This window comes from Salminus brasiliensis, chromosome 12 (assembly GCF_030463535.1).
Source record: "Salminus brasiliensis chromosome 12, fSalBra1.hap2, whole genome shotgun sequence".
Classification (NCBI taxonomy): Eukaryota; Metazoa; Chordata; class Actinopteri; order Characiformes; family Bryconidae; genus Salminus; species Salminus brasiliensis.
In genome coordinates, this window is record NC_132889.1 from 35,886,376 (window position 1) to 35,957,763 (window position 71,388).

General features: G+C 40.9%; 5 protein-coding genes across 7 annotated transcripts in view; 4 read left to right on the plus strand and 1 right to left on the minus strand.

The window, feature by feature from the left end:
* Window positions 1-2,673, plus strand: part of LOC140573840 (uncharacterized) — an 8,618-nt gene extending 5,945 nt beyond the window's left edge. Inside the window, exons 3-6 of the mRNA XM_072693427.1 lie at window positions 1,153-1,221; window positions 2,315-2,366; window positions 2,461-2,497; window positions 2,625-2,673. Of these exons, the coding sequence (XP_072549528.1) occupies window positions 1,153-1,221; window positions 2,315-2,366; window positions 2,461-2,497; window positions 2,625-2,673 (207 nt within the window). The remainder of the gene's footprint in view (window positions 1-1,152; window positions 1,222-2,314; window positions 2,367-2,460; window positions 2,498-2,624) is intronic.
* A 3,129-nt stretch (window positions 2,674-5,802) lies between these two features.
* On the plus strand, window positions 5,803-14,980 carry nosip (nitric oxide synthase interacting protein). 2 transcript variants are annotated; one of them, XM_072693423.1, is made up of 10 exons: window positions 5,803-5,838; window positions 8,139-8,224; window positions 8,319-8,424; window positions 9,155-9,236; window positions 9,382-9,517; window positions 10,586-10,749; window positions 11,613-11,729; window positions 11,968-12,038; window positions 12,200-12,308; window positions 14,609-14,980. In XM_072693423.1, exons 2-10 carry the CDS (start codon window positions 8,155-8,157, stop codon window positions 14,678-14,680), a joined length of 927 nt encoding a protein of 308 aa, XP_072549524.1. In that variant the 5' UTR covers window positions 5,803-5,838; window positions 8,139-8,154; the 3' UTR covers window positions 14,681-14,980. The 2 variants fall into 2 exon arrangements, with proteins under 2 accessions (XP_072549524.1, XP_072549526.1); XM_072693425.1 differs by having other exon boundaries at window positions 5,812-5,863.
* rcn3 (reticulocalbin 3, EF-hand calcium binding domain) lies at window positions 14,960-27,729 on the minus strand. 2 transcript variants are annotated; one of them, XM_072693422.1, is made up of 8 exons: window positions 27,679-27,729; window positions 26,974-27,184; window positions 25,382-25,575; window positions 22,986-23,158; window positions 22,788-22,848; window positions 21,223-21,314; window positions 20,729-20,836; window positions 14,960-15,163 (listed from the first exon to the last, which is right to left on the minus strand). In XM_072693422.1, exons 2-8 carry the CDS (start codon window positions 27,177-27,179, stop codon window positions 15,056-15,058), a joined length of 942 nt encoding a protein of 313 aa, XP_072549523.1. In that variant the 5' UTR covers window positions 27,180-27,184; window positions 27,679-27,729; the 3' UTR covers window positions 14,960-15,055. The 2 variants fall into 2 exon arrangements, with proteins under 2 accessions (XP_072549523.1, XP_072549522.1); XM_072693421.1 differs by lacking the exon at window positions 14,960-15,163 and adding an exon at window positions 20,398-20,509.
* Window positions 27,730-41,650: 13,921 nt separating this feature from the next.
* Window positions 41,651-53,307, plus strand: pax10 (paired box 10). The gene is made up of 7 exons (XM_072693426.1): window positions 41,651-41,840; window positions 44,055-44,222; window positions 46,015-46,097; window positions 46,297-46,453; window positions 48,107-48,177; window positions 51,467-51,611; window positions 53,187-53,307. Exons 1-7 carry the CDS (start codon window positions 41,735-41,737, stop codon window positions 53,285-53,287), a joined length of 831 nt encoding a protein of 276 aa, XP_072549527.1. The 5' UTR covers window positions 41,651-41,734; the 3' UTR covers window positions 53,288-53,307.
* Window positions 53,308-65,172: 11,865 nt separating this feature from the next.
* Window positions 65,173-71,388, plus strand: part of LOC140573603 (uncharacterized) — an 81,922-nt gene continuing 75,706 nt past the window's right edge. Inside the window, exon 1 of the mRNA XM_072693040.1 lies at window positions 65,173-65,461. The gene's annotated coding sequence lies outside the window, so the exon portion shown is untranslated. The remainder of the gene's footprint in view (window positions 65,462-71,388) is intronic.

Genomic DNA, 71,388 nt, shown 5'->3' on the forward strand with positions numbered 1-71,388 from the left:
ATCAGCATTTTATAAATAACCATCATTTTAAATGTTTGTTCATGCAGTTCACAATATATCCAGTGGGGGGGGGGGGGGGGGGGAGCGTGGTGGTGTGGTGGTGTATATATGATATTGTAGTGAGAGCGCAAATGAACTGAAATCAGCCTTAAAGTCCTTAAAGTCCGCCAGGCAGTTATTTCCAGTCATACGAGACCAGGCTTATATTTCTATAATTGAGGAGAGACCAAAATATTGGAAACTAAAGGTCAGATTACCGTTGCAAAAACATTTTAAATTACTGATAAAATCGGACAAAAATCGCATGAATAGTTTCTAAACCTCAGGTTTGTAGGTACAGTTCAAATACGGTCAGTTCTCATATGTCCAGGAGGGGGCAGTGATGTACTAATAGTATGTAATAGTGAGAGCGAAAATGAACGGAAATCAGTCGTTAAATGTTTTATTATATTACTTATTAAACAGGCGAGCATAAGGGATTATTATATTTACAAAGTATTCTGACTCAGTGCTAATCATTTAAACTCTTCTCAGGTTGGATTTTTTCGGGCTTTTTAGCTATGGCTACATGGAAAGTGGTGCAGTTTGTTGAGCTTTGAGGAGAGGTGACGTGAATGCCTGGCATTCATTTATGATACATTTAACTAATCCAGCTATAATTTATTTATTTTTAACATTGTCCCAATTTTAGAACAGCAGTTCTACATAAAGGAATTATATAGTAGTTTAGACAACAAACACTCTAGTATTTAAATGAGTCAGGCTCATCAATTTGTTTCTTTGGGATATTTAATTACACTACTTGTGGGAGTAATTCTAGGCCCGAATATAAGAAAATATGTGTTTATGACGTTACTCCTAGAAGTCACAGAATTATCTAAATCTATACAACACTTATGTTTGCTTTAGTACGAGTTCAATATGAAGTCTTGTTTTGATGAAAGATAAAAACATCCTACGTATCTGAATTAGCTGAATGTAAATTACTGCACAAATCATGATGTACTTACATGTTTAATTACATTACAACAGTATTTAAAAACAAATGTAAGACCTCTTCACCACTGAAGGCTTACCCTGCCACCTGAGACGTCCTTCATGTTTGTGAAGCTTAGTGTGTTGACTGTTCGTTCCTCTGTGTTTCTCCTTCAGCACTGCGACAGCTGTGACAAGTGCCCATGTAAAAAGGGAGACAAATCAGAACACTGTGAATTCTGTGAGGTGAGGAACGTCCTTCATACACATGCATCCATACACAGTTTCATCACACCATAAGAAATCTTACATCGTCTTTTAAATACTGCTCAGATTAGGATCTCTAGACTCCACCTGCACAGAAATCTAAGATGTCAGAGGTCCTGCAGAGCTGTTTGCTGTTTCTGGTGCTAATTCAGGGTTCAATCAACATCAGCAGTGTTAAAAAGCCCACACTACACACTACAGTGTGAACCGTTCTGCACTGCACTCCGAAATCAAGGGTACTAGAAAGTGATCATCCTGCTTTTGTTGGAGTAACTGTCTTTTTGCTAGATTTTGCAGCATTGCTGTGAGGATTTGATTGCATTAAGTGACAAGCTTGTCTAGTCCCTATTAAGAAGAACTGCCAACAAAATAGGACTTTCTGGAGCAGATAAACATGAACCTACTGGCACCATGCTGCCTAATGCCAGGCGTGGGCTAGAAGGGTATAAAGCCCCCCAGCATTGAGCTGTGGAGCAGTGGAAGAACTGTGTTCTCCAGAATGATGGTTGGTGCTCCAACATCCTGAGCTTACCATCGCTCTTGTCACCGAACGCAATCCAATCCTCACAGCAGTGCTCCTCCAAAATCTGGAAGTAGAGACAGTTACTCCAACAAAAGCAGGATCAACTCTTTCTTAATGACCTTAATTATGTACCTTTGAATCAAGGAAGTTCAATGCATCACTTTTTCCAGTGTAATATTGGTGAAAGTCAGCGAGACAGAAACCCTAGAAGTGTCACCGCTCTGTTATCCACGCCTCTACTACTGATGTTTTAGCTGTGCCAGACTGATAAAGGCCAGACATGCCTCAGCTGTGCCTGTGCTGAGAGACAGGGTGAGCTCTAGTAATGAATTAAATGCTGTGGTAATGTCTGTGGGCAGTCACAGCCGACATGAAAATGTCAACATGTGGATTTAAATGGGGCTGAGGCTGCCTGCCATCATTCTGCAGTATAATAAACAACCGGATTGTGAATATAGCGACAGAATGTGGGTCTAGGAAAAGGGGTCAACTTCATTTGGGCTGAAAAATTAGTTTTTCACATACCTTAAAAACCTTGTCTCTTTTCAGATGTGCAATATGTGCACTGTCTGTCCTGTTTGTGACACCGTGTGCCAACCAGGTAACCGCGTAACTGTTCATTATTCAGTCTATTCATTAAACAAAGATCTCTTTTATGTTTATTGATGTATTAACTCATTTTTGCTCTCATTAAGGTGGCTTTGTAGACTCAGTGACTGGATCCATCTACAAGTAAGACACTATTACACCTGCAAATACTGTTATATACTACAAATATGGTACAAACGAGTTACTATACTACTACTAATAATAATAATGTAATACTGAATTTATAACCCTGTCTCTATTCTCTTTTCAGGACGGTCGCAGACATCTTTGAGGATGATGATGATGATAATGACAATTAAGCTCTCAGTTGCCACCATGTGGCCAGTAAAACAAGCTGCAGATGGGTGGGTGGGGGTTGGAGGGGTATTTAAAAACTGAGGGGTTTTAATACTGCAGTCTTTATACTTATACTTATAATTATTCTCCACCAACTTTTTAAAAATCTGACAGCACTGCACAGATACATTCAATACATGGAACCAAATACTAAATATGGGGAAGAAATGGCCTATATCTATTAATAAACCTACATACTGTTGTCTGCTGGGTTTACAGTGTAATTACCAACTAATATGAACCATCACTGAATTCATGATTGTGTTGTTTTGACACAGCTGGGTGCTAATAAAAACAACTATGGGGACATTTGTTTTGCTTGTCATTTTCTTTCTTTTTTATATAATGTTGCAAGCAATAATATCACACAATAAAAAGGTATTACACTTTTATTTCATATGTTCATATGGTGTTAATTTTGATGTTAAAATGTTGTGGAAGGTAGATACTTACTGCCTGATTCCTTCATTGATGTCCTCCCAAAATAAAAGTCTGTAAAAGAAAATAAGAAATAAAGATGTGAAAAGTCAGAATTAATCAATAAAACACATTAGCAGGTAGAAACAACCCATAAATGAGCTGAAAAAAAAAAAACATTATGGAAGTTAAAAATCGTATGATCTCCATCAGCTAAGCTAACATCCGCTAACAATATCACCTTGGCTAACAGCGTTAGCGCTTGCTAGCTAATAGCTAGCTAGCTAATTAGCTAGCCATCTTTTTGTAATTAAAAATAAAGGCTGCTCATGTCTAAGGTTTTTAATAAATAAACCCTGTATTATTTTATAAATAAATAATAAACATGCAAACAAAGTAGCTAGACAAGTTCGTTGTGTAGCTTGAGCTAGCTAGCTAGCATGCTAACCCTTGTGAACTCTTCTCAGTGTACCAAAATAAATAAATAAATAAAAAACCGTGACGACATAAAAAGTATTTTTTACATTTCCTGACATAAATAGCAAAGAAAAACATGTTTTGATGGATTTTATTAAAGTAAATAAAAAATACTAACAAAAATTTATTAAAGTAAGTAAAGTAAATATTTTACTTTAATTAATAAACACACTATATATATATATATATATAACAATCATGAGCTAACTATATATCTATATATACTATATATACACAATATGTATATACACTGTGTGTGTGTGTGTGTGTGTGTATTCAAAGGTAAAAAAGGTAAAGGTGCACGTGTTTGTCACGTGTTTGTGTGTTTGTGCACGTGTTTGTCACGTGTGTGTCCTCCACATTTAACCCATCTGTGGTAGTGAACACACACACACACACACTAGTGAACTAGGGGCAGTGAGTACACACACACCCAGAGCGGTGGGCAGCCGACTCCAGCGCCCGGGGAGCAGAGAGGGTAAAGGGCCTTGCTCAAGGGCCCAACAGTGGCAGCTTGCCGAGCCCGGGAATCGAACCCACAACCCTGTCAGTAAGCTCATAATGGCATGATTGTTTATGCCTGATGGGCTGGGTTGACTCTTTCTAGAGTCTCCAGAGTGGTGGTTCAGTGGTTAGAGCTCCGGGTTGTGGTGTGGTTGGTGTGGCGTAACAGATAACACCACTACCTGCCAGTAAGCTACCACACCATGTGGGACTGGGGTTCGATTCCCAGTCTGGGTGACTATGCTGTGCTATGCCAATAAGAGTTCTTGGGCAAGACTCCTAACACTGCATTGGCCCTCCTCTGTAATACGAGTTGCCTTGTAAGTCGCTCTGGATAAGAGCGTCAGCTAAATGCTGTAAATGTACATGTAAATGTTGTGGGTTCGATAAGCAAGCTGCCATAGATGGACCCATTGGCTGCCCACTGTTCTGGGCACGTGTGTTCACAGTCACTGTGTGTGTTTCACTGGTGTGTATGTGTGTTTTCTCTACACGGACAGGTCAGAGTCCACCTGTGTCCAACACTAATGGTGAATATGGTCTTGTCTTGTCTTTAGAAAGGTGTAATAACGCCTTGTTGAGGTCAGTGAAGAATGGACAGACTGGTTGGAGCTGACAGAAAGGCCACAGATAACTATAAGATAAGAGCACACACCCAGCTTTGAGGCGGACAAAGACTGTGTCAGGTTTCACTGCTGTCAGTCAAGAACAGAAAGCTGAGGCTGCAGTGGGCACAGGCTCACCACAGCTGGACAGTTGGAGACTGGTTTGATAAGTCTTGGATGGTCGGGTCAGAAAATGAGCATGAATCCATGGACCCAATCTTGGGCTGTTAACTAAACACCAATCAATCATTGCTTGAAAGCCACAGATTATCTGAGTATTGTTGCTGAATCCAATAGAGGGCCTTTGGGATGTGGATCTGCTGAACGGGATATCCACAGCATTAAAGAGCTCCTCAGTCATGTCAGCATGGACCAGCATCTCAAAAGAATCTCAAGGTGTTTCCATCTTGTGGAATTCAGGCCACAAAAAGTTCAGGGTGTTTCGGGAGCAAAGGAGGCCCTACCCAGTATTAGTATCGGTATAGTGTTCCTTATCAAGTGAATCATATTTTAGGTGGTTTTTGTTTGGAAAATACTAGCTGTGTATGAAATTTACATTAATTTAAGTAAAACATTTTTTAAGAAAATGGGAAGTTTTGTAACAGCAACATGATGGGAAAATTATGTAGGACAGATGCTAATTTATATTTTATAAAATGTTTTTTTGGAGTGAAACATGAAACATGAAAAAACTGATTAAGTAAATTTGTGAATTTGGCTGATGTGTCTGTCACTGGCAAATAATAGACATTAAATCAACCCAAGCAACTCAAAATGTCTTTATTTATTCAATAATAATAATAATAATAATAATAATAATAATGACAGTGATAATAATAATAATAATAATAATAATAATAATAATAATAATAATGACGATGGTAATACTACTACTACTACTACTACTACTAATAATAATAATAATAATAATAATAAAATAATTCAACAATAATTCATCTGTGCATTTACCAATGGGGCTATGTATAAATTTAGTGGTATTTTATATAGTGTAATTTTATAGGTTTTTGATAATCGTCCTTCTGTCCGACTTTTTTTGTCAAACCCGTATTTTGAAAACGCTTTAAGCTCTGGGGTCACTTCCTGTTCCGTTCAGCTTGACTCGAGGTAAACAAGCCGCGGCGTTAAAACTGTGTGTATTTGACTTTCTTCACTTTCTTCACTCATTTTAAAGTTTATTAGTTATTATAAAGCTCATATAGAGCAATAAACAGCTGTAATACCACCCAGTATATCCTAACAGCTTGAGGTACAGGCTGAAGATTCAGCTACCGTAGCGAAACACCAGCTCGTTTGCTTTAACAGCATCTTCCTCTCTTACAGTGCTGCTTGTGTTTGCAGGTCTAGACAGGGTTTGCAGGTCTAGACGGGGTTTGTAGGTCTAGACGGGGTTTGTAGGTCTAGACAGGGTTTGCAGGTCTAGACGGGGTTTGTAGGTCTAGACGGGGTTTGTAGGTCTAGACGGGGTTTGCAGGTCTAGACGGGGTTTGTAGGTCTAGATGGGGTTTGCAGGTCTAGACGGGGTTTGTAGGTCTAGACGGGGTTTGCAGGTCTAGACGGGGTTTGTAGGTCTAGACGGGGTTTGTAGGTCTAGACGGGGTTTGCAGGTCTAGACGGGGTTTGCAGGTCTAGATGGGGTTTGCAGGTCTAGATAGGGTTTGTAGCTAGGTCTAGACAGGGTTTGCAGGTCTAGACAGGGTTTGCAGGTCTAGATAGGGTTTGCAGGTCTAGACAGGGTTTGTAGCTGGGTCTAGACAGGGTTTGCAGGTCTAGACAGGGTTTGCAGGTCTAGACAGGGTTTGTAGCTAGGTCTAGATAGGGTTTGCAGGTCTAGACAGGGTTTGCAGGTCTAGACAGGGTTTGCAGGTCTAGATAGGGTTTGCAGGTCTAGACAGGGTTTGCAGGTCTAGACAGGGTTTGTAGGTCTAGACAGGGTTTGTAGGTCTAGACAGGGTTTGCAGGTCTAGACAGGGTTTGCAGGTCTAGACAGGGTTTGTAGGTCTAGACAGGGTTTGCAGGTCTAGACAGGGTTTGCAGGTCTAGACAGGGTTTGCAGGTCTAGATAGGGTTTGTAGCTGGGTCTAGATAGGGTTTGCAGGTCTAGACGGGGTTTGCAGGTCTAGACGGGGTTTGCAGGTCTAGACGGGGTTTGTAGGTCTAGACGGGGTTTGTAGGTCTAGACGGGGTTTGCAGGTCTAGACGGGGTTTGCAGGTCTAGACGGGGTTTGCAGGTCTAGACGGGGTTTGTAGGTCTAGACGGGGTTTGTAGCTAGGTCTAGATAGGGTTTGTAGCTAGGTCTAGATAGGGTTTGTAGCTAGGTCTAGACAGGGTTTGCAGGTCTAGACAGGGTTTGTAGCTGGGTCTAGACAGGGTTTGTAGCTGGGTCTAGACAGGGTTTGTAGCTGGGTCTAGACAGGGTTTGCAGGTCTAGACAGGGTTTGCAGGTCTAGACAGGGTTTGCAGGTCTAGACAGGGTTTGCAGGTCTAGACAGGGTTTGTAGCTAGGTCTAGACAGGGTTTGCAGGTCTAGACAGGGTTTGCAGGTCTAGACAGGGTTTGTAGCTGGGTCTAGACAGGGTTTGCAGGTCTAGACAGGGTTTGCAGGTCTAGACAGGGTTTGTAGCTAGGTCTAGACAGGGTTTGCAGGTCTAGACAGGGTTTGCAGGTCTAGACAGGGTTTGTAGCTAGGTCTAGACAGGGTTTGTAGCTAGGTCTAGATAGGGTTTGCAGGTCTAGACAGGGTTTGCAGGTCTAGATAGGGTTTGTAGCTAGGTCTAGACAGGGTTTGTAGCTAGGTCTAGACAGGGTTTGTAGCTAGGTCTAGATAGGGTTTGCAGGTCTAGACAGGGTTTGCAGGTCTAGATAGGGTTTGTAGCTAGGTCTAGACAGGGTTTGCAGGTCTAGACAGGGTTTGCAGGTCTAGACAGGGTTTGCAGGTCTAGGTCTAGACAGGGTTTGCAGGTCTAGACAGGGTTTGCAGGTCTAGACAGGGTTTGCAGGTCTAGACAGGGTTTGTAGCTAGGTCTAGATAGAGTTTGCAGGTCTAGACAGGGTTTGCAGGTCTAGACAGGGTTTGCAGGTCTAGACAGGGTTTGCAGGTCTAGGTAGGGTTTGCAGGTCTAGACGGGGTTTGCAGGTCTAGATAGGATTGATAGTTCTAAATAGGCAGATTTGATGGTCTAGGTTGACGGTTTAATGGTCTAGACAGGTGGATTTGATGGTCCAGCTAGGCAGATGTAGCTAGCACTAAGTTTTCAGCTAGGCAGATGTAGGTGTCCAGCTAGGCAGATGTAGGTGTCCAGCTAGGCAGATGTAGGTGTCCAGCTAGGTGGATGTAATGGTTTAGATACTGGGTTTTTAATGGTGTTGATGGCAGGTGTAAACTGTTAATTCTGTTTCATTAAAGCCCCTGAAAACAAAATATGACGCGACATGGAAAGAACTGTACTGCGGGGGCTGTGTACACCTACCACGAGAAGAGGAAGGATACAGGTCTGCTGTTTTTGGGATCTTGGAAATGTTGCGGTTTTGTTTTGGGCTGTCCGTGTTGTTCTCTGATGGCCACTGCTGTTTATTTTCCTTTCAGCTGCTTCTGGATACGGAACTCAGAGTGTGCGTCTGGGGAAAGACGCCATCAAAGATTTCGACTGTTGCTGCCTCTCCTTACAGCCCTGCAGAGACCCAGTTGTAACGTGGGTATTTTACAAACACAGGTTTTGAGGCTAAGCCTGCTGTCTTGATACTTAAAGACTGTTCGCACAACTGAAACTCTGAGCGCTATCTCTGAACGGATACCTTTAAGGGAATTAGAAGTCTGCAGTGATTCAGAAAGCTGTATTTGTGTTGCAGATGGTGCGACCCCAAGCCATATAATTTTAACCTTACCTAACCTAACCTTAGCAAGTTACTTTACATTGTAGAGTAGGCCATGGCTGCCCCAGATGTAGATGTAATTGGCCATTCAGATGGGTTTGGTGTGACGTGTTTTTTTGATGAGAACCTTACTGACTAAGATTTCTTTTAAGTGATGAGACCAGGGGTTGTGGTGTCTGTAGCACACATGCATCATTATATTCACTATTCAAAACCACCAGTGAACCAACAATTGTCTTTTATATTTATAATTAGTAAATCCCATGTTAATATTTAATGGTTGGAGTTCATCTTTAGCTTGTAAGGTAGGCTGATTTTTAAATATACTTTTAACTAGATTCTGCTAATACTCTTGTCTTAAGGTTAACATTGAAGCTTGGTGCTCATTAGTTGATTGAGGTGCTGATTCAGGTGTAGTTTCAGGCCAGCTAGAAGTGTGAATTGCAGAGGAGAAGCCAAGAGCCTCAAATCTTAAATCGTAAATGTAAACAGCCTTCTCTGGAAGATCTCTGAAAAAATCCCCCTTCACAAGCGTCTGTTGTTTTGCAGTGAGGATGGATACCTCTATGAAAGAGAAGCAATTCTGGAGTACATCCTCCATCAGAAAATGGAGGTTGCCAAGAAGATGAAGGTTTGTGATGGCAGCTCTTTATGCCCCACATAGAACACTACCATCCTAATGCTATTGGTGTTTATATTTATTTATTATATTTTATTTATTTATTTATCTCTATATCTCTCTCATATTGCACTTGTGCATTCTTTGACTCACCCAGGCCTACGAGAAGCAGAAGCAGACTCTGAAGAGTGAGGGCCAGCTGGAGTCCTGCTCAGAGGAGAGAGAGAAAGTAGAGAAGTTCAAGAAGAAAGAGGGCAGCATCGTCTCTAAGCCAATCAACCCCTTCATTTCAGGTATAAGTGGAAGAATTCAGGGGAAATTCGGGTAATGAACACTGACACACACACTCAGGGAATTCTTTAATTCCATTGAAGAATCACATTCGGTTCTGTAAGGAGTCATGTCTGAAGAAAAGTGTGATAAACCAATAGAAATGCTCCAGTTAAACTAGAACATTTTAACATTGACTTCATTGGAAAGTTTAGAAAGCTTTTGAAAGCCTTCTCCTGTTAAGTTGCCATTTAGGTCAATATAAAGAATTGATGAGCAGATAAAATTAAAGTGGAGTGTAAGTCTTAGACAGTTAGTCCCTTGCAGTAGTAAAAGACAGGGTGCAATTGAATGCAGAATATATATACATATAAACATATAAACATACACTATACATACACTAGTGCACTGATTCAGATGTACAAGCTATTAATATAAGATATGAGAATATACAGCTGTGAAACTGCCACCCACCAGTCTGACCACCAGGCTCCCCCACTACCCATGCCAGACCAGCTGCACACCCTCCCACCACTACTACCTGTCTAATGACCATATTAAAACCTAAATGGACTCATGATTATCTGCCACTATTAATATCACCACTGTTAACTATCATTACTCTCCTTACTCTGACCATCACTGCCATGACTATATTCAGTTAGGTTTTCTTATGTTGTTGATTTTTCTTGTCTTTTTACTAATTACTGATTGTGTAAAGCTGCTTTGTGACAACACCAGTTGTAAGATGTGCTGTATAAATGAATTAGATTTTGTTTGATTTGATTAAACACCAAAATTAAAAGAGAAAGGAAAAAAAACACTTGAATGTTTAGGGTTTTTTAGATCATCATTAGTTCTTTATGCAGCAACTTGAAAACCAGGCTTACAGAACTAATGCTGCCAGAGACTGTGGCCTGGTAAGGACAGGGGCCAGTCTCTGTACAACCCCCTAGAGGCAACACTGAGAAGTGGCACGCATGGTGTGTGGGTTGTTCTGCACCTTGAAGAGTGATCTGTTTTAGCCACAGATATTTAGCTGATCTGTTGTCTATCCCTTGTTGCCTTTGTTTCCCTCATTGTCACTGAAGGTCAGACTAAAGGGGCACCGTCCCCTAACGGTTCCATCAGCTCCTCGGTCAGTTCCTCCAGCGCAGCTTCAACAGCGGCCGAGTCCAGCTCTTCATCCGCTCTGCCCAGCTTCTGGATCCCCAGTTTGACTCCAGAGGCCAAACCCACGCTCTTAAAGAAACCTGTGAGTTTTACAGTTCTGTCATCACCCAGCTCCTGTGGACTTGGTCACTACTACATATTGAGACTGGTCTAATTGGGGGACGGGGGGACTCTGAATTGTCCAGTGGCGTAAAGCCTGGGCTGCCACCATGATCAGAAGATCGCTGGCTGGAATCCCAGGTCATGCTGTATCAGCCATCAGAAATGAGAGCACGTTTGGCCTTGCTCTCTCTGGGTGGGCAGATGGCTCTCTCTCCTACCACATCCCCTCAGTGGGCGTCTGCTAGCCGGTGCATCAGACCTAGGTACAAATGAGGGGCATGATTAATCAACCCCCCGCCACAGAACTCTCAGTGAACAGTAAACAGCATTGTGATTAGTGTGTTATAGCCATCTGCAGCATCAGAGTGATGAAGGCTAGTATCTTGATAAATTGTTCTGCCCTGATGTTTGCTTAAAAAGGGAACCTGCTCTGCCAGGTGTAATTTCGGCCAGTCACAGTGACCTTACTCGGTACTTATCGGTCCCTTTCTGCACTTTACCCTGTTTTCTTGGTAACGGTGCCCCTTCGTATCCCTCATAATCTCTTCACTATCTCTGTGTACGCAAGGATGGCATGTGAGAATCAATATAAAATCGATTGTGAAAAACATCATAAATTTAAAGTTTCTTTGTCCTTTAGGGATCAATTCAGCTACAGCGGTGTACTTTACACTGCATTAAACCTGTCATCTGCTTTTCTAATTTAAGGTTTCAGTACAGTTTACTTACTGGCCACTGTTAATAAAACGTACCTGATTACCTTTGGTCTGGAACTCGTTTTGCAATTCGCCAAAAATCCCTGTCGCAGCCTATAAACCCGTGCAAACCTGCTTCCTCCCTCAGTCAAAGACAGTATTATGCCCCATGTCGGGCCGACCTCTGAAGATGAATGAGCTGATAGCTGTGCGTTTTACTCCACTGGACCCAAGCCTGGACAGAGTGGCCCTCCTCACACGACAGGTAAACAACAAAACATAAAATCATGACATCTAATTGACGTGTAAATTATCCCTGTAATCTCTCCTTTGTTCATTGTGTTCAGCACAATCTCATAGCGATGCAACCCTAGCTGCAGCGAATGACCGGTGTCATCAAATGCTGCATTCATTCTGCTTCCGCTCTCATTCAGTTGTCATTTTTGATCCGTAAACTTATAGAAAAGCAGAAATATTTAAATATTACTTTTATTGTGTTTCAGGACCGATATGTGTGTGCAGTGACCAAAGATACACTGGGTAACTCGGTGCCCAGCGCAGTGCTCCGACCCTCGTACGTATATGAAGAAATCCTTTATCATTTGCACTGACTTTAGTGATGAGCCATTGTAGTCATTCAGTATCTCTCTCTCTCTCTCTCTCTCTCTCTCTCTCTCTCTCTCTCTCTCTCTCTCTCTCTCTCTCTCTCTCTCTCTCTCTCTCTCTCTCTCTCAGTGGATCTGTGGTCACTCTGGAGTGTGTGGAGAAGCTAATACGGAAGGACATGATTGACCCAGTGTCAGGAGACAAACTGAAAGAGAAAGACATCATAGTCCTGCAGAGGGTGAGTGTGTGTGTGTGTGTGTACAGGGAGACACCCATGTCCTGATGCTCACTAACACATGCGTATGTTATCAAAGCTGGACAGTAAGTGTTCTCCTCGAAGAGTGTCGAGTCCAGTGACGCTGGCAGTTTGACAAGATGCAGTGTTTGGCTTCGCTTCATTCAAAAGAAGCATGTCAGAGCCTTCAACCTCTCCGCTTGGATGCATCTTGTCATTTGGAGATCTAGCTGGCAGGTGGATTTGCACAACTAAACCTGGGTTAAACTATATATGATGTTAAAGAAAACCACCCTGCGAAACCACAGTACAGACACTCTTTCCCCACATTGCATTGGTGTAGAATTGACAATCTGCAGTCACCCCATAAAACCATATGAACATGTGATCAGCACTGAGAGATGGAGGTAATCTAACTAAACTCACACACTTGAAGAAACGTCGTTAATCATCATCATCATTAATAAAATAGAAGGTTACTACTCCTTCAAATGTGTAGAATTAGAAGCAGGTGCAGAACATCAGCTGCAGATGATCAGAACATGGTTGGAGAGGATTATTCTGGAGGAGTGTTAGTGTCTTATTTAACCCTCAGACGTTTAGTCTTGTCTGATCTTGATGGTTAAAGTGAGAGGTGAAGATCAGCATCATTGCTAGATCCAGAGAGCTCTCTGAGGCTTTCAGAAAGAAGGGTGGAGATGTAGAGGAGTCTGGGAAGAGGTTTAAAATGATCTTGGAACATTTCGAAATCAGCCACTCTTCCACCGTCCACTAAATATTTTACAAGTGGAACAGCTGGTCAGACCGTTCTAGCAAGTTCAGTACAACAGCAGACCACAAGATGAGTAAAGAAGCCTCCAACAATCCTAAAAAATCATCATGGTGGTGGGTAGTTCTCGTTCTCGCTCTCGCTCTCTCACCACAGCTGCTGCCAGACTATAGCATCTCTCATTAGAAAGAGACCAAACTTGTCCGATTTTAATGGGAGGAGTGCAAGAAGGAAACCATTACTGTCTAAAAACACCTTGGTCTAGATGTTCTCTGACAAACTTTTGTTCTGCCTTTTTGTTTGTTGTTTTTGTTGATTTATTTTATTTTATTTTTTTTGCATTGATGCATTCAATTTTATGGTCCATGTTTTTCAGATTAGTGATTGAATAATCTATTAATTGTTTTTTTTTTTTTATCTAATTGAGAAATCAGAATTTATAAAAAAAACAGCCCTGAAAGTAAACTTAAGTGAACAAAATCTTTTAAATGTACTAAAATATAATTTTTTGGAGAACATTTTATTAGAACTTTTATGCTGTAAAATGTGTGATGCTGATGACTATGTCTATTAGGCTGTTTCTTACATTAACCCCTTAATTAAACTGTGGTCTGCCGGCGGGCCGAAAGTGTTATTACAAACTATTCTTCTATTACTAAAGAACCCCCCTAGCTTATACAGAAGTCCCTGTAGTTACTGAGTAATACACCTTAGAGTGTAAGAAGTCTTGGAAGTGTTGATGCAGCTTTACAGGAGAAGGAGAAAAAACTTCTTAACTTTCATGGAATTCAATATAATTCAATCGGTCCGCACCAAGAGCCCTTCGAGCTTCAAGTACGGCTCGGCTCGACCCGCCATCCCTCAAAATCCACGGAAGACAAGCGTCCAGGCTTTTTTCTGTCCTGCACCAAAGTGGTGGAACGAGCTTCCCCTGGGTGTCCGAACGGCCGAGTCGCTCGCTGTCTTCAAACGCAAACTGAAGACCCACCCCAAGAGTACTTGGGCGAATAGAGTACTATGGTCGCCTTATTGTATTGTGTTTAGTAGAGTCTAAGCTTAGAGGTATCTCTTGAATTATTAGTCTATTCTAACTAGCTAAGGTTTTTTCTTTGGTAAATAGCAAAGCACTTTGTAAGTCGCTCAGGATAAGAGCGTCTGCTAAATGCCATAAATGTAAATATAAAAAAGGGCAATTTGATTTCAAGCCATTTCAGAGCATTTCTATTGAGAAATTCATTCATATTTACAGTGTACAGAACCAGCTACAGGAGTTTAATCCATGGAGAAAACTAAAAACTGGCAATTAGACAGCAGCGATAAGCATATCCTCATTGAAATTGATACTTAATACCTGACTGATATTTTGTTACTGAGTGATGCTGTTTAACTGAATAATTGACAGCCCTAACCGTACACAGTAAAGGTGTGTGATGAGACATTTGTATTTCCAGCCTGTTCGTGCTCTCCCACCGCCCACTTCTCTTTCTTTTGTTCTTATTTGGTCTTCTTGTCTATGTCTCCGTGTCTCTGTCAGGGTGGGACTGGCTTTGCTGCCTCTGGAGTGGCTCTTTGTGCTAAGGAGGCCAGACCTGTCATGCAGGCCTGAGAGGACAGCAGTGAAGGCCGGGCTGGAGTTTTAAAGCTGTATGTAGTTGTGTATTATGTGCTGTGCACTCATTTGAGCGCAGCTTTTCCTTATACCGTCTTCAGATCTCGTGATAAGAAAATGTAGTCGTTGTTTATTTACTTTTTTTTTTCTTTTTAAGAGGCGTAAAACACAAACTGAAAATAAGTATCTGTATCCCGGCAGCACATCTGTTTGCTGTTTGCTTTTTTTGTTTTGGTATGCAAAGAGAACTGTCTTCTTGTCTATTTTTGGTAAATAAACCTTTAATTTACAAACTTCCTTACAGATACTGTCATTTTCCAGACTATTCGTCCTGTAGTTTATTACAAGTTATAGTGTTCTGGAGTCGCAGGATCAAAATTCATCATGATCTTTCAGTAGCAGGTTTCCATAATCTGTGATTGTGCTGATCTTAACCACTTCCAGTTTGTCCATGATCTCGCTTACGGAGAGTTGGCCGTCCTGAGGATGAGAGCAGGCACAGAGCAGAGATAGTTTGGCAGGTGCAGAAGAAAGCAGTACAGGGGGATGTCATTTACGTCTGTATTGCAGGTAAAGCAAAAACACAGTGCAAGACAACTAGGGAGTGTTTTTAATTAAAGTATTAAGGTAAAGGTGTCTGAGATTACTGCATTATGAAAGTAAAGTGTTGATTAGGGATGTCATAAGAATCAATATTTCGATACCAAGTCGGTCTCAAACTTCTAAATAATGTGACTGTACTTCTTTTATGTGGTACCGAAGCTCAGACAGAACAGCTGAACAGTGAACTGATTGTCCCAATATTGTTCAGAATCAACAGACATGACCTTGTCATTGTTGCTTCTATGTTGAGAATGTTACTGGGGGTATGTGGACAAAAGTATTGGGACTCCTGGGGCTCATTTAATGTTCATTCTGAAATCCAGGGTATTAAAAAGAGTCTATCCTGCTTATGTTGGAGTCTCTACTGATCTCAAATGTTTTGGAAGTAGCACCACTGTTCCACAGCTCAATGCTGTGGGGCGTGGTGCCAATAGGTTCATGTTTATCTGCTCCAGAGTCTCCTGTTCTATTGGCAGTACTTCTCTACAGGGACTAGACAAGCTGTTTGTTTGCTGGTCGTGATACATCTGTATCAGCAATGGGTGCAACTTAAAGTACAGTGGGGGAAAAAAAGTATTTAGTCAGTCACCAATTGTGCAAGTTCTCCCACTTAAAAAGATGAGAGAGGCCTGTAATTGACATCATAGGTAGACCTCAACTATGAGAGACAAAATGAGAAAAAAAAATCTGAAAATCACATTTTTGATTTTTAAAGAATTTATTTGCAAATAATGGTGGAAAATAAGTATTTGGTCAATAACAAAAGTTCATCTCAATACTTTATTATATTATGGGATCATGGTCATGCTGAAAGACCCAGCCACGTTTCATCTTCAATGCCCTTGCTGATGGAAGGAGGTTTGCACTCAAAATCTCAAAATACATGACCCCATTCATTCTTTCATGTCCAGTCGTCCTAGTCCCTTTGCCGAGAAACAGCCCCAAAGCATGATGTTGCCGCCCCCATGCTTCACAGTTCGTATGGTGTTCTTTGGATGCAACTCAGCATTCACTCTCCTCCAAACACAGCGAGTTGTGTTTGTACCAAACAGTTCTACTTTGGTTTCATCTGACCATAAGACATTCTCCCAAAACTCTTCCAGAACATCCAAATGCTCTCTAGCAAACTTCAGACGGGCCGGATATGTACTGGCTTAAACAGGGGAACACGTCTGGCACTGCAAGATCTGAGTCCCTGGCGGCGTGGTGTGTTACTGATGGTAGCCTTTGTAACGTTGGTCCCAGCTTTCACTAGGTCCCCCCCGTGTGGTTCTGGGATTTTTGCTCACCGTTCTTGTGATCATTTTGACCCCACAGGCTTGCGTGGAGCCCCTGATCGAGGGAGATTAGCAGTGGACTTGTAGGTCTCCCATTTTCTGATTATTGCTCCACAGTAGATTTCTTCACACCAAGCTGCTGCCTATTGCAGATTCAGTCTTCCCAGCCTGATGCAGGTCTACAGTGTTGTTTCTGGTGTCCTTCGACAGCTCTTTGGTCTTCACCATAGTGGAGTTTGGAGTGTGACTGTTTGAGGTTGTGGGCAGGTGTCTTTTATACTGTTAACGAGTTCAAACAGGTGCCATTAATACAGGTAATGAGTGGAGGACAGAGAAGCCTCTTAAAGAAGAAGTTACAGGTCTGTGACAGCCAGAAAACTTGCTTGTTTGTAGGTGACCAAATACTTATTTTCCACCATTATTTGCAAATAAATTCTTTAAAAATCAGACAATGTGATTTTCAGATTTTCTTTCTCATTTTGTCTCTCATAGTTGAGTCTACCTATGATGTCAATTACAGCCTCTCTCATTTTTTTAAGTGGGAGAACTTGTACAATTGGTGACTGACTAAATTCTTTTTTTCCCCCACTGTAGATGAATGCATTCATTAGAAGGGATGTCCACAAACATTTGGACGTAGAGTGTATCTGGTCAGTAAAGTGGGCTAAAGAGGGGCTGTAGTCTGTAATTGTAAACCTGTAAAGTGCAAACTGTATGGTGGATAATTCTGATAAAATGGTGAGGGGAAAAACTAGGAAACTGGTCAACAATGATAGTGCTGTGAAAAAGTAACTGTATCCCAGTTTCTTCTGTTTATCACATTCTAATGTTTCAGATCTTCCAAGAGAACTGTCGTCTTGTCTATTTTTGGTAAATAAACCTTTAATTTACAAACATCAAGATAAGATACAAGATACTGTCATTTTCCAGACTATTCTTCCTGTAGTTTATCACAAGTTATAGTGTTCTGGAGTCAGTTTCTGATAAAATGGTGAGGGAAAAACTAGTAAACAACGATAGTGCTGTGAAAAAGTAACTGTATCCCAGTTTCTTCTGTTTATCACATTCTAATGTTTCAGATCTTCCATCTCATTTGAATATAAGAGAAAGACAACATGAGTAAACACAGAATAAAGTGGTTGAATGATCATTGCATTTATTGAAAATAATAATAAAAAAAAACCTATATTACCCCATGAACACTATATAAGTGGTTATGCCATTCTTGCAACAGTAGAAGCTGTGTTTATAAAAACATGCGAAGAGTTTTTTTTTTTTTTTTTTTTTTACGTCGCTGTGGAGGAAGTTTGGCTACATCAGAGGGTTTACCGACCGTAAACTCATTGGTACCACCAGTGGTTTCTGTATAACTTTGGAGCAACTCGGCCAGTTTGAACTGCTTTGCATGTACTGACCCGTTCATAATCCTTAGGGTGCAATAAAAGTCATGGATCATAAGGGGTTAAGGTCTTACCACAGCCTTTCTCAATGTGATTCAAGTCAGGACTTAGCCTCAAAGTTTTGGAGTGGCCAAGTCAATCAGAGGTGGGCTTGCTTCTGACTATCACACTACCGCCACCATGTTTGACTGTTAGTTTGATTTTCTGATGGTGGTTTTAGTGCTGGGCGATATGACCTCAAATCCCTGTCACAATTAATTGAACGTTTTACCTCGATTATGATTAATGAACAATTATAGGAGCTGCTCGAGTTGCTCAGTTGGCTCGATGTTTGAGTTCTCCTTGGTGTTGCTTCCATGTTACAGACTGGATGGAGCGAAGTCACTCAACTACACAAGCAGTAGTGTGTTTATAAGGGGACAGTATGTAAACACACAGATGGGTACTAACAGATTTTTCTCTAAATATGTATTAAGAAATGTATTTATGTCAATTAGAGGTTCCGCTGAATGTTGTTTTTAATTAATTTTCGGTTAATTGCCCAGCACTTGGTTAAATGCAGTGTTAGCCTTTTGCCCAGTGTTTTTTTTTTTTTTTTTTTTTAAATTGTAGGGTAATGTACATTAACCTTAAATGTGGCGAGTAAGGCCTGCAGTTATTTAGGTGTTTGTAACAATGTGTGGTAGTAATCATGCCTCGGTCTCGCGAGGGAAATAGAGCCAACGAGTTTGGTTAACAGGTTGATATAGTAACTGAGGGGGCAGATCATTTTTGGGGTTACTTTTTTTAAGGGCAGTTACTTAATATGGGTGATTACATGCATGTATATAGGTTTTGAAATACATTTTTATCTTTAATAAATGAAATGACCGTTTAAAGGTTGCATTGTGTATTCACTCCTATTGTCTTTACCTTATATTAAAAAGAACTGGATGATCTGAAACATTTAAATGTGAAAGATCTGTGTTGATTTCACTGATTAAAGTGGAAAAATCACTCAGAATTAAAAAAAATGTGGTTTTATTTTGAATTCACAGAGAAATTTTCTTTGCCAGCAAACAGTCAAATTATTGTCTTCTCCCAAACAATCCCTTAATCCTGTCTTTCCTCTGTCTATTCCTTCTGTAAACCTTGTCCCCCCCGCTCTTCTCTTTCCCTTTAACCCTGTCCTGTGAGTGGTAGCTACAGGTGATGTCCAGGCAGCTGAGTTGTGTTTGTAACAGTCAGTTCAGGCCCTGTTTTTGCAGCTGTCTGTCTGCAAACGGACGTTTCAGTGCTTCAAGCTTGTGCATCAATAAACATACAATTGGCTGCCGCACAACAGGAGTGTGGTGGAGTGTTAAAAAGAACAGCATGACCAGGATTTTCCACTTACCTGAAGTGTGGTGGACAAGTCCATACTTTGCTTCTAAAACTTGGCACTGGAGCTACGCTGCTAATGTCGCTAAGAAGGCCCGAAAGCCAACATCTAGGCTTATTTTTAGCCAGTGTTTATGGACGGCAGCGGACGTCACTGAGAGGCGTCTGCTCTTTCTCATTCGGACGGAGGGACCAAGCACCTTGGAAGAAACTTGTCCTAGATCAGCACGCCTGTCTTAAATAAGATTTGGCTTTCACTTAGCTTAGCGACATTAGCCTTTTGGGAATACTGCATTTCTACAGAAGCCATGTATACACTTTGATCAACCACACTTGGTCTTCACAACAAACAAAAATGAGCAAAGGTGTGCGTGTGTGAACCTCTCCATGCATTATACACTATATGGACAAAAGTATCTGGACACCTGCTCATTCCCTGTCTTCTGAAATCAATTGTATATAAAACAAAATGATCCTGCCTGGAGTATTGCTATGAGGATTTGATTGCATTCAGCCACAAGAGCATTAGTGAGGTCAGGATGTTGGATGATCACCAACTCACCTCATCCCCAACTCCGTATCCCAAAGGTTGTGGATGGCGCACCATCCATCATTCCAGAGAACATAGTAGTTCCACTGCTCCACAGCTCAATGCTGGGGGGCTTTATACCCCTCTACTAGCCCATGCCTGACATTAGTCATATTGCCAACAGGTTGATATTCATCCACTCCAGTTAAATTAGCTAAATGCATTCATTAAAAGGGGTGTCCGCAAACATTTGGACATATAGTGCGTCTCTTAGAATAGGATAATGACCTGTATGGACGTAATGCGATTGCCTAAATAAATACAGTCCCAGCCGCAGAACCTCAGCAACACTGACCGGTAGTTCTCATGTCCCTTGACCTTTAACCTGAAATCCCTGAAATGCATTCACACCCCCCCCTTAACGTATACATTAACAATCATTTCCTAATTGCATAGAACTTGAACCTGCCCACTGACCGTTAAACATCTGTGACCTATATGAACACCCCCCCCCCCCCCCCCCTCCCAACCACAGTTTTCCTTTAGCCCATCAAAGCTCGTCGTGCTTCTTGGTCAGATCTTCTCCGTAATTGGTGGCCTGGCTCCCGACAAACATGTTCCAGTTATCCAGAATCTCCTTCTTGGTCATTTTTTCGTCCTGATTGAGCAACGAATTACGTTGGGAAAATTACGTTGCGGTTCCATTGAGATTCATTGAGGGGCCGGAGAAAGAGAAAGGAGATTGACTTAGTTGATTAATAATTAATTATTAACTCATTAATTTAACCAGTACAATTATGTGGGTGCATATATAAATTAGAGCATGCTTGAATTACATGATGCATGATTGAGAATTGGGACAGCTGTGTGTACTTACATTATTCCTATCTGTCTCATGGATGAGATGCTTGGCTTCATTGTCAGCATGGTCAACATCTCCGGGCAGTATCCACTGGGCAACTTCACTGGCGTCAAGGTAGCCGTCCTAAGCAGATAAGATTGAGATGAGTTTATGGGAGTTGATACATGTGCCACAGGTAGATGAGGTTGCTCTAGTCTTCTGGGAAGGCTTTACACCAGACGCTGGAACATTGTGAACACTGTGAGAAGGATCTGATTGCATTCAGCATTGAGAGAGCATTAGTGAGGTCAATGGTCAGTGATGCTGGATGATCATAGAGCTCCATCATCACACCAGTGAACACACACATATAGTTCCAATTAAGAAAACACCACTTGGACCACATTCTTTTCACATTACTAATCGGATGGTAGGATGGTTGTAACACCAGGATACTTTCTGGAAATTTCTCTCCAGTTCCTGTTCATTCAGTTCTACTTTGCTGAAATCGCAGAAATGAAGATGCAAACCTTGTTAACATCCCTGAACTCGGAGAACTGTTTCTTTTCTGTGTTCACCCACTCTGGCTCATTCTCTCCGTCTTCAGCAGTGTACATGTCCCCTGCAGAGCAGAGAAGCACAAGGTACTCAAGTTAAAGGTGGATTGCGTCACATTGAATTTATTTGTGCATCATTTCTGTGTGAATAAATGTATATCACCATACGCAGGTAAACCGAAAGAAGATTCAAAAGTTTGGAATCAATGTTTTTAACCCCTTAAAAAGCCTATGGCCTGCTGGCCTTACAAATGTCTGTTAACAAAGAACAGCCCCAACATTTACATTTAGGGCATTTAGCGGACACTTTTATCCAGAGTGACTTACAAAAGTGCTTCACTGTTTACTCAAGAATAACCTCAACTAGTTTGAATAGACAAAAATTTAAAGATATGTCTAAGCTTAGACACTACTAAATACACAAGTCAATATGGAGACCATGATTGACCCGGGGGAAGTTCGTTCCACCACTTCGGTGCAGGACAGGCCTGGACACTTGTCTGGACGCACCAGTTTGTACGTTAGTCCCTGTAGTTACTGAGTGTTACACCTAAATGTGTGATAAGCCTTTCTATGGGTTAACAATATAAAAGCAACATGGATAAATAATTTATATATTGTTGCTGTCACGCAATATCCTTGTATCTCCCAAATGGGAACTTTACAGTAGAAAGGAAAAGCCTTCTTAACTTCCAATGGATGTAAAAAATATTTTATTTTAGGTCATTTTGGAGCATTTCTATTGGTCCATTAATTGTGGAATTCTGATGCAATGTAAAGGACAACGACCAGATTCACATTATGGCAAAAAGTGAAAAACGGAAGATGCAGACGCTAGCACTGCTAGCACTGTGCACACACGTCTCAAATAGTTGGGGACGTAAATGAGAACATTTTAAATGCATCCATTTTGATAAAAACAAACAAACAAACAAAAACCCATAATTAACCATAATTAATTAGTTTAGCCCCAACTACCTCCCGTAGGTCTTAGTGTATTAGTGCTTTTACTTAGTGCTGGAAACAGCGTTGCTACTGTTGAGCTCAGAGGGTAGATTACTCTTTATTTATGCTGAAATATGGATTAAATCTCTCATTAACTAACTCTCAATCTCTTACACACACACACACAGCTGCTCCTATCTTAGCTCTTCGCTAATCCAGCCCAATGACTGATCGTCTCTAACTGGGTTCCTCTAGACAGTTTATTAGGCACATTATTATCTCTTCTCCCGCCCGAAAATTTAAGGACGTGCTAGTTAGCATTTGAACTTAATCAGAAATAATCACAGAATATTGTTGTGATTAACGAGATTCAGGTTTTTAATAGATTGACAGTACTACCTATTATATAATACAAATCTTCTAAAACCTGGCAAGTGAGTCCAAACTTTTGAACGGTAGCGTACACCTCTGAATCAAGAATTCAAAGCACTGATTTTTTTGTGTGAATATTGGTATGGGCCAAATATCACAGGCGGTGCTGAGCATATTATAATATCACTGGTGTTAAGTGTCACACACGGCCATCAGCTTACCGATGTACTCCTCCAGGTTAATCTTCCCATCACCGTTCTTGTCAATGTCCTCTACGGTTTCCTGAAGAGTGACGAACAAGAAAAGCATGCATGAACATTTCTCTTATCTCCTATCAGAATGCAATTCATACTCCTAAACCCTTTAATATGTTAGAGTCTATCTCTGTCTGCCTGTTTGCTTCAAGACCTCCACCTCACCTGCACCACAATGTTCTTCATGTAGCTGAACTCCTCAGGGTGGAGGAAAGCAGTGAACTCTTCCCTGGTGGCAATTCCATCCCCGTTTTTATCTGCCGCCTTGAAACGCCTCTCATCTCGCGTGAGCATGGCTTTGTAGCTTTCCCTGTTTTCTACATCACTGAATTCATCATCTAGGACAAAGACAAGCTCGCCATCAATAAGGCATCACTGAAGAAACGGCATACGTCCTGTACAAGTGCTTCAGTTTGTATAATGTCTTAAAATTATTAATTTTATTAATTAAATTTACTTTCATCCCTGGGGTCCTCTGTGAGAACTGGTCATAATTAATTTTACAGAATTAAACATGTTGTTTTTGTTACTGTGACTTACGATATAAGATACAAAGGCTCACTTCTGATTGGCTGTCATTGCACCTAATTTAAAAAACACTGAAGCTTTTCAGCAGCTGAGACGCTCCTGAAAATTGCAGTACGAGTGGGCGGGGCTAAACTGTGAACTTTACTTGGTATCACTTTACTCGAATGGTCAATTATTGATGCCTCAATGCTCACCTGACATTCAACTAACAACTAATCCTAATCTGAACGTAAATGACTGTGGAATTTAAACCTACACTTAACCTTAACCCTAACCTTACCCTTGAATCAACCATAAACCTAACCCTAAATCTAACCTTAAGATAAACCTTAAATCTAACCCTAACCTTAACTATACCTCTAAATCCTAACCCTAACTTTAACCTTAACCCTTAATCAACTCCTATCCCTAATCGTAACCCTAACCCTAAATCTAACCTTAAGTTAAACCTTAAACCTAAGGTTTAGCTTAAGGTTTATCTTATTTCTAACCTCAACCCTATCATTGAATCAACCCTAAAACCTAAGGCTAGCCATAAGCTTACTCTAAACCATAAACCTAACCCTAAATCTTACCTTGATCTAAACCTTAAAGCTAACCCTAACCCTAACCTTAACTTTACCTCTAAATCCTAACCCTAACTTTAACCTTAACCCTAAATCTACTCTAAAACCTAACCCTAAATCTAACCTTAAGCTAAACCTTAAATCTAACCCTAACCTTAACCTTGAATCAACACACAAAACCTAACCCTAACCTTACCTATGAATCAACCATTAACCTAACCCTAAATCTAATCTTAATCTAAACCTTAAATCTAACCCTAACCTAAAATCTAAAACCTAAAACCTAAATCTAACCTAAATCTAACCATATCTAATCAACCCTAAAACCTAACCCTAAATCTAACCTAAATCTAACCATATCTAATCAACCCTAAAACCTAACCTTAAATCTAACATTAATCTAAACCTTAAATCTAACCGTAATTCCTAACCCTAACCTAAACCCTATTGTTGAATCAACCCTAAAACCTAAGGCTAGCCATAAGCTTAATCTAAACCATGAATCTAACCCTAAGCCTAACCCTAACTCTAACTTTAACCCTAACCCCAACCCCACCCTTGAATCAACCCTAAAACCTAACCCTAACCTTACCATTGAATCAACCATAAACCTAACCCTAATTCTAACCTTGATCTAAACCTTAAATCTAACCCTAACCTTAACTTTACCTCTAAATCCTAACCCTAACTTTAACCTTAACCCTAAATCTACTCTAAAACCTAACCCTAACTGTACCCTTGAATCAACCCTAAAACCTAACCTTAAACTAAACCTTACTACTAAATCTACTTCTAAATCCTAATCCTCACTTCAACCTTACCCTTAAATCAACCCTAAAACTGAGTCTAGTCCTAACCTGAACCTAACCCTAAGAGGGTAGGGTTACATTCAACAGACAGTCATTTACATTCAGCTTCGGGTTCAGCTGCTTTTAACAGACATTCAGTTCAGTGTTTTTTTGATAAGCGCTCTTCAATCGTTTACATTTATTTCTCCATAGTTATGGTCACTTCCCTACATTTATTTTATTTTCTAAAAGGTCAAGATCACCATCCAGCTCTTCCTGCCTGTGCGTGTGTAGCCTATCTGCACATCCTTAGCTGCATCAGCTGTTGACTGTCAGAACTGTTCAGCAGCTCTGCATAGCAATGCACAATCCTCAACTCTCCTGACTGTGCAGACGCCCCACTAGCTCATATATTACATAAGCCCACAGTACAGAAGCTTGATAGATAGGGTTGCCATACCATTACCACTGCCATTACTACTATAGGACGCTACCAGCACATAGCACTGATGCCGTACCCTGAGAGGCCTCTGTATTGAGCAGTCTAACTGTGAGCACTGTGGCCTGGTCCTGAACAGCTGTGGGACTTCTGTTAGCTTCCTGTAGACAAAAGATCTGGTAACATGCAATTAAAGCCTTAGCCCCACATTTAAGGTAAATGCTTCTTCTCTTTAATTACCCAGGTAGAAGCCGTAAGTGGTGTTCTTGTACTCCGTCCAGGCAATCCTCCCATCCTTATCCTGGTCGTATTCCTTCCAGTGCTTGTCCACATTTTCCTCAATGTACCTCCTCTGCCTGTGTTTGATCCAGTGGTGGAGCTCCGCATGGCTAACGAACCCATCTTTATCAGTGTCGATGCGATCCACTATCTTCCTAAACGGGGGGACGTTCAGAAAAGACATGCTCTTTAACATACTTCAAATCAGATGTACATGCATGGACAAAAGTATTGGGACACCTGCTTATTCATTGCTTCTTCCCAAATGATTATTAAGACTTCCTTTAGTAGTTCCTCCTGCTTTTGTTGGAATAACTGTCCCTAATGTCCAGAGAAGAAGGCTTTCTGCTAGATTTTGGAGGAGCATTGCAGTGAGGATTTGATTGTATTCAGTGACAACAGTGTTAGGGAGGTCAGAATGTTGGATAACCACCACCCGACGTCATCATCCCCAACTCCCCAACTCACTATCAAAAGTGCAAAAGTACTGAATGGAGCAACATCCATCATTCGGGGGGCTTTATACCCCTATAGCCCACGCCTGGCATTATATGTTTATCTGCTATTCTATTAGCAGTTCTATACTATATATATATATATAATTCCAATGCCCTTCTAATGCATTTATTAGAAAAGGTGTCCACAAACATTTGGACGTATAATGTTCCTTACATCTTGAGCAAGTTCAAAATAAATCACATGCAAAATACATTTCTAATGCAAAAGTTTGGAAACCCTGGTCAAGTCATTTTTTGCTGAATTTTGTAAGTGCAGTAAGTGAAGACACATTCTCTATAGGAAACATGGCAAATAAGATATTTTAGGCACATTTTGGATGCAATTGCTATTTATATATATTTATACATATATTGGAAACATATGTATAAATACATATATACAGCATATATGCTATTCCTTTCTGCTGTGACACTGAGAATTTCCCCTCTTATGTGAAGGATTATCTTATCTTATCTTAAAACATATTTTTTCTCATGTCGAAATGTTTAAATAAAAATTAAAAATATATATATTTAAAAATATATATAAAAAATACATTTGTGCCCAAAATGTTGCATAAAAATAGCATATTGGGATCAATGTGTATCCTGTAACAGACCTATCCTAAAACAGCACACTCTCACACTGTGTGATGTGATGATGTTGAAAGCTGTGTGTTTCATCCAGTGGGATGGTATTTGAGTATTTGAGTAGTCTGAGCACAATAGCCTGTTTTAGATGCCCAATGCTTCAATTCCAAACAGCTCAGCTACTCAACAATTAACCAAAAATATTGAACCGTATTGGCTGATACTCAATATTTCAATATTGTTATCGGAGATGGAAAAGTGCAATCGGCCTTCTCCAATATGTCCGATATACTGTACATTCTGACTTGTGCATCAGATCAGATTTCTTGTACATCTAGTACTTGGTGAACCAGCACGAAGTGGTCCGCGCAGACCCTCAGAGCCAGAACTCAGCCATATAAGAGTTCACGGCTGAGTTCTGGAAGTTGTTCTGGAAGGGTTGTGGAGTTACAGTGGGCTTTTTACCCGAGCTTGGCCTTGCTCTCCTCAGGGGTCAGCTGGTCGAACGTCTTGGCTTCTTCCTTGCCCAGAAAGGCCTCGTGGTCATACTGGTAACCGTGGGCATCGTCGTGGACGTGGTCACTGAGGTCACGCTGGTGATGCACACGCTTTTCCTGAGGAGGCACAGCAACTGTGACCCCCACAATCAGGGAGAGCAAGAGCAGCTGCATTTTCTCTTTAGAGAGAGAGAGAGAGAGGTGGGGGGGGGGGGGAGAGAGAGAGAGAGAGAAGGGGGTACATTATTACAGGATGGGATTAGATTGGACATGGAATATGGAGTCCACTGAATGAACATTGACCACTTAAGTCTGCAGGCCTGGCAGCCCTAATGTAGTGAAATCCAGTGATTAGCAATGAGGAGGTGCATTTAGTACTTAGACAATTCTGAGAAATTCAGGTTTCCAGTGACCAACTTTCATGCAACATTCACTAAAAACTCATTTGCATAATTTATAATTAATCAAACTTAGTTTTTAGTCATGCAAACCAACATAATAAGCACTTTTATAATTCAGACTATGACTATTAACCATGCTTTTACTGTAAACGCCCCTCGAGCGTCTCAGAAACAAAGGCTGGAGCTAACCTGAGCAAATAAGACTAACTGTTTTTATTCACTCTCAGTTTAATTCGGTTGATTTTCAGGTTAAAAACAGGAAAGTCTCTTACCCAAATTCCTGAGGCTCTCCTCTCCTACACTCGTGCTGGTTTTCGTGTCGAGTTGGCACTCTGCCTCTTTAAATTGCACGTAGCGGGAAGGCGGCTCGAACTCCGCCACGTCAATCGCGTCGTTGGATTGACACCGAAGCGGACCAATCGTAGCGAGGCAGGGGGCGGTGCGTTTCGAAATTCGCAACACGATTGGCTGGGAAGCGCCACGTTGACACGGGAATGCGCACTTGAGCGGCCCAGACGCGTCCAAAGCCCAGAAAATGGGGCGAGTTGGGAGTAACTTGCGGAGGAGATTCCCAAATACACACATTTTAACTACAGCATTTTATTAAATATCAGACAAATAGCGAATGAGGAAAAATGTGGCACTTAAAAAATAATAATTAATTTTTGTACTATTATTTGCATCACTGCAAGGTACTATTAGCCACATCTCCTAGAGAATAATCATAATTTCCTTATATCATTTATTTTTAAATAAAAGCAGATCATTTTAATAATTAAAACAGTTGATTTCATGAAATCTTAACTATTGATATTAACACTAATTAAGCTCCAGCCCTACCTTAGCCTACACTAGCCTACTCTTTACTCAGTGCATTTACTGGCATTAAGCTTGGGACGCTTTGGGAGTATCCAGCTAACTTGTGGATGAACCCCCCAAATTCCCAAAAGCTACAAGACAAGACAACAAGTGCATTATTAATAAGGAGAGATCTGTCACTTGGAAAAAAGGAGGCAGTTTGTGGAGGAATGTATACGTTACACTAACTTTATCCTATAAGATAACATATATCATATTTATTATCATAATACATACAAGAAATCCTTCTTGGCATATTCCAGCTCAGAAATCTGGGGTCAGAGCACAGGGTCAGCGACGCCACAGCACCCCTGGAGCAGGATGCGAGGCTTAGCGAACCCCGGTATTGAGCCCACAAACCTGTGACCTGTACAGCATGGTAACTTTACACAAGCAGAAATGTGGTGAAATACATAATTTAACAACATAAGGAATATTGGGCTCACTGACACAACTTAAAAATGTATAGCGTAAACTATAAAACGAATCAGACTGCATGTAAATATGAACTGAAAATAGAACTATAAACTTAGTCAGCTTTAAACCACAGATTTGGTGGATTAAATATTTATTATAAATCACTTATATATGAGCTTTTTACGGCCATTCACCTTTTATTCAGCTTTAATTTGTGTCTAAATGTTTGTGGATTGTAATCTCTGATCATTCTAATAACGTCATTAAAGGGATTCATGAACAAATTAGCTTTCTTTGGGGACTATTTTGACTGCATGTATCCCTCCACCATCCAGCATGTTTATAAGTAAACTAAAAATGTTACTAAACTCCAAACCACCCCTCTCTGACCGACACAAACATCGTCGTTTCATTAAAATGCATGTTTTATTACTATCCAAAACCACCATCCCAACAAATAAGCCTTCTTTGGGGACTATTTTGGCCTGCATGTATTCCTTCACCATGAATGGCCTTTTAATGAGACGTTTTAGGCCAAAATCTTCTCAAAACAATAGTAAATATAGACTGATGATGATATTATAGTGACATCTGAACAAATATGTGTACTTATATATGAGTCTCTCAATCGTAGACTCTACAAAGCTTTTTACGGCCATTCACCTTTTACGGCCTATTTAGCTTTAATTTGTGTCTAAATGTTTGTGGATTGTAATCACTGATCATTCTAATAACGTTATTAAAGGGCTTCACCACTTGGGGGCAAAGTGGGCTATTTTGACTCGAATCCTCTAGAAAACCCAGATTTTTTCCCCCCTGCTTTCCTGTTTTCCTTCAGTTCTGTTTCCGAAATACTCTCACTTCCTAACGTGAAGCTGAAAGCCTGTTTCGGGCTTCACCTTCACCGTATTTGAATAGTACAGATTCAAATGGTCACATTTAACCTGATCAAACAAATGCTTTGATTGAAACAAAACAAAGTAAATAAACAAACATAAGAAGGATAATCGTCCTACAACAAAGAAACTCAGAATTAAAACACAAATACACATTTTTAGCCATTTTATTACAATCAAAATTCACCTATAAACTCAATTAAACACAAAAAACATCTCTATTTTGGGTCTATTTTGACTTTTCTAATGCAATACGATCATTTTCTTTAGGCCAAAATATTCTCAAATCTGAGTATTCACATTTTAGCCATTTGTGGATAGATCTTAAACTCATCGTAAGGCGACCCAAGAACATCTCAGAACTAGAGGCCTTATTAAAATGTGTGTTTTATTACTATCCAAATCCACCAGTAAACTGAGCTTTTCCTCTGGGCCTCAAATGTAATGTTGATGATGATATAATAGTAATGGTAAATCTGAACAAATAAGCTCTTTGGGGACTATTTCTGACATAAAACACGCCTGCATGTATCCCTCCACCAAGAATGGATAAATGAATCTTTTCAAGGCCAAAAACCAGTGTCTCAGATTTCATATTCATAACCATTAGGTGTAATAACTGTCTGTGAATTCAACACAAATAGCTGCTTTATCAGACTGTTTTGACATATAACACACCTGTATGTATCCCTCCACCATGAATGGATTTTAGGAATACATTTTAGGCCTAAATCTTCTCACAACTCTGGTAAAACAGTGTCTCCGACAGCATATTAATAACCACTTGGTGTAATAACTAAATATAGATATTTTATCAAACAAATATTTTACTACTATCGAAATCTACCAGTAAATTGTCTTCTGAGATTTATATGTGATGTTGATGATGATAAAAAAAAGGGGTAAATACGAACAAATAAGCTTTCTTTAGGGACTATTTTGACTGCATGTATCCAACCACCATCCAGCATGTTAATAACCATTAGACGTATTAGATAACTTTCATTGAGGGAGCTTTTAGAGGTACTAAACTCCAAACCACCCCTCTCTGACCGACACAAACATCGTCGTTTCATTAAAATGCATGTTTTATTACTATCCAAAACCACCATCCCAACAAATAAGCCTTCTTTAGGGACTATTTTGACTTGCATGTATCCCTCCACCATGAATGGCCTTTTAATGATACCTTTTAGGTCAAAATCTTCTCAAAACAATGGTAAATATAGATTGATGATGATATTATAGTGGCACATCTGAACAAATATGTGTACTTTGTGGACTTATAGGCTTATAAGTAGTAGTAGTAAATTATAGTGTTATAAGTAGGGATGCACCGATCCGGCTTTTTCAGTCTGATACCGATACAGATACATAAACTTTGCATATCGGTCGATACCCGATACTGATCCAATACCATTGTTGAATTAATAACATTAAACATTAAAACAAAATATAACAAATTAACACACAGATATAAATGTACTAAATTGTTATTTATTTGTCACTAAAATAAACAATGGTGCAGGACCTTCACAGCATTCAAATTCAAAATAAAGTAGTTAAACTTCTTAAAATATATTAAAATACATTAAATATATCAAACAAAACTGAAAAAAGTAGCTTTACTTTGTCAAACACACAAACAGTAATTAATCTTATTTTTAAATATTTGGCATAATTTTAAATAAAATCTAGCAGCTGAACCTGAGAATAAATAAGTAATTTGGTCAAACATACAAGCAGTAATCAAACACTGCAAACATGTAAACATTTAGTGCAGCCTCACACCAGCCAATTAAAGTGAAAGGATCGGTTCCATGGATCGGCCTAATTAACCGATACCGGATTCAGACAATTTTGTTCATATCGGGACCGATATCTGATCCTAATATCGGATCGGTGCATTTCTGGTTATAAGTCAAAGTAGTTTCCGAAATCATATTTGTTCAGATGGTGGTTTTGGATAGTAAAATAAAATATGCTATATTTATAGACTATAATAAAATAGACTATATTTGTATCAAGAACATCTCAGAACTAGAGGCCTCCTGCAAAAAAGAGTGGGATACAATTTCCAATAAAACACTCAGAAGTACACAAAATATTTTACTACTATCAAAATCTGCTTTCTTATATATATCTTCTGACATTTAAATGTAACGTTAATGATTATTTTATACTGATTATATTAATGATATAATCGTGGCAAATCCTAACAAATATGTTTTCCTCCACCCTGAATGGATTCCAATACGATTTGTTTCTAGGCCAAAATCTTCTGAAAACTCTGGAAAATCAGTGTCTCAGACATCAGACAGCATGTTCAGAACCATTAGACGTACTAGATAACTTTGTGTGAGGGAGCTTTTAGAGGTACTAAACTCTTCAGACGTCTGATTCCATTCACCACCACATTTCTGACCTTCCTGAACGGAGCGTTTCACACCTAACCCTCGCAGATTGACTGTGTTTACATTGTCATCGTTACACAGGAAAGACGATGGGAAGCTGTCAGCGTCGTGTTCGGCTCAACCTTCACTTTAATACGATCCACAGCCGTCCTTTCACAGGGGCTCGGTCCTGTGCGGCCTCCTCGTGTGACTTTGCAGTTTGTCTAGTCTGCAGACCTTCTTCTGCCTTCATCTCTCTAAAAGCTCAGGTTGCGTGTCTTCTTCATCCACTCTCACGTCGTCTGCACAAACTTTTACTCTCACACCTGCTCTTCTTCTTCTTCCTCTTCCTCTTCTTCTTTGCTTCCATCATCTCTCTCTCTCTCTCTCTCTCTCTCTGTTTCTCTCTCTGTGTTTCTCTCTCTCCCTCTCCCCTCTTTCTTCGCCCGAGGCTGTGTGTCTAGTTGCATGGAGCAATTGAAGGTGACAGGGCCAGAGAGGGAGGAGAGAGAGAGAGAGCGAGGGATGGAGCGAGGGAGGACGTGCCACTCTGTAGCCCGGGGGCACACAACAGCGAGAGAGAGGGAGAGAGGGAGAGAGGGAGGGAGAGTGGGATGGAGGGAGACGGGAGGAAAGACAAAATAAAGGAGAGGAAGAGTACGCGGGACCCGAAACGCATGACAGAATGACGGAAACATTGTTTGTGGCCTAACGAATAATTTATAATTAGTGCTTTAACGTAAAAGCGCCGTTGCAGGCGGTGGAGCACGCTCTCTCCTGAATGAGGCCTTGATAGCTGTTGGATTGTGTCTATGTATATGTGTGTGTGTGTGTGTGTGTGTGTGTGTGTGTACATTATATGTAATAGTAATATGCAACGTATGCACCCTCATACACACGCATTCAGACTCACACACACACACACACACACACACACACACACATACACACACACACGCCTGTTTTGTTTTTTCTCTCTTTCATTTTTTTTTCTTTTTTTTGGTACAGGACTTGATGCTAAGTTGTCCCGGCATTGTTGCTATGGTGACCTCTCTTCCCCCTCCCCTCCAGCGGAGAGAGAGATAGAGAGAGAGAAAGCGAGAGAGGGTGACAGGGATGAACTAACAAGACACTGAAAAACTGTGGCCTAAAGCAGTGCAAATTTAAAGCAGTACGCACACACACACACACACACACACACACACACACACACACACACATACACCAGGCCAGTAACCTTTTGTACATGCATGCAGCAGCACAAACACACACACACACTTATTAACATAGTATTTACATATAAGCTGCTAATTTAGCCACACAATGCTACTCGCAATATGTTCAAAAGTTTGTGGACACCCCTTCTGATGAATGCATTAATCAGCTACTTTACGTTGCACCAATTGCTGACACAGATGTGCACAGAAATGCGCACACACAGCTTGTGTAGTCCCTGTAGAGAAGTGAGAAGTATTGCCAATAGAATAGGACCCCCAGGAGCAGATGGACATGAACCTATTGGCTATCTAATGCCAGGCGTGGGCTAGAGAGGTATTATGCCCCCCGGCATTGAAGAGATGTGGAGCAGTGGAACTAACTGTGTTCTCTGGAATTATGGATAGTGCTCCGTCCAGTACTTTTGGATCAAGTTGGGGATTTGAGGGTGAGGTGAGGTGCTGAATGCAATCAAATGCTCACAGCAATGATCCTCTAAAGTCTAGTAGAAAGCCTTCTTCTCTGAACAGTAGAGACAGCTACTCTTACAAAAGCTGAATAAACTATTTTAATGCCCTTGATTTAGTAAAAACAGTGACTAAGCAGGTGTCCCAATACTATTGTCAAAATAATAGATTTTTTTTTAGCTTTTAGCCTCTCAAAACTGTCCCGAATCATGTTGTAAACAAACACACACCCACCAAAAGTGCTCCATGACCATCACTTTCCCCTTCTCATCAACCCGATCCCCCTTTTCCACGTCATTGTCTCCCTCTGAAGCAAACGACAGGCAGAGAAAGACATAGAGGCCGAGAAACAGAGAGGAAGAAACGAGCTATAAAGGGGAGGGGGGGTGGTGTGTGCTGAGGCGGCGGAGGGTTTTGTCAACCGGAAATAAATAAAGTTGGCACCCTCCTTCTCCTCCGCCCCCTTTCATCCCTCTTTCTCGTGCCCTCCCTGTCCCCCTTTTTTTCCTCCTTTGCTCATCTTCTGCAAATACTCAGCCGTGCCCTCGTTATGTCTTCCCTCCCTCCTCATTTCTGTCCATCCTTTCTTTCTCGCTTCATCGTCAGTTCAGAGGACGCTCAGCACCTTCGCCGTTGTTCTCATGGTGGACACTGACAGAATCCCTGACCGGAGATCTGGACGGAGACGGCCTCCGTAAAGCCGTGCTGATGTTGTACACATGTCGTGTGTTAGTGCTGCCAATCAGGGCTGTGTGTTTTCATTGCTGGCCTTGCTGCACACACCAGCCTTTACAGACAGGCAGACAGGCTCTGCTTGACAGTTAAAGGAGTGTGTATTACACGTCTACACTCAGAAAAAAGGCCGGTAGAGAGGCTTTTGGTTTGGCATGAAGAAAATACGCAGATTTGTGTGTTTTTTTAACCATAGAAATGAATGAGCTGTTCGTGGCCACTGACGGTTTGGGGCTTCGTAGAGCTTTTCCAGTCTTTTCCTGTCAGTCAGAAACACACCTGGCCTCCCATTGGCTCCTGGAACCATCTCCTTGCATGCTGGGTATATCTTTTCTTTCTTCACGCACCAGCAGCATGTAGTCGGACCCCCCAGGCTACCTTCTCTTAGCTCTGCTGTTGTTTATTTTATATAATATATAATGGTTGGCTGTTTGGCCTCAGTGTTAAAGGCTATGAGAGCAAGCTGGGTTCAAGGGATTCCCGATTGGCCAATTGGCTTAGAACAACAGAATTAACTCTTAAAATTCTGTATGATTTGTTTTTCATTCATGACCTCTACTCTTTAAAAAGCCATCTTCGGAGGGACCCTAGTGAAGGCAATAGTTCTGAGACAGTGGTCTCCAGCCCCTGATCCCACCCTAAACCCTAATCCACCACAACTGGTCCAACTAATTGCTCCCTTCAGAAGGCCCTGGAGAACCTACAGAAAGGTGACCTTCTAGTTAAATGGTTATTTACATGGGAGAAAAACGGTGCTATTTAGCACCAGAAAGGTTCAGGGGTTTCATTCAGTCCCATTCCCACCACAAGTGTATATACCCAAGCCCCTAGTCCTGCAGTCTGCCTTTCTTACACACATCAGTGAAAGAACGGGAGGTTCTGAAGAGCTCACTGAGCTCCAGCGTGGTTCTGTATGTAATAGGAGACACCGCTGCACCAACAACAACAAGTCAGCTAGTGAAATTTAGACCTTCCCTCCTAGATCTTCCTCCATCAGCTGTGAGTGGTGTTATTATTGAACAGTGGAAGAGTTTAGGAGGAACAGCTCACAGAGAGCAGCTCAGCCACCGAGTGTCTGTCAGACCACGTAAATTTACAGAGCGGGGTCAGGGCCGAGTGCTGAGCTCAGAGCAGAGTGCCGAAAGTCTTCAACAACTGCAGCAGAGCTCCAGACCTGCTGCTGTTAGAGCTCAGAGCAAAGGGGGACCAACTCCATATGAATGCCTATGGGTTTAGAATGGGACGTCAGAAAAGCTCCTGTAGATGTGTTGTATAGGTGTCCCAATACTTATATATATATACTGCATATAATGTCTAACCCCTTGTTGTGATGTTGCTCACCAGCACTCAAGCCCTTCAGGTGTTTAAACTACCTTCAAAGGAGGACACTCACGCTGATGTTGAGCAGTGAAGCTAAATACACCCAGAGGATTAGCTCTCGCTGCTTTACAGGGATTTTCCTTTTCCTTCTTAACCGAAAAGTATCATCCTACTTAATTGAAAATCAAACATTACTTGGAATCAAGCAGGCAAAGATACAGAGGGCAGAATCACTGCCTTCAATTCCCTTTATGATCAAATAGTCTTATATAATCTAGTGATTATAAGCAAGTCTTTCCTGAGGGTCCACTAGAGCAATGCTAAAATAATAAAAGTTTGTGGACACCCCTTCTAATAAATGCACTCAGCTTCTTTATGTTGCACCCTTTGCTGACACAGAAGCGCTGATGCCCACTGAGACACACACAGCTTGTCTAGTCCCTGTAGAGAAGTATTGCCAATAGAATAGGACTCTCCGCAGCGAATAAACCTAGTGAACCTATTGGCACCATGATGCCTAATGCCAGGCGCGGGCTATAGGGGTGTAAAGCATTGAGCTGTGGAGCAGTGGAACTAACTGTGTTTTCTAGAATGATGGATGATGCTTCATCCAATACTTTTGGGATGAGTTGAGAAGTTGGAAATGAAGTGTGGTGGTGATCATCATCCAACATCCTCACCTTACTCCAACAAAAGCAGGATACCAGGATACACTCATTTGTAATACCTGTGATGTTGGAAGAAACTAATGAATGAGCAGGTGTCCCAATACTTTTGTCCATATAGTGTTGTGTCTGTCCAATCACTGGACACTACAGCCTGGCTTAATGCTGGTAGCACTACAAACCACTTGGGTTGCAATCCTACAACCACAAACAGCAGAGAAGCAAACCTTATGGGGGGGGGTGGGGTATCACATGATTTTAGCCCTCAGATGAACCCATTCGCCCCATCAAAAACCTACTGTGACTTCAGCAAGCCACTCTACTGCCCCCCCCCCCCCCCCCCCCCGCTTTTACTCCACTATTTTGGCGTGTGACAGGCTCTTTGGTTTTCTGAGCTAATCCAATAAAATATGCAAATAGAGCGTCAGGATTGTGACAAAGAGCAGCGGAGAGAAAACGCGTTGTATACGGTGTGACACGCGAGTGTGTGTGTGTGCGTGAGCGCGTGTCAGGCCCCCACACGCAGTCCAACGAGCCTCCAGACTCAATAAGCGCCTGACCCACGGTTGCACATGAATGATGTGTAATCTGTGTTAGCATGTCAGGCCTGCAGTGTGTGAAGGCAGTGTTTGTGTGAGAGGACCAGGCCAGAGTATTTGTTTCCATAGATTGTATCAAATATTACATTTCAGTGATTTGCAGCTTTTTGGACTAATCATCTTACGATATATTGACAAAAGTATTGGGACACTACTATTTAACTGAATTTCGCCGCAGGTGTAAAAAATCAAGCTCCCTAGCCATGTGGTCTGCCTTTCTTACACACATTAGTGAAAGATGGTTGGTGTGGTGCAATAGATAACACCACTACCTGCCAGTGAGCTACCACATCACGTGGGTGACTGGGGTTCGATTCCCCGGGCTGGGTGCTGCGCTACACCAATAAGAGTCCTTGGGCAAGACTCCTAACACTAGGTTGGCCCACATCTGTAATACGAGTAACCCTGTAAGTCGCTCTGGATAAGAGCGTCAGCTAAATGCTGTAAATGTAAATGAAAGAGTGGGAGGTTCTGAAGAGCTCACTGAACTCCAGCGTGGTTCTGTATGTAATAGGAGACACCGCTGCACCAACAACAACAACAACAACAACAACAACTAGTCAGCTGGTGAAATTTTCTCCCTCCTAGATCTTCCTCCATCAGCTGTGAGTGGTGTTATTATTGAACAGTGGAAGCGTTTAGGAGGAACAGCTCACAGAGGGGGACCAGCTCCATATTAATGCCTATGGATTTAGAATGGGATGCCAGAAAAGCTCCTGTAGGTGTCATGTATAAGTGTCCCAATACTTTTGCCCCTATAGTGTATGTTGCTAAAGTGGAGCTTGTGGCTTTTTCCATGCTGATGTCCCTGGCTTGTTCGGACCACTGACCACCCAGCCTCCTGTTTCTCTCATCCCTGCTGCTTTCCTCTGTAAAGGTCATGAGTAACGGAGGTGGCGCGATGGCCAGCTGCGTAATTGTGGCCAGTGCAACATCCAACCACAAAAAGCGCACACATCTCTTTGGGAGGCTTTTTGAAATTGCTATAGGTGATCTTCTCTTCTCTCCCCCCCCCCCAGTCTCTTTTTCAGCCATTTTTTGGTGTCTCCACCCCTCTCTCATTCATCACCCCTTTTTCCTGGCATTAAGTCTAGGCCTGACACTGACACTGACTCTGTGTGTCATCCTCTCTCTCTCTCTCTCTCTCTCTCTCTCTCTCTCTTTTCCTCTCTCTCTCTCTTTCCCTCTCTCTCTCTCTCCATCGCTCTGAGGACCAAAGTGCCTGCAGATGCATTTCTCTCCCCAGCCCACTCCCCCCTCCCTCTTCTCCTCTCTTTCGCCCTGTCTAACTCTCTCCATCTCTCTCTCTCTCTCTCTCTCTCTCTCTCTCTCTCTCTCTCTCTCTCTCTTTCTCTCTCTCTCTCGCTCTCTCCTCTCTTACACAGTCCTTCTTTCTCTCTCTCTCTCAAACATAGTCTAACATCAACAAAGCCAGGGAGCAGAGGGGAGCAGAGGGAGAGAGAGAGATGGGTGCCCTGTGATAGAGTGAGACAGAGAGATAGAGAGAGAGAGAGGGAGAGAGAGGGAGAACGAGTGTGGCTTCTTTCATCCAGCATTCTTCCACCAGGTGAGTCTCCATCCTCCTTTACTCTCAGCTAGACATAAACACTGACTTCCTGCCTTAAAAAAGTGATGATATAAAATAATATATTAATTTATTTGAATATGATATTCTCTAAAATGATCTGTAAAAGTAGTAAAATTCTGAAGAAATTATATATATAAAAATTACAGTGGGATTTATTTACATTTCAGGCCAAGTAAGTCACTTTTTCCAGTGTGTAAAAGCCATCTGCCTGGCGTTTAATGGATAAAAAGCTCAGTTGAAAGTAAAGTGGGATTAATTTGGGACCAGGAGTAGATCTCTGTTCCTCATATACAGCGCTGAATGCATCGTATATTGCTGCTGTTGTAAGAAGCCGGCGTGACTCGGTACCTTTGTACACTGCAAGTCCTTCTGGAGCATCTGCCCTTTCCTCATTACACGCTGAGATCCCAGGTTTTATGAAAGTGCACCTGTATCACGATCATGAGCGGATTTTATAGCGGTTAATGGATCTTTCGGAGGTGATGTGTTTATGGATTAAAGGGTGGATGTTCAGATTGTGCCGTTTCTGGATTTCGTGAATCTGCTCTTTAAACACAGTTTGTTTGTTTGTAGATCATAAACGCTGCTGTTATTAATTTTCTGGAGAAGGACAATAAATACCTGTGGCAGGGTTTAGTCAGTCTGTCAAAAATAGCCATACAAATCTATAACTTTCAATGAAATGATTTTATTCCAAGTCATATTGGAGCGTTTCTATTGGTCCATTCATTAGGACATTTTCACACAATGGGAAGAACAGCTACCAAATTCTCATCATGTCAGGATGTGAAGGAATATAATCAATAAATAAATAAATAAATAAATAAATAAATCACACTTTTTTCTATTCTATTGATGTATTTAATTATATTGTCAATTATGTCAAATGGGATGAGAATAATATATACTACATAAAGTACTAATATATACTACATAATTTGTTTTATATTTTTAGCATTTATTATATTATATTGATGTATCCAGTTATATTGTATTGATGGACTCATTTATTCAGTTTTCTTCTATTCATTATTCTATTCTATTCTATTGAATTCTATTCTTTTCTGTATATTCATTCAATTATCAATTATCAATCATATTCATTCCCTCAGTCCTATCCTATCATTCAATCCTATTGTATTCTAATCAATTTTTGCATTATTATAATATTCCATGTATTAGTGCAGTGTTTTCTGTTCTGTTGAATCCTTTTCTCTTCAGTAATCTATTAGTCATTGACTCAATCAATGAATTCTGTTCACTGATTTGTTTTAGATGTGGCAATATGACAGTATTCTAAGGTAATTTGGTTATTCTGGGCATATTCGTTTTCTAAGCATGTCATAGATAACGGCGCTGCTTAACACTGACACTGAGCAGCTACACATTTCTTTACAAATACTCAGCTAAGTGCAGCAAAGTGTGACGGAAATCATGATACTAAGTATGAGATGATATTTGGATTGTACTGGTGCACATTCTGTCTGTGTGTCAAGATATAGTGTATCATAAAAGTGCCTTTAAATATCATGATACAATATCTGTACTGGATCCACAACACCTAATTAAGTCTATTCTATACTAGTCTAGTCTATTATATTCATACAAGGCATAGTAATTGGTCGGTTTTCCTCTAATTTGGACAGACATGCAACTGACAGACAGACAACTGAACACCCTGGCAAAAAGTGAGGAGCTCTTGGACAGGTGTTCATCTTCAGAGTGTGTGTGGGTGAGGGTGCGCTGGTGAATTTCAGCCTTTGAAAGTTCAGTAGGTGCAGTTCTGCAGTGTGTGGGTCCAGTTTATTGTGGCAGAGGCTGAATGTGTTTATCAGTCTCATTGTGTGCTTTGTGTGATGTGGGGTGTATTAGTGTATCCGTGTCTCGTCTGGAGTGTGTGTGTACGTCTCTGCGGGCGCAGCGTATATTGTCGCTAACGTTAACCGACAGTGTTACTCTGTCCATTCATGCGTGTGTGCAGCGATGTCAGGCTGGATGTTCTGTATTTCTTAATTTCTCTGTGTGTATGTAATGAACTGTGTGGCAGGGGAACTGGGGGAGGGCGGGGTGGGGGCGGGGGTATGTACATGTGTGTATAAGAGAAAGAAAGCGATGAGGTGTGAGAGAAGGCAAATTCTATATATTATTAAGTTATATATTAGTGATATGAATGCTAACCCCTTAGGCTCCACTGTATAAGACAGCAAGGCGATGGAGTTAATTAACGAATGTGTGCATTGTGTGTATGGATGCCTGGTAGGTTTGTGGCTCTTTAGAGTAAAGAATGTGATTATTATGTAGCTGGATTGCATTTGACTTTATACACTATATGTCCAAATGTTTGTGGACACCCCTCCTAATGAATCCCTATATGGGACCCTTTAGTTTCTGTATATTTAGTATAAACTATGCGTCCAAATATTTTTGGACACCTCTTCTGATGAACGCATTGATTATTTGAAGTTGCACCCATTGCTGACACAGATGTGCAAATGCACACACACACAGCTTTTGCAGTCCCTGTGGAGAAGTATTGGCACCATGCCTAATACCAGGCCTGGGCTAGAGGGGTATGAAGCCCCCCAGCATTGAGCTATGGAGCAGCTCACAGCAGAACTGTGTTCTCTGGAATGATGGTTGGTGCTTCATCCAGTACTTTTGGGATGAGATGGGGAGTTGGGGATGATGAGGTGGGGTGGTGATCATCCAACATTCTGGCCTCACTGACGTTCTTGTCGCTGAATGGAATCCACTCCAAAATCTAGTTCCTGGACAGTAAAGACAGTTACTCCACTTTATGTAAATTGTATTTGACAAAGCTCCTTTGCTTCTTTTATTTGATAGATTCTACCATATACTCTATCCTGTTGTTCATGTGCGCTGACAGGTATGAAACACCAACATTAAGCAAGATTAACTCTTTTTTAATACCCTTGATTTCAAAGGAAACAATGAATGAGCAGGTGTCCCAATACTTTTGTCCATATAGTGTATTTGTAATGTATTGATGTACATTATTGAAGGCTGAACATTAACACAGTTTCCTTCTCTATTTTTCTGCCTTCCAGGTTCTTAAAAGCAGAGAAAAGAGGATCAGCAGGATCTGGATCTCAGAGAGAAAGGAGTGGAGAAAGGGTCTACAGGCCACTGAAGAGAGAGTGTGTGTGTGTAAAGTGTTATGTATGAAAAGCCAATCATGTTGAACCTCCAAAACAGCTCCAACTGGACCAACCCTGACAACTGGTACCATCAGACCAACACAATAACCCCCCAGCACACAGCAGGTATGGACAAAATGTGTGTGTGTGTGTATGTGTGTTAAAGGTAGCAATATGATGATGCTTTATTATCATTATCATGATAATTGATATCCTTTATAGTGGATATCATCACTATATATATATATATAATTCATATGGAACATTAATATTACATACTCGTGCTTACATACATATGTAAGGCACATATTGTTATTATATATAGGGACACACATATACTATAAAATACATATCAGATATATTATCATTACATATTTGTATTGTCATGTATATCATTTAAGCAGGACATATTATTGTTATTACACACCAATACATAAGGAAAACAGTGTTATTACATTTAGGTACTTACATATAGAAATATGATATAATATATATATATATATATATATATGGGATGCATGCTTATAGGTGCTCATATACATATAATACATAACAGACATACTGTTATTACATATAGGTCTCTACATATATGTATCTATACAATATATATGGGATAACTGTAAACTCAAAAACTCAATCTCAATTTATTCATGATATATGGACCAATAGAAATGCTCCAAAATGACTTGCAATAAAATCTTTGTACATTGACTTCCAAAGTTAAGTCAAGAATGTTTGTCCTTCTCCTGTAAAGTTGAGATAATTGAGATAAGGTTTTTGTGCAGAAGCAACAATATTTAATTATTTGTAATTATTTTTATTATTCATAACTGCCTACATGTTGTACTAATATGTATTATAAGTACAATATATACATATTATATCCTATATGTATTATTATAGATAGGGCAGTTTTGTGTGTGTGTGTGTGTGTGTGTGCTTCTTGTGGAATCAGCTTAAGGTGAGCTGACCAATCACACACTTGAATAAACCCAAAAAGACGGTGCCAATAGCTACACTATTAGTCCGCACATACACAGGACACACACACACACAAAACCAGAGAACCTAGGCATGTTATTTGGACTCAGTCAGAGCCGGAGCGAAATGCCTGAAACGTGGTGTACGCTCACTCATACAGAACAAACAGGGTCAGACAGCCAATTGCAGTAACATTGGTAGCTGCAGCAGGAGCCGCTGTCCAATGCAGGCTCAACACAGAGGCTTCGGATCGTCTGTGTGTTCTCATAAGTGACCATAACAGTGGACTGTTACTTTTGCATGCCTGTAAAGCAGTCATACACATCCCTTCTGTTATTTGGGGTGGGTAATTGACCTGTTTTATGCAAATAGGAATAATATTTTTAATCATTTATGGGGTATAATACTAATTTCAGCTGGAATTAATTTGTGTAATGAACCTGTTAATAGAAAATGGCAATTTAGTGTCTTAATATTTATTAATATATCATTATATATATATATGATATATTATATGTTTACACACATGCTGTTTGGGTCAGTGACAATAGGTAAAATTAAAAATTTAGACCAATTTAGATATGAAATTTAAATATTTGCCAAATTCCTTCCAACCACACATGCATAGACACACACACACAAATATACAGACAGGCAGGCAGGCACACACAGCCTGTTCTTGGACCCTAACTAGTGTAGTATAGTAATAAAACACATTCCAATAGACAGTAGACTCTAATAGACATTTTCAACTGCCCATGTCAGTACTGCCAGTAGAATAGGACTCTCAGGAGCAGATGAGCATAAGCCTGTGCTGGGCGTGGGCTAGAGGGGTATAAAGCCCCTCAGCATTGAGCTGTGGAGCAGTGGAACTGTGGGGAGTTACTAACGCTCTTGTCGCTGAATGCATTCACTGAATGCTCCTCCAAAATCTAGTAGAAAGCCTTCTTTCCTGGACAGTAGGGACAGTTACTCCAACAAAAGCAGGATAAACCCCTTTGAAAAGCCTTGAATTCAGAAGAAACACTGAATGAGCAGGCGTCCCAATACTTTTGTCCATATAGCACGCTTTCAAATGCTTAAGAACGGTTCCATGGGGCTTTCTGTTGGTTCAGTTCTCACAGTCTGTGATGGAAGAATGCATGTAAGCCTACTCCGAGGTTAAGTGGATGAGGTGCGGTTTCCACGCTGTGGTCAAGCAGGGGTTGATGTGTGGGGGCTCCTCTGAATCCCGCTGCTTCTGAAGTGGCTGCTCAGCTGTCCTGCCCTTTACTGTCTGCTGTCAAACTCATAGAAATGCAGAAGAAAGCGAGAAGGAGAAGTTCTGACCTTCTCACTTCTACCTTTGAAATCTCTCAGATGGCTGCGTGGAGGACATGAACCTGCGGATGGTGGGAGGAGCAGACAGGGTGGTGCAGGGAGAGCGTGACGAGGCGGAGGAGTCGCAGCTCCACCTGCAGCTGAAGAGGAAGCTCCAGAGGAACCGCACTAGCTTCAGCCAAGAGCAGATCGATGCTCTGGAGAAAGGTCAGTACGTCCAGCTCAGGCCCGTAGCTGTACAGTAAACACACTCAGGCGTCTCCTTCACTGGTTAGGAAATGCTGTGAGAGCTGTGAGAGATCTGGGTGAGATACAGGAGACACAGACAGCCTCGAGTCCATTAAATGAAGCTGCATCTCTGCTCTCCTTCTCCCCCTCGCTTTTCTCCTCTGCTCCTTTATTGCTCTCTTTCTTCATCTTCTTTCTCATGTTCTTCTCTCTGATGTCCTCCTTTGTTACTGTATTTGTTTAACCTCCCCTCTTTTTTCCTCTTTCATCTTATCTTTTTCCTAATTTGTTTCCTTTGTTGTTCTCTTCTTCTTTCTTTTCATTTGTTCTCATCTCCTTTTTTATTCTTCTCATCTGTTCTACTCTGCTTTCTTCTTCTTTCTTCTCATTTGTTCTCATCTCCTTTCATCTTTTTTCTCATTTGTTCTCATCACCTTCTACTTTCTTCTACTTTTTTCTCATCTTTTCTCATCCCCTTTCTTCTTCTTCTTTTTTCTCATCTCCTTTCATCTTTTTTCTTATTTGTTCTCATCTTCTTCTACTTTCTTCTCATCTTTTCTCATCTCCTTTCTTCTCATCTGTTATTATCTCCCCTTTTCTCTTATCTGTTCTCATCTCCTTTCAAATTTTTCTCATTTGTTCTCATCTCCTTTCATCTTTTTTCTCATTTGTTCTCATCTCCTTCTACTTTCTTCTACTTTCTTATCATCTTTTCTCATCCCCTTTTTTCTTCTTCTTTTTTTTCTCCTTTCATCTTTTTTCTCATTCATTCTCATCTTCTTCTACATTTTTCTCATCTTTTCTCATCTCCTTTCTTCTCATCTGTTATTTTCTTCTCTTTTCTGCTTTTCTCTCATCTGTTCTCATCTCCTTTCATCTTTTTTTCTTATTTGTTCTCATCTCCTTCTACTTTCATCTTCTTTCGTCTCATCTGTTCTAGTCTCCTTTCTATTTTTCTTTTTTTGTTCTTCTCTTCTTCTTTCTTCTCATCTGTTATCTCCCTTTTTCTGCTTTCCTCTCATCTGTTCTTATCTCCTTTCTTCTTCTTTGTTCTCATTTGTTCTGATCTCCTTTCATCTTTCTTCTCATCTTTTCTTGTCTTCTTTCTTCCCTTCTTTGCTCCTTTTTTCTTTTTCTTTTTTCTCATTCATTTATTCATTCAATCATTCATTCTCATTATTCTTTCTCTTGTTTTCTTCATCTCTCTTTTCCTTTATTCCATTCTTTACTTCATGTTTTCTCTGATCGTTTCCTTTGTTGTTCTCACCTCTCTGTTCTTCTCTCTTCTTTAAATCTCTTCTCTGCTTCTCTCTTTTTGCTTTATATTTTCTCTTTTGTTCTCTTCTCTCTTTGTCTCTTTACTTGTCTTCTCCCTTCATTGTCTTACTTCTCTTTTCTTCTGTTCTTTGTCCTTCTGATCTTCTCTCTTCTTTGTTCTTCTTTTATTTGTTTCCTCCTCTCTTCCTGTCTTTTCTTCTTGTTCTTCTTTATCTTTTTTCTTTTCTTTTTTTCTTTACCTCACATTTCACTGCATTTCACTTCTCGTCTATTTCTTTATCTTTTTCTCTTTCTTGTTTTATCTCTAATGGTTTCTATTCTTTTGCTGTTTGATCTTTTCTCTGATCTTCTTCTTTCTACTTATCTTTTCATTCCCTTCTCTGTTTTCTCCTTTTCTCCTTTCTACCTCTCTTTCTCCTCTCTTTTGTTCTTCTCTTCTCTCTGGAGTGTTTGTGTCTGTACTGAATGTGTTCCTCTCGTCTTTACATGGCAGAGTTTGAAAGGACACATTACCCAGATGTCTTTGCCAGAGAGAGACTGGCAGCTAAGATTGACCTCCCTGAAGCTCGAATCCAGGTAACACAAAAATCCACAGTAAAACAAAGAAGCATCTAGAAATCTCCGTCTTAAGTTTCAGTGTCTTGAACGAAGCTCTTCCGAACGTCTTATCCTGTGATTTTGGGGCCTCTTTAAGTCCATGCCTGACTAAATAATGCATCACCCGAATAAACCCGGCTGTCACGCAGTGACCCATATTGAACCTGATGATTGACAGGTGTGGTTCTCCAATCGGAGAGCTAAGTGGAGGAGGGAGGAGAAGCTGAGGAACCAAAAGAGGTTAGGGGGCAGTACTTCCTGTTCCCAAACACACACACCACTGAGCACATCCTTCAACTCACCTGTCTATCACTCTCACCATGGCAACAGCTCTGGTAAGCCTCTACATACAGTGTCTGTGTTTCTGATTGGCTGTTAGTGGTGAAGTTTAGGGTTTAAGGAGGTTAACATTAGAGTGAAGGACAGGTCTCCTAGATCTTCTTTCCTTTCTTCTCTTTTCTTTTCTCATCTTCTTACCTTTTCTCCTCTCTTCTCTTTCTGTTCTCTTCTCTCTGATCTTCTCGTCTTTTTTATCTTCTCATCTTTTCTGCTCTTATATCTTTTTTTATCTTCACTTACTTCCACTTGTTTTCACATCTCCTCTCCTCTCTTCTCCTCTCTCCTCTTTTCTTCTTCTCACCTCTCCTCTTTTCTTCTCCTCTCTTCTCCTCCTTTCTTCTCTTTACCTCTTTTCTTTTCTTCTCCTCTTCTTTCTATTCCTCTCTTCTGCTCTTTTCATCTCCTCTCTTTTTTCTCTTCTCCTCCCCTCTTCTCTTTTCCTCTCTTTTCTTTTCCTCTCCTCTCTTTCCTTCTCTTCTCTTCTTTTCTTCTCCTCTTCTTACTTTCCCTCTCCTCTCTTTTTCCTTTTCTCCTCTTTTCTTCTTTTCTCTTTTCCTCCTCTCTTTTCTTCTCCTCTCCTCCCCTCTTCTCTTTTCCTCTCTTTTCTTTTCTTCTCCTCTTCTTTCTAGTCTTCTGCTTTTTTCCTCCTCTCTGTCTTCTCTTCTCCTCTTTTCTTCTTTTCTCATCTCTTCTCTTCTCTTTTCTTCTTCTCTTCTCCTCCCCTCTTCTCTTTTCTTCTCTTTTCCTCTCTTTCTTCTCTTCTCCTCTTTTCTTCTTTTCTCATCTCTTCTCTTCTCTTTTCTTCTTCTCTTCTCCTCCCCTCTTCTCTTTTCTTCTCTTTTCCTCTCTTTCTTCTCTTCTCCTCTTTTCTTCTTTTCTCATCTCTTCTCTTCTCTTTTCTTCTTCTCTTTTCCTCTCCTTTTCTCTTTTCTTCTCTTCTTCTTTTCTTCTTCTTTCTGCTCCTCTCTTCTCTTTTATTATCTCTTCTCTTCTCCTCTCCTCTTTTCCTCTCCTTTCCTCTTTTCTTCTCTTCTCCTCTTTCCGCTTCTCCTGTCCTTTCTTCTTTTCTGCTCTTTTCATCTCCTCTCCTTTTTCTCTTCTCCTCCCCTCTTCTCTTTTCCTCTCTTTTCTTTTCCTCTCCTCTCTTTCCTTCTCTTCTTTTCTTCTCCTCTTCTTACTTTCCCTCTCCTCTCTTTTTCCTTTTCTCCTCCTATCTTCTTTTCTCTTTTCTTCTCCTTTCCTCTTTTCTCCTCTCCTCTCTTTTCTCCTCTCCTCTCTTTTCCTATCTTCTTTCCTCTTTTCTCCTCTTCTCGCTTCTCCTGTTCTTTTGTCTTTCTTCTTTTCTTTTCTTCTCCTATTTGTTTTCCTCTCTCCTCTCCACTTTTCTTATCTGTTCTTATCTCTTCTCATCTATTCTCTTCTCCTTTCTCTCTCTCTTTAAGCCTTTATTTACGCTGTGTTATTAAACAGGTGTGAAATGTGGCTGTGGCTCCAGGTGGACTGAATGGACTGGGGATGCAGGGATGTTGTAATACATATACGGCTGAATGAAAGTGATCATCTAGAGAGCATCTACAGTCAGAGTAAAGGCCTACAGTTCACTGTTTGTGAATGTTAAGCTCAGTGCTCTTTCTCTCTCTCTCTTTCAGCCTCAATACACACTCGGAGTGACTCCTCTCTCTCTGGTTACGGCTCTCTCTCTGTGTTCTCCAGCGTGCAGGTATCTTCCATTTACTTAAGAACTTCTTCTTGACATGCACTGGGACCTGGAGGTGCCCTAAATTCGTGCACTAACATGCAACACCAAGGGCATTCCAGTTCACATGCAGGAAGAACACACAATCACACCCAGGTTTATCCGTGTTCAGGACGTGCCGCGATCATTAATTCATCTGCAAGATGCCTTTTTGGGTTGTCAGGATGCGCACCCATAGTTTGCATATAATTGTTTATTTAAGGAGTACCAAACAAAGTACTTCCATAGAAAATACTGAATAATTCAGCCTGGATTGTTTGTACATGTATCTCTTATGTAAGTGAGTAGTGCTCACTTGACGTCACTTGCAGCCCCAATGGCAGTGAATTGGCGCCCTCTTGTGGTTGAGGGCAAATTTTTGCAAATTGAGCATAATAAGCTTTAGTTCTCTGGCAAAACCCAACATTCACTATATTCAAAACCTTCTGTTTACCATTAAGGGGCCCATATGTTACACCTTCCTCATATTTTATTTATTGATAAATGATAATAATTGTCAATTTATAGTTAATCATTGCCTAAAGTAGGAAAAATAGGATCTGAGATACTTTGGCAAGAACCAAACTGTGATGTTCTAGACGACTGGGTCATCAGATCATCTCCAAGACATCAGGCAGGTCCAGCATGCAGTGGTCAGTACCTAGCACCTAAAATTGCTCCAAAGAAAGACATCCAATGAACTGGCGGCAGGGACTGGGCACCTAAGGCCTCACTGTTGCTCAGAAAGGCCCCGCCTCACAACTTGCAGCACTTAAAGTAGGACCTGCTGCTAACATCTTAGCGCCTGATACCACAGGAACCCTTTCAGAGGTCTTGTAAAGTCTGTGGTCCAAGTCAGAGCTGTTTTGGTGACATAGGGGGACCTACACAATACAAGACTAGACAAGGTCTAAAGACTAGACAAGTAAATGAGCTCATCCAGTAAGCAGAAAGGCTGAATGTATGGATGGGTTTGTGTAAATACAGTAATTGAACAGCTTAGATATATAAGGACTGCAGAATGAACTCTCACACTTCACCAGTGTTTACATATTACAGCAAATGCTTTTATTTTTACATGTCAAACCCCACCTGAATACCACCAAATTCATCAAGTAAATAGAATTCGTGCTGTAAAAGCAGCAGAAATAGGACAGAATTCAAGGTTGTTTCATTTATTCCCACTTAGAAAATCAACTTTTGAAAATTACTGTAGGTTATGTAGTAATGGGGGCGAGATATTAAAGTGTGGGCCCACTTATGGGGTCATATAAAGGGTTAAAGAGGTTAAAGAGACATTAAATGGAAATAATCCATTGGCAATCCATTGATTAACCTGATGTGACATATTTTAATATATGGCATTCTACAGGCACAGCTGTCTTTTTAATTGATGCACTATGGCTAATTATACTGTATATACTCTATAGCCCAGTATAGCTCTTTATATGTATAGAGTGTAAACATTGGGCCTTATTCACCAACCATTATTAAGCCCTTGATACTGCAAGGCGTATTACACACACAGTATATTGGTGATTGAGACCCATTCTTTTTAAGGCCTGTAAGACTGTAACACAACAGTAGCCACAGCCTATGGCTGTGCAAAGGAGGACCGGCTCCATATTAATGCCTGTGGGTTTAAAATGGGACGTCAGAAAAGCTCCTGTAGTTGTAATGTGTAGTAGATGTCCCAATACTTTTGTCCATATTGCATAGCGTTGTAGTGTTCAGATCCTTCAGAGTTCAGTGTGTTTCTGAGGTGCACATGGTTTTTTTTATTAAATGACATTGTGATACAATGTTCTTACAATTAATACAAAATATATACCCTTTTGCAAGTGTTGCCAGGAAGGTATTTTAGATGCAGTCCTATATATCATATTTTTTTTATTATATTAAGGACGAACAATGATATTGGAATCATATTAGAATTTACAGTTAATAACAATTGCAATTACACATTGGATGTATAGATTTGACCCCATTTTCAAAAGATGTCTTTAATGACTGCTTAAAAATATCAGATTTTTTTTCATTTTACTGCATTTATTGAAACTAAATCAATCTGAAATATTTTTTCAGTATATAATATATATTTACATTTCTCTCCAATGCAGACTAAGGTAGATAAAGTCCAAAATTATACATTATTATTTTTTATGTTTCATCATCAGCTGATATGTACGTAAACAAAATTGAATACCAGCATTGTCCTACAATTCCCAAAATCGGCCCATCCCCAGAAATCCCTAAATCACTGGTAGGATGTTTAATTTGCTTTAAGCACAAGATAAAATCATTTAAAATAATCACTAAAGACTAGAAATAGGCTAGATAATATTGTGGATTCTAATCTACACACATTACATGGACAAAAGTATTGGGTAGCCACAGGCCTATGGCTGTGGCTACTGAGTCTTACAGGCCTTAAAAAGAATGGGCAGCAGTGGCAGTCTCTGCTAGCGGTTCCTATTCATCAGGTTCAACCGTCGATAAATGCTGGCCCGTCGCTCGGCTCTGTGTTATTTACATCGCAACTCTCTTATGTCACCCCCCCTCTGGCCTAGTTTCACTCACAGCTTCAGGACACACCCTGTTGTTAGAGCACTGATCTCATGAGACAGCTTAGTGACTCACATGGATTTGAATGCTCTGAGAGAGCACCTGAAAGGTATGCAGGCTGGAGAGGGGTTGTTTGTTTACGCTCAGAAAGAATTAACAGCTCAGTGACGTCCTTTAGCACCTGCGTTGCTGCTGCTGCTCCTGCCGCTGCTGCTGCTGCAGTAGCTTATCAAAAATCCCTCAAGCAGCCTTTTAAAATGCAGCTAAATAGTAGACCCGTGTAGACCCATCAGCCATAACATTAAAACCACGGCCCGGTGAATAAAACCGATGATCTGGTTCTGGTAAGATCTCCAAAACATCTGACAGGTCTTTTGGGGGTGTTCCCTGCCAAGGTCATGAGTGTCCATACTTATGAATGCCCCACCTCACAACTTTCAGGACTTGGGAGGAGGACCTGCATCTAACGCTGTGCTGCCAGATCCCATGCCTGGCCAGATCCCATGGAGTCCATGCCTTCAGTGGTCAGATCTGCTGTAAGGGTGACCTACTCAATGTTAGGCGGGTGGTACTAATGTTATGGCTGATTTTTGTGTGATGGACCTAGGAAGTTAGTGGACGATGAGTGGAAGTACATCCTATGTGGTAGTGGTGGTGTGTTAGGAACAGCGTTGACCTTGTCTCTCTTTCTGCTTCCTCTTCTATGCAGTCTCTGGGCCCTCAGTCCACCCCGTCTTACTCCAGCATGCTGCCCCCCTCCCCTTCTGCTCCTCCTCCTCTACCTCGTAAGTTTGACTCCGCCTCCTACTCCTCCCCACACCTTCCTCCACCGCCTACAGCCAGCACAAACACAGGTGAGTGAGCTCACTCCAGGGCTTCTCCAGCACATTCCACCTGATACGCTATATGGACAAAAGTATTGGGACACATTTCTTAATCACTGAATTTAGGTCAAGCACAGTCATGCACCCTCACACACATCACACACTAAGGAGATCACTGAATTGTATCTTGCAAGTCAGCTGGTGAAATTTCTTTCCTCCTAGATAGTCCTAGTTTTCTTGTGCGTTTAGGAACCACAAAGAGTCAAATCAGACCACGTAGAGTTACAGAGTGGGGTCAGGGCCGAGTGCTGAGCTCAGAGCAGAGTGCAGAAAAGTCTCCAATAACTGCAGCAGAGCTCCAGACCTGCTGCTGTTAGAGCTTAGAGCAAAGGAGGACCAGCTCCATATGAATGCCTGTGGGTTTAAAATGGGACGTCAGAAAAGCTCCTGTAGTTGTAATGTGTAGTAGATGTCCCAATACTTTTGTCCATATTGCATACCGTTGTAGTGTTCAGATCCTTCAGAGTTCAGTGTGTTTCTGAGGTGCACATGGTTTTTTTTTATTAAATGACATTGTGATACAATGTTCTTACAATTAATACAAAATATATACCCTTTTGCAAGTGTTGCCAGGAAGGTATTTTAGATGCAGTCCTATATATCATATTTTTTTATTATATTAAGGACGAACAATGATATTGGAATCATATTAGAATTTACAGTTAATAACAATTGCAATTACACATTGGATGTATAGATTTGACCACATTTTCAAAAGATGTCTTTAATGACTGCTTAAAAATATCAGATTTTTTTTCATTTAACTAAATCAATCTGAAATATATTTTTTCAGTATATAATATATATTTACATTCCTCTCTAATGCAGACTAAGGTAGATAAAGTCCAAAATTATACATTATTATTTTTTATGTTTCATCATCAGCTGATATGTACGTAAACAATATTGAATACCAGCATTGTCCTACAATTCCCAAAATCGGCCCATCCCCAGAAATCCCTAAATCACTGGTAGGATGATTAATTTGCTTTAAGCACAAGATAAAATCATTTAAAGTAATTACTAAAGACTAGAAATAGGCTAGATAATATTGTGGATTCTAATCTACACACATTACATGGACAAAAGTATTGGGACACTTGCTTATTTATTGTTTCCTCTGATATCAAGGGTATTTATCTTGCTTTTGTTGGAGTAACTATCACCAACATCTCACCAAGAGCGTTGGTAAAATCAGGGTGTTGGATGATCATCCCAAAACTACTGGATGGCCCCATCCATCATTCCAGAGAACACAGTTCCTCCACTGTTCTACAGCTCAATGCTGGGGGGCTTTATACCCCTCTACTAGCCCACGCCTGGCATTATTAGGCAGCATGGTGCCAATAGGCTCATGTTTATCTGCTCCAGAGAGTCCTATTCTATTGGCAGTACTTCTCTTAGCTCTATCTGTGTCAGCAATGGGTGCAACTTAAAGTGGGGGTGTCCAGAAACTTTTGGACTACATGTACTACACAACATACTTTTTATATATTGTTTTTGCTGAAAAAGAGTGCTGATCATTTAAAACGTCTTCCTCTGCAGGTTTTCTCCCCGGAGTGTCAGTAGCGGGGCCGGTAGCCGTGCAGGCCAGTGACCAAGACATGGGTCAAGGCTTGGGTCAGTACTGGACCAGGCTGCAGTGAAAGAGAACAACACACACCACCATGCAGACGAAAAAATTCAATAAAATACAACCAGCACACCTGAACACCACGCATTCCAGTGTGAAACGCCTCAGAACCGCTACAGCAGCGACCTCAACCCCTTAACGACCAAAACCACCGCCACTGCATCACTCCTTCAACTGCCCAGCACCACCTACCAACATACTTCCAACAACTTCTACTACAGCAGAGGAATCAGGGAAGCAGCTCCTAGCCATATTTCACCAGACGCTGAGCAGTCAAACCGTCCAGAGAGGGACAGTTCAACAGCGGAAAGCTCTGAGTATCATGTGTAATATGCACACCAGCATTGAGAAGGTAGTGAGCAGGAGAGAAGGACTGTGATGATGACTATGACAGTTTAGCACTGTTTTTTTATTTTATTTTTTTTTATTTTATTTACAAGCTATGTTCACCACTGATAGCCAACATACCACACTAACCAAGCTCTGATTTGCCCACATATAGCATATAAGAATATTTCAGGGAAAGTGGAGCATCCAGCTTCACCCAGTCAGTCTAATGAGTATCTATGGACTTTACTATAACCTATATTAACATTAACATGTGCAACAGACAATCAACATGCCAATCAACTCTGCTGATAGCCGGAAGAAAGCCCAGCTATCTGCAAGGACATCAGACCAATTATAGACAGACACACCATGGCTCAGCCAATGACAATCAAGAATGGACACGGGTCAACCAATGACAATCAAGGGACATCAAGCAACCAGGTACAATTCAGCACCTACATGAAGCAACCAATGACAATCAAGCGTGGAGATGGGTCAGCCAATGATGATCAATGGACAATCAGTGGCAACCAACCATGATCCAGTATGGACATACAGCAACCAATGATAGTCGAGCGAGTACATGCAATAAGAAGCAAATCTTTGAGGTTCAAGCCAGTGGTGTCCAACCAGATGAGAGCATTTAGTAGCTAATAACCAACAGTCAGAATCCAGCAGCCCAGCAGCACCAGCCAAGCCTCTCTTGGGGGGGGTGTTACTTACATCACACACACCTTTACCTATTTAATGACTTGTTTATTTAGATACTAATATACAAAAAATACAGACACTAAACGGTAGATCCCCAACATACCCATATTAAATATCATATATTTTTTAGAAGATACACTATATGTCCAAATGTTTGTGGACACCTCTTCTAATGAGTGGATTCTGCTACTTTAAGTTGCACCCATTGCTGACACACACACAGCTAGTCCAGTCCCTGTAGAGAAGAACTGCCAATAGAATAGGACTCTCTGGAGCAGATGAACAAAATATGAACCTATTGGCATCATGCTGCCTAATGCCAGTGGGCTAGAGGGGTATAAAGCCCCCCAGCATTGAGCTGTGGAGCAGTGGAAGAGCTGTGTTCTGAGGAATGATTAGATGAATGAGATGGTCCAGGATGAGGTGGGGTGGTGATCATCCAACATCCTGACCTCACTAACGCTCTTGTTGTTGAATGCAATCAACAACAGCCTTAGAAGCAGTAGAGGCAGTTCTTACAACTCTTTGTAATACCCTCGATTTTGGAAGAAGGGTAATGAATGAGCAGGTGTCCCAATACTTTTGTCAATTTAGTGTATTGATATATTCCATGATCTATGGCAAAGCCAGCAGCGAAGCGTGCAAAGTCACTCTTAGAAATGTCTTTTAAAAGGTCCCACCAAGGATTCTTTAAGCGATGCCATAGAAGAACCAATTTTGGTTCCATAAAGAACCTTTTCTGTAAAAGTGATATGTGTCTGTGAACCATATAAAGGTTCAAAGATGTGGACGTAAAGGTTCTCTACCAATTTTAAGGATATTCACATATACAGAAACTAGCCAAACGTGAGAAGTTCAGACTATTTGAAGATATGTGGGTGGAGTTTATGGATCTATAGCAGATATATGGTAGATATATAGATATGGTAGATATATATGGACGGGGAACCAGTCTAAATGTTGGATGAGTTGAGCTTTTTTTGAAAGCTAACGGAAGTGCTCCACCCAGCCTGACTGTGTATTTAAACAGTCTGGTAATGAAAATCATTAAGGAGATGATGGTAGACGAGATGTTCAGGGTGGGGTGCTTTCCTGCCTTGGGGCGGTTAGGCACTGGGCTGCTTGGCCTTGCTTTAACTTGGGGTGATTTTACCAAACATACACTGTAGAAACAAATGGACCTAATTGACTTGATTCAAATGTGTGCATTATTCCCACACGGATAACAGATACACTGTATGTCAGAATATTTATAGACACCCCTTCTAATGAAAGAATTCAGCTACACACACGCACACAGCTTGTCTAGTGCCAATAGAATTGGACTCTCTGGAGCAAACATGAACCTGTCTGCACCATGCTACCTAATGCCAGGCGTGGGCTAGAGGGGTATAAAGCCCCCCAGCATTGAAGAACTGTGTTCTCTGGAATGATGGATGGTGCTCCATCTAATACTTTTGGGTTGTGGTGAGGAAATGGGGATGCCGAATGCAATCTCATCCTCACAGCAATGCTCCAAAATCTAGTAGAACGCCTTCTTACTTGGGCAGTAGAGACAGTTCCTCCAGTAATAACAGGATCAACTCTTTTTTAATACCGGAATCTGATTTGAGCAGGTGTCCCAATACTTTTGTCCATATAGTGTATCGACACAATTATATCAAAAACTGCACTCATTTTGCTTTTGTACACCATTGAAGAACATTTCATGATGAATGGGACAATACAGATGATCTAGAACCTCATTACATTGGTGTACAAGGTCCAGGGAACGTTCTAAACGTCTCCTATAAGGGTTTATAATCACTTAATGTGGAAACGAGGAAAGGTACATGTGGCTGCAATGAAGTAAATACAGTATATTCAGTGTAGCAGTAAGTGCAGCTGCTCAATGACTGGGTTGATCTGTGGTTGCTGAACGTGCATCAGGATGGACCCCGAAATGAAGGCCCCTGTGTGAAGAGCAGAACGAGAACAATCAGACAATCAGTGTAGTGTGGATAGGGTTTCCTTATTGATCAGTTCATGTACATTGATAAAGGTCTCCAATGTGATTTTAGTTATTCCTCTATTTCACGACTTGACAGTTTTTCTTTCTGTAAAAATTCATGATGATTCTCACTTTAAAGTATCTGTGTGTGTGTGTGTGTGTGTGAGTGTGAGTACACTGTAAGAAATGAAACTAGGGATGTGCTGATATGGGGGCTGCATTGAGACAACATCTAACTTGATCAACAATACAGATAAGCAAAACACACCGATCAGCCAAAACATTAAAACTACCGGCCTAATATTCTGTAGGCCACCAAAACAGCCCAGAGCTCCACAAGACATCTGAAGGTGTCCTGTGGTGTCTGGCACTGTCTGACATTGTTGTACACATCCTTTAGGTCCTGTAAGGCCTTGAGCACCCATGGCCCTGTGGCCGGTTCACCAGTCATCCTTCTGTGGTGTAGTACGTTTGGTAGGTACTGACTACTGCATACTGGGAACACCCTACCTAACCGGATATGATATACAGGTTAGATTCAGGTCAATTCACTGCACTCATTCTTTCAGTGTATGGCGTATGCTTTAGTGTGTGTGTGAATGTGTGTGTGTGTGTGTGCTTGCAAAATCATGAGTAAGTGTGAGAGGGCAGCAGTGTTACTGTGTTTGTCATTAGAACCGTGAACATTTTTAGTGTAACCCCTTTTGTGAATCTATTAAAGACTGAAATCAGGAGACGGCTGCGTACTCTTCTTGCCTGGCTTTAGGCCCGACACGCATGGTGGGCTCTACTCTAATCGCACCACCCACCCACAGTCTTCCTCTCCTTTTTCTTACTGTACTATCTTCTCCAACCACTCCCACAGTCCATCAGCCACCATCTATCTCCATATCTCTCTCTATCTCTCTCTCTCTCTCTCTCTAGAGAAGGGTTGCAGGGTTGCTCTGCTGGCTGCAGTTTGGCTGCTGTTTACTTCTTACTGTCAGTGAACAGTAGCATTTCCTGCCTATGTGCCTGTGGATTTCCTGTTTTTGTTGCTTGTGTTACCACACCCCCCCGAAAATAATGCAAAGCCGTTCTCACAGGGGCCAAAACGCAGAGAGAGAGAGAGAGAGAGAGAGAGAGAGGCTCAGATCAGCTTGATTGCACATACAGTTTCAAAGTTTATGCAAGTTTATGCACACACTGCCAGGACAAATTTTATATATTGAATCAATTCCACTGATTTTTCTACGTTTGAGCATGATCAAACAGCTCAAAATGTAAGTCATTCAGAATGAGCTTGGTGTGAAATGCTTAGTTTTAGAGAAACTTGCCGAGTCAGGACTGTTCACAGTGGCGGTGAACGGAAGCAGGCATCTGAAGAAGAGTTTAAACGCTCTAAAAGCTCAGTTTCAGAAAGTTATGAAGTCCCGTGACACTATTTATTTATCCATGGTTTTAAAAATTTGGGGGATATAAAATATATTTTTCAACCGTTCATGGTGGAGGGATACATGCAGGCTGTTGTACAGCAAAATAGTCCCCAAGAGAGCATTCTTTTTTAGATTTACCACTATTGCACCATCATCACCATTTCACGTAAAGCTCACGGGTGAGTTAGGATAGTAAATAAAAAGCCTACGTTTGGGACACAGTAAGAAATCGGTAGAAAATCGGTAGTAATCTGAGTGGGTAGGTTTCTCTACAGTGAACCATTTCACTCCAAAGCCCTCTCTGAATATATATATATATATATACACTAAAGCTTAAAAGTGCGCAATAGACTTTATATGGTCATGGGTCTTGTCCAGTGGTCATGCTGGTCCCTATCTGAAGTTTACTCTCAGGACTTCCGGTGAGCTGGACTTAACCGGTCTGATTGAGCCGGATGTTAATGAACTGTTCAGCACGCAAAGAGTGTACAACCACTGGAGCGGTCACGTCGCCCAAATCCCCCAAAGACCCCTCGTCTGCCAGCAGGACACTCTTATCTTGTCTGTTTGAATGCAGAACGCTCCCTCGGCTCCATCTCTTCATCTCTCCATCTCTGCCCCTCCCTCTATCTGTTCATCTCTGGCCCTCTCTGCCCTAAAATCACACTTTTCTCCAGTGGATACACACATCCTGCCTTTCTCATGACCTGTCCAAGACCTATCCTCTCTTTACTCTAGGCCATGTTTCTAATAAAGTGGCCAGTGAGCGGAAGCACAGGTAGGGGTTTCTAATAAAGTGGCCAGTGAGCGGAAGCACAGGTAGGGGTTTCTAATAAAGTGGCCAGTGGGCGGAAACACAAGAAAGGTGTTTCTAATAAAGTGGCCAGTGAGTGGAAGTACATGGTAGGGATTTCTAATAAAGTGGCCAGTGCGTGAAAGGACAAGGTAGGTGTTTCAAATAAAGTGGCCAGTTAGTAGAAGTACATGGTAGGTGTTTCAAATAAAGTGGCCAGTTAATGTACAGGACAGGCATTTCTAATAAAGTGGCCAATGAGTCAAAATACAAGGATGGTGTTTCCAATAAAATGGCCAGTGAGTGCCACTCAGTACACTTCAATGCAAAACAAGGCCCAACAGCAAGAACACCATGATGCAGCGTCAGACCAGAGCACTGGCAACCCTTTTAATCTTTCTCCAGAGGTGTGTAACATAATGAACAGAAGTGAGTGTGTGTGTGTGTGTGTGTGTAAGAAGACGGGTCCTGGTGAGGAGGTCAGTAAGCAGTTTAAGATTCTCTTAATTAAACACATTAGTCTTATTTCTACTCAGAGCAGAATTCAGCAGTGTTTACAGTCTATACTGCAGCATAAGACACCAGCAGATCTCTCTCTCTCTTTCTCTCTGTGTCAGTGTCTCTCTCTTTCTTTTACTTTCTTTATCTCTCTATATAACAGTCTCTCTCTCTCTCTCTCTCTCTCTCTCTCTTTCTCCTCCTGTCTACCTCTCTCTCTCTCTCTCTCTCTCTGTGTGTCAGTGTCTCTCTCTTTCTTTTACTTTCTGTATCTCTCTATATAACAGTCTCTCTCTCTCTCTCTTTCTCCTCCTGTCTACCTCTCTCTCTCTCTCTCTCTCTCTCTCTCTCTCTCTCTTTCTCCTCCTGTCTACCTCTCTCTCTCTCTCTCTGTGTGTGTCAGTGTCTCTCTCTCTTTCTTTTACTTTCTGTCTCTCTCTATATAACAGTCTCTCTCTCTCTCTCTCTCTCTCTCTCTCTCTCTCTCTCTCTTTCTCCTCCTGTCTACCCCTCTCTCTCTCTCTCTCTCTCTCTCTCTCTCTCTCTCTCTGTGTCAGGGTCTCTCTCTCTTTCTTTTACTTTCTTTATCTCTCTATATAACAGCCTCTCTCTCTCTGTGTGTGTGTCAGTGTCTCTCTCTCTTTCTTTTACTTTCTTTATCTCTCTATATAACAGTCTCTCTCTCTCTCTCTCCCTCTCTCTCTCTCTCTCTCTTTCTCCTCCTGTCTACCTCTCTCTCTCTCTCTCTCTCTCTCTTTCTCCTCCTGTCTACCTCTCTCTCTCTCTCTCTCTCTCTCTCTCTCTCTCTCTGTGTCAGTGTCTCTCTCTCTTTCTTTTACTTTCTTTATCTCTCTATATAACAGTCTCTCTCTCTCTCTCTCTCTCGCTCTCTCTTTGTTGTCTCTCTCTCCTTTTATGACTGTCTTTTTATCTTTTTTCATTTTCTTTGATCTTTCTTTTATCTTTGTCTTTGTCTTACTCCTGCTCTCTCTCTATTTCTCTCTTTCTCTTCTTTTTATCTCTCTCCCTCAATTTGCATATCTCACTCTTGTATGTATCCTTTCGTTTTCTTTATCTTTTGATAATCTGTCTGCCTCTCTCTCCTTCTGTCTATTGCTCTATTTCTCTCTCTCTCTCTCTCTTTTATCTCTCTCCCTGATTCACTGTATCTCTCTCTTTCTCTCTCACTTAAATTCTCTCTCTCTCTTTCTCATGCTTTTCTTTATCTCCTCTCTCTCCCTCTAATTCTCTCTCTCTCTCTTTTTCTCTCTCTGTGTTTTTCTTTGTGTTTCCTGTCACAGGGGAAGTGCCTCACCCAGCCTGTTGATGGCTGCTCCCCATTGGCTGCCGCTCGGAGGGACAGTGATTTGGGGGGTGATAGGGAGATCGGCTAGGGGGACAGATAGAGGGAGCGCGGGACGGAGAGACGGAGGAGGAGGTCAGGGCAAAGCACTGTGTGTGTGTTTGTGTGTGTGTGTGTGTGTGTGTGTGTGTGTGTGTGTGCGCATGTGGGTTAGTATAAAGCAGGCGGAGATGGAGAAGGTGCAGAGCAGAGCGCAGAACAAACTCTGCTGAAGAGGAAATAGCTGACAGAGCGAGGGGCGGACGGAGAGGGAGAGATGGACAGAGAGACTCGGGGACGAAGGACAGTGGAGGAGTAAGACTGGACAAAGCTTTCTGAAGGATCTGGACACTTCTGGTGGGTTTCTGTCCTCGTATTCTCCTGTCTGTGAGGCTTTAGACTGACGCCTGACCTTCAGGATGACTTTTCTTTCTTTCTTTCTTTTTTCTTCAGAATTTCGACTCTTCTGTGTTTTAGGAGACAGATGTTGCTTCCAGATGTTTTTTTTTTTTATCTGTCTCACGTCTCTCTGTCACAGTTTTCTCACGATCAGGGTCACAGGTCTCTCTTCCTCCCTCTATCGCTGCAGCAGTGCTACTGCTAACTTTCTGAGGTAGCGTGACAGCAGCAGATCAGCTCTCACTGCTTCACCTTCTGAGTGTGAGGCTTCATGTCTGCTGAGGGACACTTACTGACCAGCTTGCTTTAAAGCTGCAGTCTAGACCTGCTAGAGCTGAGCTGGATGGACAGTCTGTGGTCAGAACTTCATAATTTTCAGTCCTCGCAGCCTGTGGACCTTATCACAGTTCATTTCCTTTTCCTCTTCTTCTTCTGGATCACTGAAACCCACGCTGCTGTTCGCAGAGGTTCCTGATTTGTGAGAAGAACTGTTAGGTAAAATGTAATAATAATAATAATAATAATAATGACTGAGAGGATGTGGTGGGTTCAAACGACCTAGGATGGGTTTTGATCATCCGCATACTTGCTTGCTTTTTTGTTCTTTTATGCAGGAAAAAATATCAGAAATATGATTATAGTGAATGCTACAAATTATTTAGGATCTATTAGAAAATATTCAGTATCCAGTATGAATTATTCTGTAACTACTACTTTTTTAGCAATTACTATGAAATATTCAAGATCCAGTATTTCTATTCAGGATACAGTATTTAGTTACTGCTATAAAATACTCCAGTACACATTATTAAGTAATTATGATAAATTATTCAGTAATTGCAATTGTTCAGTAGCTTTGAAATTTTTTTAGTAACCACTATGAATTCTTCAGTATCCAGAATGTATTATTCAGAATCAAGTATGAAATATTCAGTAACTCCTATAAATGATTCAGTTACTGCTTTAAAATATTCTGCATCCAGAACAAATTATTAAGTAATTATGATAAATTATTCAATAATTGTAAATATTCAGTAGCTATGAAAAATCATTTAGTAACCACTATGCATATTTCAGTATCCAGAATGAATTTTTTCAGTATCCAGTATGAAAAATACAGTTACTCCGAAAAATACTCAGATACTGCTATAAAATACTCAGCATTCAGTATGAATTATTCAGTAATTACTAGAAATGATTCAGTTACTACTATGAAATATTTAGTAGTTAGTGTAAATTGTTCAGTAATTGTGAGACAAGTATAATAAAAAAGAGTACATGATAAATGGTTCAGTAGGTTCTATAAACTCTCCAGTAATTCTGGTGATTTATTTAGCACGCATTGTGAATAATTCAGTAACTAAGATGATTAATTCAGTCTCCACTATGAGTTATTCAGTAAGGATGTAACTGATTTCAGTAGTGAAATTGAAAATATGCATAGCCACGGTCGTTATGAGGGTGAAATTAAAGTGTAGACGCATTCTGTGGATTAATAATCAAAAAATATAATTACTATTTGTTTATTATAGCAAATATTATGTGCTATTGCCAACAGAGAGAGCTGGAAGTGGAGGGAAATGAAGTCGCACAATGGCTTTAATCTAATTCTGGCCCACCAGGATGGACAGCGTCTCTCATCACTCTGGTCCAATCTCGCCTCTCCCCACCTCTCCCAATCCTTGTACCAGTGTCTAGTTTTACAGTGACGCTGGACGGGGCTTGGGGGGGGCTGTGTGAGGACCACCATCAAGATCATGCACGTACAGTCTGCATTATCAATGTCATTAGCAACTTATTAGCTCACTATTCAGTTTTACTGCTGCCACCACTCACCTGTTGGCTCCTTATGTGTACGATGGAGAAGTTCGGTGAGATTTTGCATCGTGATTTTAAGTAAAATTTTAAATAAAATGTAAAAACTAAATAAACTTTGCTAAAAAAATAAAAAGTATGAACCTTGTTTGAGAATCTTTATCTATGACTTTGAATGCACTGATGAAAGCAGTTTGTAGGCCTCACACTTGTTACTCTACGTTTGTATATTTGTGAGTATATAAATAGACTTCTTAGTTCCTCACATTTTGTTTCCCCTTTTTAATGTTTCATTTTATTCCATTGTGCTGGTTCAGCTCCAGGGCTGCCTTTGTGTTGAAGCATTAGCATTTTATTTAATTTATTTTTACCGAAAGGATCCAAAAAGAGCAGAATAGAGTCTTTTAGACTTCAACTCGTCTCAACATGTGACTAGCGGTAAGTTAGCTAACTGGCTAATGAGCTATGAGCTATCCCATTCAGCTACTTTAAGATGCACCCATTGCTGACACGAGGTGAAAATGCACACATATAGCTTGTCTAGAGCCTGTAGAGAAGTAATGCCCACAATGCCCAATGCCAGGCGTGGGCTAGAGGGGTATAAAGCCCCCAGCATTGAACCGTGGCCCGGGAAACTGTTAAATGTGGGGGTGCCTTTATATTTTTATTAATGACATTTAATTTTTAAGGCATTTCTTCAGTTTTATGAGTTTACTGATATTACCTCCATCTCTTAAATAAAGTTTAAAAAAAAAAAAAAAAAAAAAGGTTTTCATGGGGTGTCCTAATTTTTTCACATGGCTGTATATAGCCAACACTGTAGCACTGTAACACCTTCCCAAGCTGGGGGTTTCCTTTGTCCAAGCTGAGGCTTTGTCCGGGCCTGTTTTGCCGGTTCCACTGCAGTTCTACATTTCTATGCAAAACTCAAGAGTTTGGGGGTTTTAGACTAGTTTAGGCTACTTTTACCTTTTACTCACTGATTCACTTCACAAAACACGTAACTAAACTAAACTTAAGTCCTCTAAACTGAACCTCCATGCAGTGCAGCTCTGTGTATGTGCTCCAGCCTCAGTTGCTCTCGGTCAAACGCCATTGTTTTCTTTCCCACCCGCATTCCGCCAAGTCCCGCCTCCCGCCTCCATTGGCTTATAGTAAAACGCGTCGAGCACTGTGATTGGCTAACAGTGTCCCACATTCGCTACAGAGGAATTTTCCTCATTTCACAAGTCCGCTTTGTTTACAATAGAAAAGCACGTAAGCACAACCACAGCAGCAGCAGGGAGCCACTGGTCATAACAGGTTACAACAACCCGTGTGTTACTAACAAAAACCTTCATAAAATTAACCATTTTACATTGTTATGGTATAATAACAACAACAACAATAATAATAATAAATATTATTAATAATAATAACCCTCATAGTCATCATCATAATGATAGTAATAGCGACAGCACTAATAATAACAATAATAGTGCTACTTATAACGTCAGCAACAACAACAATAATAATAATAAATATTATTAATAATAATAACCCTCATAGTCATCATCATAATGATAGTAATAGCGACAGCACTAATAATAACAATAATAGTGCTACTTATAACGTCAGCAACAACAACAATAATAATAATAACAAATTGTTGTTGTTATTATTGTAGTTATTGTTGTGTTTTATGATTTAAAAGTATGCACTGTGCTGCTCATAAATAAAATTAAAGCATTAACCATATACTAAATCAATTAATCAATACTATATATAATAATAATAATAATAATGATGATGATATTGATAATAATAATAATAATAATAATAATAATAATAATAATGATGATGATGATGATGATGATATTGATAATAATAATAATAACAACAATCATATTAATAATAATAGTAATAATAACAATAACAATGATAATCATCATCATCATCATCATCATCATTATCATCATCATAGCGACAGCACTAACACTAACAATAATAGTGCTACTTCGTCAGTAACAACAATAATAATAACAAATTGTTGTTGTTATTATTGTTGTGTTTTATGATTTAAAATGATGCACTGTGCTGCTTATGAATAAAATTGAAGCATTAACCATATATTAAAGAGTCCATATCATAGATAACTGCCTTTACAACAACTTATAAAACGATTTGTATCAATCAATACAACAACAACAACAATAATAATAATACTACTACTACTACTAATAATAATAATAATAATGATATTAATAATAATAATAATAAAATAAAATTGTATTTTCTAGACATAGAAAACATGATCAGATAGATTAAAATGTTCTAATATTTATGTCAAAAAATTATTAGAAAATGAATAAATAAATAATAATAATAATAATCAAACACATTTACATTGAGCTATCTATTCATAAACACATTAACAGTCTTAAACCACACTAACAGAAAAGACAATTATAAATATAATATAATTTAATTATATCATATAATCATAAATGTATAAAAATAGTTTTGAAAGAAGGTTATAAATAAACTCATGCACATATGCGTGGACCTCTATCGGCCAATCACAGCCCGGGGGCGGGTTTTCCGGAAAACGGGCGGTGAGGGAGGAGGCCAACCACGTCCTCAAAAGCAGGGTTCGCCCGAAACCAACCTGGAGACCAACATGAAGCGCCTGGTAGAAGAGACAGTCCTCAGCTGAGCTCAGACAGGACCAGAGGAGCTGCTCGAGCTGACAGAGAGGCTGTGATCAGCGAGCAGAGCCGAGAACTGCTGAGAAGTTCAGCCACAGTCCAAAAACCCCAGCCTGGATTTTGGTTGGTGATCTGCTGCCCCGAGGTGACCGCGGCTGCTGCATGGACCTTCGGCCGCCGTGTTGGAGTTGACGTCGATCACTACAGGTAAGACGAACTCGCAGAAACCGGGAGGGACCAGGACGGTGGGTGGGTACAGACCAGCAGAGCAGTGCAGGTCAGCCTGGACCACACTTAAAAGTCCTCTGGCTGTAGAGGAACGCTCCCAGCCCTGCTCCTGGGTGACCTTCTGTCCTGCACGTTGTGGAGGTTTCCTGCTCTAGACTCAGGACGAGCTGGATCAGGTGTGTTGAGAGCAGAGTTAACACTGCTGTGAAGGGCCAGGGATGGAGCAGCCACCTGAACATCAGGTCCAGACCTCCACCAGTACTAAGTTCCCACTATGGATCTGCGGTGAAACGTCTTAAAACATCTATCAGCTCATAAACCTTCTGTGTTTGGATCATTTTCATATAAAAATTGATAAACCTCCAGAGTGAGAGAGACGAGCAGAATGAAATTAATCCCAAAAATTAAAATATATTTTTTTTTTTCTTAAATCGACAAGACCTCATTATTATTGTTTAATAATTCATATTTTTGTTTCCTAAAACTGACATTTAAACTTGATTATTAGCCAAATAACTACAGTTAGCATCAATTTCACAAACCCTACAATTGAACCCTGAGGGACTCCACAACAGTGCCAAACCCATTCGTTCGTAATGGCTTCTGCATTAGGACTAATAGCTGGATAATAAAGCTCCTCAGGTATGTTATAACTACTCTTCTTTAAAAAGAGCTGGTTTTAATTAAAGCTTTTGACATAAGATGAGCATCTAAAAGTTTAATCAGTCTTCTCAAACGTCTCAAACATTTGCCTGCAAGAAAAAAACAAATCATCACATCAGATTTCTGATATTCCACCCAGATTATAGCAGTTAATACCCATTCATACCAATATACTGCTTATATTATTATATTTATATTATATTATAATATTATTATTATTATTATTATTATTACAGCTAGTTCTGCCCTCGTAATCTGATTGACTCACGATAACCTGGAAACGACCAGGAAGCCTCTGAACAGTAATAGCCAGTGTATTCTAACAACAAGCCACGCCCCCGAACCCAAACACTCTCATTATAACCAGTGCAGATCTGTCTCTTCATGCCATTAGCTTTGAGGTGGAGAAGAGAGAGCTCAGGATGACCCTCAGTATTTAAATGCAGCAGTGCTCGATTACAGATCGGACCTCATTGTCTTGATGAAGGTCATGGAGGCCTCAACTTGCACATTTTAGGACTTGGATCTGCTGGAGTCCATGCATTGACGGGCCAGAGCTGTTTTTGCGGCACGGGGGGTCACAGTATTAGGCTGGTGGTTTTAATGTTATGGCTGATTAGAGGATGGCTTTATTAGAAACATAGCAGGCTAAGACATTCCACTCACTGGCCACTTTATTAGAAACACCTACCTTGTGCTTCAGCTCACTGGCCACTTTATTGGAAACAACTACCTTGTGCTTCCACTCACTGGCCACTTTATTAGAAATACCTACCTTGTGCCTCCACTCACTGGCCACTTTATTGGAAACAACTACCTTGTGTTTTCAAGCACTGGTTACTTTATTAGAAACCCCTACTGTGAACTTCCACTCACTGGCCACTTTATTAGAAACACCTACCTTGTGCCTCCACTCACTGGCCACTTTATTGGAAACAACTACCTTGTGTTTTCAAGCACTGGTTACTTTATTAGAAACCCCTACTGTGAACTTCCACTCACTGGCCACTTTATTAGAAACACCTACCTTGTGCCTCCACTCACTGGCCACTTTATTAGAAACACCTACCTTGTGCTTCCACTCACTGGCCACTTTATTAGAAACACCTACCTTGTGCTTCCACTCACTGGCCACTTTATTAGAAACACCTACCTTGTGCTTCAGCTCACTGGCCACTTTATTAGAAACACCTACCTTGTGCTTCAGCTCACTGGCCACTTTATTAGAAACACCCACCTTGTGCTTCCACTCACTGGCCACTTTATTAGAAACAACTGCTATGAACTTCCACTCACTGGCCACTTTATTAGAAACACCTACCTTGTGCTTCAGCTCACTGGCCACTTTATTGGAAACAACTACCTTGTGTTTTCAAGCACTGGTTACTTTATTAGAAACCCCTACTGTGAACTTCCACTCACTGGCCACTTTATTAGAAACACCTACCTTGTGCCTCCACTCACTGGCCACTTTATTGGAAACAACTACCTTGTGTTTTCAAGCACTGGTTACTTTATTAGAAACACCTACCTTGTGCCTCCACTCACTGGCCACTTTATTAGAAACACCTACCTTGTGCTTCCACTCACTGGCCACTTTATTAGAAACACCTACCTTGTGCTTCCACTCACTGGCCACTTTATTAGAAACACCTACCTTGTGCTTCCACTCACTGGCCACTTTATTAGAAACACCTACCTTGTGCTTCCACTCACTGGCCACTTTATTAGAAACACCTACCTTGTGCTTCCACTCACTGGCCACTTTATTAGAAACACCTACCTTGTGCTTCAGCTCACTGGCCACTTTATTAGAAACACCCACCTTGTGCTTCCACTCACTGGCCACTTTATTAGAAACAACTGCTATGAACTTCCACTCACTGGCCACTTTATTAGAAACACCTACCTTGTGCTTCAGCTCACTGGCCACTTTATTAGAAACACCTACCTTGTGCTTCAGCTCACTGGCCACTTTATTAGAAACACCTACCTTGTGCTTCCACTCACTGGCCACTTTATTAGATCCCCTACACTGCCGTCTAATGGTGGAGCTCAACCTGGTGTGTATTAGTGCGTAATTACCACTTGCTTATTGTGGCTGTTGGGTAAGATAGTATCTTTGAAAATGCAATGGAAGTCAATGGAGCATTTTTATTGGTCGGTTCATCATTATACAATGTAAAAAAAAAAACAGATTGTGAAAAACAGCTAAAGTGGAGATACAGGGTTGTTTGTGCAACAGTGTATGACTATATTGCCACAGTCTTTTTTGTGGTCTGTTAAAGCACCTGACTCATCACCCACTGCTGCTTTGGCCATGAGGGAGTTTCTCTGGTTTATCAAACAAACCTGGTCCTGAACTGAAGAACATTTCTGTGTGATGACTCATTCCGTACATACACAAGAAACATGACATATACACACATGGACAAAATTGTTGGTACCACTTGGTTAATGGAAGAAAAACCCACAATGGTCACAGAATAACTTGAATCAACAAAAGTAATAATGTATAAAAATGCTATGAAAATTAACCAATGAAAGTCAGACATTGATTTTGAAATGTGCTTCAACAGAATTATTTGAAAAAGTAAACTCATTAAAAAGGTCTGGACAGAAATGATGGTACCCCTGAAATAAAGTGACCAAAGGGACATGTTAAATCAAGGTGTGTCCACTAATTAGCATCACAGGTTTTTACAGTCTTGTAATCAGTCAGTGGGCCTATATTTAGGGCTACAGGTGGTCACTGTGCTGTTTGGTGACATGGTGTGTACCACACTCAACATGGACCAGAGGAAGCAGAGGAAAGTGTTGTCTCAGGAGATTAGAAAGAAAATTATAGACAAGCATGTTAAAGGTAAAGGTTATAAGACCATCTCCAAGCAGCTTGATGTTCCTGTGACTACAGTTGTATGTATTATTCAGAAATTTAAGATCCATGGGACTGTAGCCAACCTCCCTGGACGTGGCCGCAGGAGGAAAATTGATGACAAATCAAAGAGACGGATAATACGAATGGTAACAAAGGAGCCCAGAAAAGCTTCTAAAGAGATTAAAGGTGAACTTCAAGCTTAAGGAACATCAGTGTCAGATCACACCATCCGTCGTTGTTTGAGCCAAAGTGGACTTCATGGGAGACGACCAAGGAGGACACCATTGTTGAAAACAAATCATAAAAAAGCCAGACTGGAATTTGCCCCAAAGCTTCTGGGAGAATGTCCTATGGACAGATGAGACAAAAAAAAACTTTTGTTCACAGACAGAAAAATGAAACATATCAAGAAACACTGTCCCTACTGTGAAACATGGAGGAGGCTCTGTGATGTTCTGGGGCTGCTTTGCTGCATCTGGCACAGGGTGTCTTGAATCTGTGCAGGGTACAATGAAATCTCAAGACTATCAAAGGATTCTAGAGAGAAATGCACTGACCAGTGTCAGAAAGCTTGGTCTCAGTCGCAGGCCATGGGTCTTGCAACAGGATAATGACCCAAAACACAGCTAAAAACACCCAAGAATGGCTAAGATGAAAACATTGGACTTTTCTGAAGTGGCCGTCTATGAGCCCTGACCTAAATCCTATTGAGCATCTTTGAAAGGAGCTAAAACATGTCGTCTGGAAAAGGCACCCTTTAAATCTGAGACAACTGGAGCAGTTTGCTCATGAGGAGTGGGCCAAAATACCTGCTGAGAGGTGCAGAAGTCTCATTGACAGTTACAGGAATCGTTTGATTGCAGTGATTGCCTCAAAAGGTTGTGTAACAAAATATTAAGTTAAGGGTACCATCATTTCTGTCCAGGCCTGTTTCATGAGTTTATTTTTTTTTTATAGAATTCTGTTGAAACATGGTTGAAAAGCAGTGTGTGACTTTCACTGGTTAATTTTCATAGAATTTTTATTTATTATTACTTTTGTCAGATTCAAGTTACTTCTGTGACCATTGTGGGTTTTTCTTTCATTAACTGAGGGGTACCAACAATTTTGTCCAGGTGTGTACATGTGTGGACAAACGTATTGGGAAATCCTACACATTGCACCTATAGGAGCTTTCATGACGTCCCATTCTAAACCCATAAGCATTATTATGGAGTCGGTCCTCCTTTGCTTGCTTTGCAGCTCTAACAGCAGCAGGTCTGGAGCTCTGCTGCAGTTGTTGAAGACTTTCTGCACTCTGCTCTGAGCTCAGCACTCGGCCCTGACCCCGCTCTGTAACTTTACGTGGTCTGACAGACACTCGGTGGACACTGAGCTGCTCTCTGTGAGCTGTTCCTCCTAAACTCTTCCACTGTTCAATAACAACACCACTCACAGCTGATGGAGGAAGATCTAGGAGGGAAGGTCTAAATTTCACCAGCTGACTTGTTGTTGTTGGTGCAGCGATGTCTCCTATTACATACAGAACCACGCTGGAGTTCAGTGAGCTCTTCAGAACCTCACACTCTTTTACTAATGTATGGAAAGGCAGACCGCATGGCTAGGGGGACTTTATACACCTGTGGCAATGGCACTGACTAATGAAGCCCCTGAATTCAACACTTAAGACATGTGTCCCAATACTTTTGTCCGTATAGTGTATTAATAGTTAATAGAATAACTGACACAGTAATAATGGTCCAAGCTAAAGTCTTATTGCTTTAACTCCCATCGACAGGCAGCACTCTTTCTATCAGCCATAACATTAAAACCACTGACAGGTGAAGTAGTCTCAGTGGCTCCTGTTAATGGGTGGGATCTACATATTAAGCAGCAGGTGAACAGTCAGTTCTTGCAAGTGAGGTGTTGAAGCAGGGAAAATGGGAAAGCATAAGATCTGAGACACATTGACAAGAACCAGATTGTGATGTTCTAGACAATGACTGGGTCAGAACATCTCCAAAACATCAGGCATCAGGTCTTGTGGGGTGTTCCCGGTATGCAGTGGTCAGTACCTACCAAAGTAATAGCACCTACGGCTCATTGATGGTCATGGAGGCCCCACCTCACAACCTGCAGGACTTAAAGGATGTGCTGTGAACCTCTTAGGGCCTTCAGAGGTTCTTGTGGAGTATATGCCTCAACAGGTCAGAGGTGGATATCCTGCACGTGTCAATCTCATGTTTATAAATGCTTCATCTGTTTCCGCCGCTATAAACAGCATGCGGGCGGTCCTCAATACAGCTGTGTATGTAGACCTACCTTGTTACAGTAAGTGTGTGTGTGTGAGGTTAACCCGTAATAAAGACACGAGAGGTTGGTTTTG

Excerpts from the sequence above, each read along its gene's own strand:
- nosip (XM_072693423.1), top strand. The coding sequence starts at position 8,155 with ATGACGCGACATGGAAAGAACTGTACTGCGGGGGCTGTGTACACCTAC. Across the intron at positions 9,237-9,381 it reads AGGTTGCCAAGAAGATGAAG|GCCTACGAGAAGCAGAAGCA; the intron begins GTTTGTGATGGC and ends TGACTCACCCAG. Across the intron at positions 11,730-11,967 it reads TGGCCCTCCTCACACGACAG|GACCGATATGTGTGTGCAGT; the intron begins GTAAACAACAAA and ends ATTGTGTTTCAG.
- rcn3 (XM_072693422.1), bottom strand. The coding sequence starts at position 27,179 with ATGCAGCTGCTCTTGCTCTCCCTGATTGTGGGGGTCACAGTTGCTGTG. Across the intron at positions 22,849-22,985 it reads TGAAGAACATTGTGGTGCAG|GAAACCGTAGAGGACATTGA; the intron begins GTGAGGTGGAGG and ends GTCACTCTTCAG. Across the intron at positions 20,837-21,222 it reads AGTTCAGGGATGTTAACAAG|GACGGCTACCTTGACGCCAG; the intron begins GTTTGCATCTTC and ends TTATCTGCTTAG.
- pax10 (XM_072693426.1), top strand. The coding sequence starts at position 41,735 with ATGTATGAAAAGCCAATCATGTTGAACCTCCAAAACAGCTCCAACTGG. Across the intron at positions 41,841-44,054 it reads AACCCCCCAGCACACAGCAG|ATGGCTGCGTGGAGGACATG; the intron begins GTATGGACAAAA and ends GAAATCTCTCAG. Across the intron at positions 46,454-48,106 it reads TCACCATGGCAACAGCTCTG|CCTCAATACACACTCGGAGT; the intron begins GTAAGCCTCTAC and ends TCTCTCTTTCAG.